At 49.1% G+C, this 68611-nt stretch overlaps 4 protein-coding genes across 5 annotated transcripts; 1 reads left to right on the top strand and 3 right to left on the bottom strand.

The window, feature by feature from the left end:
- Positions 1-504: 504 nt before the first annotated feature.
- On the bottom strand, positions 505-13022 carry gpam (glycerol-3-phosphate acyltransferase, mitochondrial). The gene is made up of 21 exons (XM_076152261.1): positions 12858-13022; positions 9938-10090; positions 9712-9831; positions 9487-9560; positions 8710-8823; positions 8461-8610; positions 8136-8235; positions 7904-8040; positions 7728-7827; positions 6515-6727; positions 6201-6314; positions 5884-5969; positions 5208-5314; positions 4003-4073; positions 3446-3713; positions 3193-3350; positions 2971-3048; positions 2720-2857; positions 2393-2582; positions 1443-1501; positions 505-1335 (listed from the first exon to the last, which is right to left on the bottom strand). Exons 2-21 carry the CDS (start codon positions 10019-10021, stop codon positions 1219-1221), a joined length of 2478 nt encoding a protein of 825 aa, XP_076008376.1. The 5' UTR covers positions 10022-10090; positions 12858-13022; the 3' UTR covers positions 505-1218.
- Positions 13023-13834: 812 nt separating this feature from the next.
- Positions 13835-15911, top strand: LOC143002254 (large ribosomal subunit protein eL19). 2 transcript variants are annotated; one of them, XM_076152281.1, is made up of 6 exons: positions 13835-13931; positions 14696-14793; positions 14894-15016; positions 15131-15251; positions 15383-15493; positions 15579-15911. In XM_076152281.1, exons 1-6 carry the CDS (start codon positions 13927-13929, stop codon positions 15703-15705), a joined length of 585 nt encoding a protein of 194 aa, XP_076008396.1. In that variant the 5' UTR covers positions 13835-13926; the 3' UTR covers positions 15706-15911. The 2 variants fall into 2 exon arrangements, with proteins under 2 accessions (XP_076008396.1, XP_076008395.1); XM_076152280.1 differs by having other exon boundaries at positions 13841-13931; positions 14687-14793.
- An 8802-nt stretch (positions 15912-24713) lies between these two features.
- LOC143002193 (SH3 and cysteine-rich domain-containing protein 2-like) lies at positions 24714-35821 on the bottom strand. Its single transcript, XM_076152174.1, has 11 exons — positions 35732-35821; positions 30605-30971; positions 30273-30367; positions 28312-28396; positions 27966-28078; positions 27800-27863; positions 27146-27201; positions 26964-27052; positions 26101-26152; positions 25111-25248; positions 24714-24941 (listed from the first exon to the last, which is right to left on the bottom strand). Exons 1-11 carry the CDS (start codon positions 35819-35821, stop codon positions 24843-24845), a joined length of 1248 nt encoding a protein of 415 aa, XP_076008289.1. The 3' UTR covers positions 24714-24842.
- An 8009-nt stretch (positions 35822-43830) lies between these two features.
- Positions 43831-53675, bottom strand: med1 (mediator complex subunit 1). Its single transcript, XM_076152038.1, has 16 exons — positions 53532-53675; positions 52618-52724; positions 52346-52424; positions 52072-52126; positions 51376-51508; positions 51250-51278; positions 51067-51138; positions 50868-50942; positions 50593-50756; positions 50389-50500; positions 50174-50298; positions 49919-50046; positions 49627-49828; positions 49409-49504; positions 49190-49295; positions 43831-48393 (listed from the first exon to the last, which is right to left on the bottom strand). Exons 1-16 carry the CDS (start codon positions 53650-53652, stop codon positions 44469-44471), a joined length of 5529 nt encoding a protein of 1842 aa, XP_076008153.1. The 5' UTR covers positions 53653-53675; the 3' UTR covers positions 43831-44468.
- Between the last annotated feature and the right edge of the window lie 14936 nt (positions 53676-68611).

Raw genomic sequence — 68611 nt, 5'->3', positions numbered from 1 at the left:
GTCCGACTGTGCAGGACGGCTGTGATTGGTGAGTCGTCTTTAACGTCCTTTTGCAGCAGGTTGTGTTAAAACAATGTAAACAGCTCTAAAGGAGGGAGGCGTCTCTCAGTGTCGTCCCTCAGAAATCATCATCTAACTGCACGACGCTTCGCCTTTCACCTTCCTTCCTGTTTTGAATTCAATAGAGTAAAGTGGATTTGTATCGTTTGCTTCTGCCATTCTGACCCTCCGTTGTTCTTTCGGCTATGAAGGCTGTTAGACCGTATCGGCGGCGGCGTCGTGCGTTCCCTGAAAAAGGCGTGAGCGGCGGGGATTGGGAGCGTTTGGAGCTGAAGCGTGATGTGATGGCTGGTGTTAGTTGGCGGCGAGGAGAGAGGTGATCAGAACTTTACTCTTCCTCCTAAAACCTCTTTTAGGACGGGAAGCGTAACCGAGCGCACTTGGATACCAGTGGCGACCGACGACACGCCGTGTGACTAGATGGCAGTTTTTCCCGCCCACCAGCGCTTCAGGCTTGAATGCTTGATGAACTCTCAGGTTCATCCACAAGGTTTCGATTAGATTCAGACACATTTTGCCGGGACAATAAATAACGTTGCTACATGAATGGACTTGATTACAACTTCCTGTCCACACCAGCCCGTCCTCTTACCTCGCCACTCGCTACTCTATGACAATGAAGAGATTAGAGCGATGTTACAACAGAGCAGGCGGAGTACACACACATCAGAAAGTCTCCCTAGATGCTTGATGCATAATTGGTTGCTTGCTTGTATAGACAAAGATGCAGCTTTTGTTTTGTTAGGTTTTGCTGTAAAAGTGATTATTGACTGACCTGCTCGAGTATAATTCTCCCGTAAATTAAAAACCTCTAATTACGTTAAAACCTCTCAGGCGTCGGTGGCGAAGGTTCACGGAGTCGACGTGTGTTTCACCAGCTGCACAGTTCTAAAACAGGGGGGGTGTTGGGGGGTCAGGGGTCAGGGTGGGACTGGAACAGGACTGGTGGAACGGAACAGAAAGGGAAGACTGGCTTCAAGTTTCTTCCAGCTAACAGCTAACGGTTAGCGGCTCTTTGCGTGTGAAGGCACTTCCTGGTAAAGCTTTCCACAGAGTAGCACCTGGGATTGGTTAGAAGTCGCCATAGAAGCCCTTTTTTTGTCAGAAGAAGCCTGGGAGGGTCGGGGTCGGACCGTACCGGCGCCGGACCGGTCTGGGTCACAGCAGAGCGAAACCTAAGATGTACTGCAGGAGTTTGTTCCGGTTAGCCTGAGGTAGAAAGGTGCTGCTCAGCTCCACGGTCGTCACCCGGTTCTCCCTTCGCTCCTTGAGGACCTGCGGGGGTTCAGACGAACAGGAAGTCAAGACGTGATGGATTCCTTGTTTTGGATCCATTATCCCGCATTATGTCACCACCTGAACACGTACACACACACACTCACCCCGAGCTCTTTGAACGTCCTCACTGTGTTCTTCACCAGGTAATGTGTCGCACTTTCACCTGGACAAGAGAAGAAGAAGAAGACGGTGAGGACAGGAAGTCATCTTCAGCTGTGAGACCTGGGTTGAGGGGAGGGTGGCCAGACAGTCCGGCTTTAGGCCGGTCGACAGTCCGCGTATTTGTCCTCCTTTTTGAGGCACTACCCACACAGCAAAAAGACTCCACGGATTCGCCGCGGAGGTATCGCGGCTTCTGAAGCGGACCCGCGAAACGGACCCGTATCGGCGTGCACTTGCCCGCAATGTCGGATCCGCTGATTGGCTAAGAGCGGTGTCAGATAAATATCCGCTATATCATTGGTTAAAAACGTAAACAAGGCTCCGCAAGTGTGTGTCAATTTCACTTATTACTGCACAGAGGTGTACAAGAAGTTGATTGGAAAAAAAAAAACTCTTGGATGCAGCCAGGAAAGAACAGAAGTATTGCAGATAGACAATCAACTATTTTGGTGAGTACACTAGTCTTATGATTTCACTGAGGGGCTACATGAAATATTCATATTTATTGGGTTGAAAACAATACAGATTTTTGAAGGTTGATAACAGTATTCTTGCTATGTTGTTATTTGTACCAGTCCCTGCAGGATATAAACAGGCCGAGGGGCAGTGGGGGCTTGGAAGCCATGATGACAGAGGTGCTGTCCTGAGCTGCTACATGTGAAGAGACCCGAATACTGACACACATATTTAATAATAATTAATTAATTAATAATATTTTTTCCTATTCAGCTACACAAACATCTTCAAACCACACAAAATTATATTGTAAATGAGAGTATACCAGAGTCCTATGTACACCATGGTCATTTATTGATATGCCGCATAATGTCCTCCTTTTAGGTGTTATGGAAATGGTCACCCTAGTTGAGGGTGGAGTGTGTGAGTGTGTTACCGTATGCGGCCACGTCCCGCTCCGTGCGGGTCAGCAGGTATCTGAAGAGCCTCTGCGTGTACTCGGACTCGGCCATGGGTTGGCTCAGGCTGTGGATGAAGAGCGCGGCGCCGCTGTACGCCTCCAGCACGGGGCTGAGCAGCCGCTGCAGGAAGATGAAGAACTCCTGGTGCTCGGCTGAGACGCTCACCTGGAAGAGGACCCGAGGACAGACAGACGGACAGAGACAGAGAGGAGAGAGAGAGAGACAGACCGGGGGAGGGGGCGTCAGCGAGCGGCTCCGCACGGTTCATTAGACAGATATGTGAGGATGAGGAGGGTCCAGACCTTCAGGTAGCGATCTCTCTGCTCCTCCCCAAAGTCGCTGTCCTCGTCCTCCTCGTCGCTCCTCCAGGAGAGGGGCTCGGGGAACTTCTTGGGCCAGGGCTCCTCTGTGGGGCTGGGGCTCAGCTCCTCCTGGTCCTCCTGGCACACACACACACACACACACACACACACATTTGACCGTCCGGGTCTCATCCAGCTCTTCACATTGGCAGAAGCGTTGTGTAATGCAGGCCTTCATGGTGTAAACTGACCTCTGCTACATACAGGACTCCATACTGGATCAGCCGGGTCACCGCGTCGAGGAACACCTGGTAAATGGTCAGACAGGGCTGAGGGGGCAGAGAGGAGGGGACACACACACACACACACACATTAAACGCTGACTCACAACCAACAGATGCGTCATACTCTTGGAGCGTTGCCAGCCAACAGTCAGTTGTTGTGGTTCCTTATCTACAAATGGCAGGACGTACCGGTGCAACGGCGACCTCATTGATAAGGAAGTGCGAGAGTCCGGCGGCCATGCGGATGAGCCTCTCCTGGCTGAGCGGGAGGCTGTGGGGGCAGTCGGGGTGCAGGTGAGGCTCCGACTCGGCCAGCAGCTCCCGTTGCAACGCCAGGACGCTGCAGGCTGGGGACCAAAATAGACAAAGAGACGCCGTCAAACAGGAGGGAATTTACCCTGGATGCATCTGCAAACACGTGGGCCGTGACGTGGCGCCGCACCGATGATGGCGTCGGAGATGAAGACGTGGAAAAGGCCGTTGCTATAGAAGTTGAGCTCGAAGAGGGCCGGCACCGCCTGGCTGGGGGCGACGGTGAACTCGCCGTTGCGGCTGGAGCCGCTGGCCACGTTGACGCAGTTCCCCAGCAGGTGCAGCGCTCGCATCACCACGTCCTCAGAGTTCCCCGAGAAGCCCAGGTCAAAGTCCCGCGACAGGATCTCCTCCTTCATGTTGAAGAAGTCCTCCACCAGCTTCGACAGCACCACTCCCTGCAGAAGGAAAGGGGCGAAGGTGATTCCAAGCTTTCCTGATGCAATCCAATACAGTTCCTTTACATCTCTCTGCCTGTAGGGGGCAGCGGAGAGCCACAGACCGGGCCGCTCTCTCTCTAACAGGGAGGCCGGCGACACTACGGTGCAGTGGGCTGTGACATTTGGATCACCTTGCCTTCAGGGAGGGAGGGAGCGGGACGGGACGGACACAGAGCCACGGGGAGAGATCAGGCAATTAAAGGGAGAGGAGGAGAAATCTGAGGAAGAGGAGGAGGGCTTGACATACCTGTCTGTGTCTGTACAGCAGCAGACAGGCGATGATGTGCGTGGACATGATCGCCGATGACTTATTAGCCGCTGTGAAGACAAAGAGAGGGAACAGAATAAATGAAACAAATGAGACATGGAGGCCGAAAGAAACGTTTCAGATATTTCACTTAAATATTAGAAATGAGAGAATTTAAGGAGTGATTATCTGTGACACCTCCCTCAAACAAATATGAGGTCATAGAGATCCAAGAGAGTTCATTTTATTCACGGCTTGGAAAGAGAGTGGCCAGGTAGTGTGTGCGTGTGTGTGTGTGTGTGTGAGATGTAAAACAGTTAAAGCATCACTGCGCCGTGTCGGATGTTTCCAAGCAGCACCGCCGTGACTGCAATTCCACTCCTATTCTGCTCCACTATCCTCCCCGCCGCCCTATTGGCTGAGAACAACATGCCATCCTGCTGCGGGCGCTCTGATTGGCTCAGGGTGAAGATGGGAGAAAAAAAAGAGAAAAGAAGAAGCGGTGCCTGTGGAGGGGAATGCAGCTGAATGAGCTGGGGAGAACCGGTTTGGGTTGCGCTACCCAAGAGCGAGAGAGAGAGAGAGAGAGAGAGAGAGAGAGAGAGAGAGAGAGAGAGAGAGAGAGAGAGAGAGAGAGAGAGAGAGCCCAGAGCGACGTGAAGCGGACGGACTGAGGCGCCGCTGTGTTGGATTTCAATTAGACGAGGCGGTGATGATGGATCGAGTGTCGCCGCTGCTTCCTTTGCAGATGGCGAGCAGGTGCACCACACACACACACACACACACACACACACACACACACACACACACACACACACACACACACACACACACACACACACACACACACACACACACACACACACACACACACACACACACACACACACACACACACACACACACACACACACACACACACACACACACACACACACACGAAAGGGCTCGGACGAGATGAAAGCAAATGAAAGGCTTTAGCTTAAATGAACATAAAGATGAATTCAGCCTTATAATAAAGCTTTTTAGTTGAGTTACAACACTTTCAGCCCAGACATCAGTTCATATAAGAGGAAACGTGACGTGAGCTCGTAGTTTAGAGTCTTTTAGAGTTCCATCTGCAGCAGTGAACGCGTTTACAAAAGCATTATGGCGTGAGCTGGGGCGTGTGTGTGTGTGTGTGTAGGTCGGTGCCTTTGACTCACTGAAGATGACGTGCTTGGCCAGGTTGTTGATGAGTTGCCGCCTGCAGATCTCGTCGGGCAGCTCCTGCTCTTCCTCCCCCTGGCCCTCGTTCAGGAGGTTATCAGGTCTGAGGGGAAACCACACATCAGCAATATGAAAGAAAACAGTGACCTCAGATGTGTGTTATCATGTATACACACTCATTGTTTAGGCTGCAATTCCCTAATTTGTCCCTTTATACTTAAACTAAATGTTATCTGAACGTTAACACCTCGGCAACGTTCACTTTTATGCATTCCTTGTTGTTTTGAAATGGAATGTGTCCGTCTGTTTGATACCAACAAATTACAATGTCAGCCAGACTGCAGATCTGAGAGCAGCTGGGCTGGAATGCCGTCGTCCTCGTGACTGTAGGAGGTTTATTATTGTGACAGAGGGACGGCGTTGACCTGAAGTGACCCCTCTCTTCCCCCCCCCCCCCCCCCCCCCCCCCCCCACACACACACACCGGCCCCCCAAGGTCCTCATGTCAGCTGACTGAGGGAGGAGGGAGGGAGGGAGGGAGGGAGGGAGGGGGGTCTGAGGGTCCCCTGTGTGTTAATTGTCAGAGTTTAAAGGACAAGAGTGTGTGTGTGTGTGTGTGTGTGTGTGTGTGTGTGTGTGTGTGTGTGTGTGTGTGTGTGTGTGTGCACTTACTGAGCAGATATGATGGTGGGCACCAAAGTCTGCTCCAAGGACATAGGAGGTGGAATATGACGACTTCTCTGTGTGTCGAGGTACTCCTACATGTGACACACACACACACACACACACACACACACACACACACACACACACACACACACACACACACACACACACACACACACACACACACACACACACACACACACACACACACACACACACACACACACACACACACACACACACACACACACACACACACACACAAAGTTAGACCACATGACTGACACAGTATGAATACTGTGTGTGTGTGTGTGGTCAGTGACCTTCAGGGAGAAGGGCTGATTGAAGTCGACGCGAACGCAGCCGTAGTTCTTCCTCAGCATCCTGAAGACGCCGCACGCGATCCCCCACAAGCTCTCGTTCTTCTTAGGTTTCCCCTGGTGAGATGGAGGGGGAGGGGGGGCAAAGATGTTACCATGTCAACAATCACACACGGCAACACACTTAAGGCCGTTTATATCCCTCTGGCAACATTTTCTGGGTCAAGCCTCGGCTCCTCCCCTTTCCTTAAAGCCGCTCTGACCCTCAGTGACCACAAACACGCCGCAGACCTAAAGAGACGCGGCGGCGCCCTCACCAGCTGCTCGCTATTGTAGTTTCCCTCGATGATGCGGTCATAGGAGATGCCGACGGGCACCACCAGCACGTCGGGGATGGTGCCGGTGCAGAGCGTGTCCACAACGATGGACAGCATGCCCGCACGCGCCGGGGACGGCTTGCCGCTGCGGGAGCGCGTGCCCTCCAGGTAAACCTCCAGGAACTGCTTCTGACGCATCAGTTCCTCCGTGTACTGCAGGGTTAGGCCACAGAAGAAGAAGAGAGGAAGGAGAGAGGGAGAGAGAGACACAGGTGAAACAAGGAAGAATGTTAAGGAGGGTGGTTGGAGGAAAGTGGGTCAGATATTTGGACATACACTTAGTGAAAAGTGACACTGATGCATAAGGATCAATAACTTGCTGCAAAATGCTCTCCAATCCACACACACACACACACACACACACACACACACACACACACACGGTCAAGTCAGGCCATGCAGCTGCCGTCACCTGCAGCTTCGACCCCCTCACACAGGGGGCGAGCGTGCCGCGGCGACTACAGTATGTGCAGCTGCTCCTCTCGCGCCACACACACACACACACACGCATGCTTGCACACACACACATGCACACACACAAACACACTTCGGAGAGGAGCAGCTTCCAAAATAGACCCAGACCGCAGCGTTTACAGCTTTCACCAGAGGAGGCGCGGCCGCACGTGTCGGCCTGAGACGAGAGCGTGACCGAGGCGGCCGAAAGCGTCATCATCACAATTCGCAAGATTCCCATCGTGTGATTGGTCGATCTGAACGACTGCAGGTCATTAACCCCACAGACGTTCAGAATGATCATTCACATTGTTTCTTTGGTGTGATTGAGAACTTAAATCTGCTGAACGAGTCGATCTCCTTCCATCCACAAACAAAGTGCTTTGTGCTGATGAAGCTCTTATATGATGATGATGATGATGTTGTTACGCCTCTTATCTGCTCCACTTCAGCTAAGCTTGTTAAGCCACATTAAAGCAGTGACTCTCACACACACTAATGGAGCTCCTACGCCATTAAAAACACATTAAACTACCGACCGCCTGTTTCCCTCCCGAGACGCAAACTCACACATTTGTTGGGAGAAATCAAACTGTTTGGCTTTTGGAATGATTATTGTGTGAAACTATCGATCAGTTCAACGTTCCCCCGCGCTCCACTGAGGCTCTTTCCCGCGTACAATCTGCTGCCGGAGACTTACGGCGTGAAGGAGCGATCGGTACAGAACGTCCTTCTTCCCGTCGCCCGTCTCCTCCATTTTCCGGCGGATGAAGAATCCCCCCAGTTTGCGGATCAAGGTGCTGAAACAGAAAGGGACCGTTAGTACGACGGGCGGCGACGTCGCAGTTCAGACGGCGGGACGGGCTTCTGCTTTACCTGAGGATGGGGATGTTCAGGTTGTTGCCGGCGGCGATGTGCGGCGCCTTGATGTTGTGGCAGAAGAGGATCAAGGTGATCAGCAGGTAGTCGATGTGAGACTTGTGAACGGGGAGGAAGACCATGGGCACGTTTTGCTGCGAAGACACGGATGCAGCTCCTTAAATTCCCTGAGCTGTATTACGTAGGTGAAGTGTGTGTGTACGTGTGTGTGTGTGGAGTTGATGCTGACCTCGATCGCCGCTCTCTTGACCATCTCCAGCTGGCCCTTGTGGATCTGGATGCTCCAGAAGAAGCCATTAAAGAGCCGGAGGAGCACCCAGCCGGTCAGCCTGAGAGGAGGGAGGGAGGGAGGGAGGGAGGGAGGGGGGAGGAGGAGGTTGGCACGGTTACGCACTCATTCACTGCGAGCTTCTGCGTGTGACAGCAGAGCAACATGGCAGATGGTATCCAGGTTTTTTCCACCTAAGAGAGTGCGTGTGTGTGTCTGTGTGTGTCTGTGTGTGTCTGTGTGTGTCTGTGTGTGTGTGTCATGCCGGTGTGACTCGCCGTCTGACCTGATGAAGGCCGGCGAGATGTTGGCCACCATCTCCTGCAGGAAGGCTCGGGCTTTCTGCTTCACTCTGCTGACGGCCTTCAGCTCGTGGCCCAGCTGGCCGGCCGGCAGGTCCGAGTCTGCGGCCACGTCGGCGATGGCGCTCTCCACTCTGTAAAACACCACGGCAACGGTCTGCGTCTCGGCTTTGGTTGCCTCAAAGTGGGACGTGTGTGTGTTTGTGTGTGCGTGTGTTTGTGTGGACTCCTACCTGCTGTTGTTGAGCACGTTGTCCACCACGTTCCTGGTGAACATGTCCTTGTGAATGTCTCTCTCCATGACGAAGAGGACGTAGCTGAGCCGGCGTGCCAGCCAGCCCCGCTGCCTACACGGGCACACACACACACACACACACACCCACGCGTATAAGATGGACGCTGCAGATGTAAAGAACTGTCACCTCGACTACGGTCACTTTCTGTTTGCCCTTGTCGACATCATCACTTTCCTCACACGCTCCAGGTGAGAGAGTGCCAGAGAGACGTTTCTCCTCCTTGTCCTCTGTCTCTGACTGAACTCTGAGGCGGTGCAGAACAGAACCGTGCGTATATAAACTAACTCCACTCGTCCTGTCGTGCACCCTGAAGGCGTCTCCACCCACAGGACGCCAAACTCTCTCTCTAATCACACCGACACTGCGGTTATCATATCTCTAAAGGTATGAAGCTGCTTGATTTTGGTTGACTTTTGCCTCCTTAAGGTCGGTCACTGGATCCTCCTGCCTGGTGTCCGCTGACAAACACCACCATCTATTATTCATCCATCCATCCATCCATCCATCCATCTATCTATCTATCTATCTATCCATTGCAAACTGCTCTCGTACGTTCAAGACATTTATGGAAGTTGACCTGGATCCTGTCCCGTTTGTTCCCGTGGCGTTCTTTATCTCGTGTGTGTGTTCTGTCTAGTCTGAGGTCGATGTAACCGGGGGGGGGGGGGGGGGGGGGGGGGGTCGGGAGTGTTTGGGGGAGTTTGCTTTGTTTACCTGGTGTGGGTCTCATTGATGTAGATCACGTTGCGCAATCCCAGAGAGGGAATGCTGAGGTTGAACAGCCTCTCCTGCGACACACAACCACAACAGCAACAACACAAACCACAAGGAGAAGAAGAAGGAGAAGAGGAGATGAGCAGGGGGGCGTGGCTTATAAACGAGGCAGCATTAGATGACCCGAGCGTGCTGCGGTCACAAGTGAGGCGTGCGTAACCTTACCCGACTCTGTGGCGTGCAGGAGTGGCAGCAGCGGCCCACGAAAGGCCTCTTCCTGTTGAGCAGGCCCTCCTTCCACGTGCTCGCCACGCAGCGCAGCACCGACGGGCTGGAGCTGCGGTCCTGCCACACACACATTCACACACAAACGTCAATATCAATAAGGGAGCGGAGGGGCGGGGGGAGTAATCGAATTGAGCTGGTGTTTCCGTGGTGATCTGCGGCGTACCGAGTCGTCGCTGGGCTGTTTGGCGCGGTTGCACCACTGCTCCCCGTTGTTGACCTGCAGCAGGAGGCCGTCTGACAACTCCATCGTCCCGCCTTTCCTGTCGGCTCCCTCGGGGTCTCACGCACACACACACACACACCACTAGCTGGCACGCTGCAAGACAGGTATACACACAGGTTAGACATGAAAGGACTTGATGTAAACGACTCTTGCGTGGCAACGAGGTCACACCTGCGTCTGGAGGCTGACAATCACACACACACACACACACACACACACACACACACACACACACACACACACACACACACACACACACACACACACACACACACACACACACACACACACACACACACACACACACACACACACACACACACACACACACATACACACACACGTCCCTCTGCTGGTTGGAGCTGGGACTGCTACACCTGCTCCTCCAGTTGAAGGCCAGATTATCCCAGTAAAGATTCATGAGAGTTACATTGTTTGACGACACGCGGCTCCCCGTACCACAAATGGGGGGCGGGGGGAGTAACTGACAAATTATTACACAACAACCGGAGACGTGGGGGTTATGGACGGAGTGACAGCAGTGTGACTCCTACTGACGGGAGAAACTAGTTATGCAGAGAAGAGAGGAGAGGAGAGGAGAGGAGAGGAGGCTGGGGACGAGGTGGCGTTATGGTTACATGGTATCCAGGCAGCTCCCCGCTGTCTTAATTTAAGTCTAAATTTAACCCCTCGCTTGTGTCACACCTGTGTTAATGAGAAACTTAACAACAACCCTTCACAGATTATCATAATCAACCATCAATGAACAGTCGAGCTTTTCTTAAACTCTAAAATAATCCAAATGCGACTAATCTCAAAGCCCTGAGCCTCATTAGAGCAAAGTACGAGCAAACAGAGATGGAATATTGTGTTTTCTTGCCTCTGGCTGTATTTAGACTTTAGAGAACAGCAATAATAAAAAAACACCATCCTATGACAAACCCACAGCGTGCCTGAGGCGAGTGTAATGAAGACGTGCGGCGGCCTACGGTGAAGAAGCAGAAGTGAAGTCGTAAAGCGGACAAGGAGCCGGCGACACGTCAGCATTCTTCTGATCACACAGCGTACAACCGGCTGGAGGCAAACACTTTCTTCTTAACCATAAACTGGTTTCAGGCGGGGGAAATACTTCCATACTAATCTTTCCCATTGTTGACATTTTCCCCGTGATTTGCTTGAACGGCCTCTAACTCGGCTTGATTGATGAGATAAGGCCCTAATGTCTACAAGTGTGGGAGCACGTGCGTGAGATTGATTATTTGTGAGCTTAAATGAACGTCAGCTGACTTTGCTTTACTGCAATGACGCCGCTACGTCTATACTTAAATGGAATCAGAGCTGATAATCTAACATGGAGTCTCCAGGGACACAGGAGGAGCCTGGGGAGGCAGAGGCAGGAGCGTAAAGAGAGCGTGGGTGTAATTAAAAAGGAAACTCCTCGGACACGATCTCTCGTCGCAGTGGAAATGGGTCAGTGACACTTTATGAATGAACACACCCTAATGAAACTGTGTGTGTGTGTCTGTGTGTGTCCTCCCTAATGAATCCGAGGGTGACAGCAGACGTTGGGGCCTCTTGGCAAAACATGCCCCCCCCCCTCTGCCCCCCCTCCTCCCGTCCCTGCCTGACCGGTGGCCAATGACTGATGAATGCACTTTCCAGCCATTGTTCCGTTGCAGCATTGTGGGCTAGTAGGCGACACGCACACTGATGAGGGGGAGAGAAACTGGGCGCTCCAGAGGGTCAACGACCGGGAGAACGCCGGAGGATGGGGTGACTTTGCTGGGAGCGAAAACAGAGAAGCTGAGGAGTGACGCTGCACCGAGGTGGAGACGCCGGTGCCTCCCATCACCTTCAAACCGTATAAAACAAAAGCCGCTCGCACATGTATGACCCGCTGTCCTCACAGACATCACTCACGCTGCCTTAGCTCCCAAACAAGAGGGAAACGGTTGGAATTCTATTCTGAATTTGTGAGTGTGTGGGGAATCCAATAAGGGTTCTAAAGCTCACACCCATATATGGTAGTTCCTCCTGTAAGCAGCAGCATTGATTAAGTTTAATGTAAATGTATTAAGCCAGCTGGGAAGAGTGTATTGCAGGGAAGTACTGTAATATGGGGTGTGTGTGTGTGTGTGTGTGTGCGTGCGTGTGTGTGTGTGTATGGGGGGTGGTGAACATGTGCAGATCACGCCACACTATCATTCATCACGTTACAGATTACCCTGCAATAATCCAATTATCAGCAGTACAGTGACACTGAATCTGCACCAATATCAACCGGAACAAAGACTTTCACATTAAAACATACGAGGCCGTTAAAGACACTATTGCTTCTTTTCCCGATACAAAGTCGATCTCTAAGCACACGATCAGACGGTTAATCCGTCTGTCTGCAGCCAGTAAGCGGGTCAAACAGTACAAGTGTCCGTGTGACAGATGGACTGCAGATAACAATGACACACACACTCACACACCCGAGTCTCGCCTGTCTGAGCTTATTTTCTATACAATAACCGGATTGCGATGACCTCAATGGAGGCTTCAGGCTCTGGGTCTGCAGCGACCGGCTAACAAAGCTAACCAACACCTCACGCGTTATAAGGGCTGGGTTGTGTTAAATCACTGAAGTATAAACCGCTATGTCCCCGCATGTTACACCTTAGCGTCAATATAAAGTGAACACCCGGACTTTTCAGCGTGTTATGGCTAAATTCCGTCGCATTTGTCTTTTTAATGCCTTGCGTGTATAGAATGACCTATAGTGTCCATGTGAACGCAAACGCAGCATTAGCACGGGGGGGAGCTAACACGCGCCGCGCCGGTTAGCGTAGCTCCGTAGAGAACAAACCTCGCTTACCTCGGATGTGACGCCGCGTTGAATCATATCTCAGTAAATCGATAAAATGGTGTTTAAAGCTGCGGTCCTAGTCTCGCTTTGTGGCAATTAGCGCCTCCGTGTTCTCTGCGTTGTTCTCCTCTGAGGCGGAGATGTGTGACAGGGGGGCTGCAACGCTGTTTTGGTACACCGGGCTGCTGTTCCGCAAGAAGCCAGCAGAGGGCACCGTGGTTCATCTCACCCCCCGCTGTTGTTCATTCAGCTGCTGCATTTTCGAATCACAGTTTTATTATTGAATCGTACTTTTAAGTATCTTGCTGTGTTTTTAGCTGCTATGACACTCACTTTGGCCACCATTTCTTATTTTTGATTGCATTGTGGGCACCAATAATGCATCATTGTCATGTCTGTCTTCTAGACATTGCTCATAACTAAATATATTCATTTCATTAATATCATTCATTAATCAAACTACAGCTATTTATCTGTCTAATTCAAATTGATTCAAATCAGTTAAAATTTATATGTATTGCATCATTTTAACCGCTTTTATTTTGAAGTTTAGGCCTCTAATCTTCGAAAATAAAACAGGAAAGTCACTTTTAGTTACTTTAGGACAATAAACTGTGCAACAACATCAAAAACATTTAGACATTTGGATTCTGCTGCATTCTACCGTACTGCCACTTGCATTCTCTTGGTTCTGTCAGTTTCATGCACCAAAATTAAAATCAGAATACCTGGACCGTCTAATCTAGACAGGGCACTGGCGACCTCCAGTGGTAGGTAATAGACATAGCATTATGGTGGAACGTACCACTGCGCCTCGAAAAGCGGGGAAGGCTTTGTTAAAGAACAGTTATTACGAACTTAAGAGCAAATCAACGTGCAGCAAGCTGTGGACGTAACCATATTATTGTTTATAATATATTAAGACGGTAATAGTAACAGTAATATCTTCTGTTACAATTTAATCGATTCATAAAGATTTATCTTATATTGCCAAAGCCGGCAGGTGCCCTGTTTTTATATATGGAGTGGTAGAGTCAGACACAGGAACTCGTCCAGTCGGTTTCTACAAGCAGCAGCCATGAGGTGAGCTATCCTTCTTTTACACATTTAACTGTGGATTTATCCTAAAACAGCCAGTCACAGTTGGCTTTTGATAATAGTCAAAAGGAGGAGGAAGACTTGGGGCGAGTCAGAATCGGAAAATAAGTCATTTATTCCTACCAAAAGCCTACCTAAGGCCCTGTGTCAGTGAGCTCAGTTAGCCAAGTTCACGTTACACTTATCGCAAGTTACATCCAGGACGTGTCACAACATGTCACCGGACCACGATCGGCCGGTTTGTACGGTGTGTTGAGCCGCACACGCCTTACATGCAGTCTGAGCTGAACTTTCTGAGTCGTTTTGGCCACTACGGGATTTAAAAGACAAATTAGCAGCTCATTTCCAAACCCCAGCCGTGCAGGAAACAAACAAATACACTGAGCAACGACAGCTTTAGGTTTACTTTGCACAATCTAATGTAAACCAATGTGATTTAATGTAATAAACGCCACTTATGTGAACCAGTTTAGCTTTTGTAGAGCTACATTGTGGTTTGTGTGGTAATCAAACACGACACGTACCTGCACCACCCGGCCACCGTAGAATCAGGTGATGCCAATCCAGCAACACGGACTGAAAACACTTCAAACTGTGTGTGTGTGTGTGTGTGTGTGCGCTCTTGGGTGACAATCCTGATGAGACAAGTGAGATGGTTGTCAAGTAGACCACCACTATGCAGTTTACTTGTAGCATTCTACAAATACGACATGAAATCCACCATTCTGCTTCTGCCCTAGCATGCTCAGGCTCCAGAAGCGGTTGGCGTCCAGTGTCCTGCGTTGTGGCAAGAAGAAAGTGTGGCTGGATCCCAATGAGACCAACGAGATCGCCAATGCAAACTCCCGTAAGTAGTTCTTCCTCTTTAACACAGTGGCGTTTGTTCTCCTCAGGTTCCACGGTCGCATCCAAATCTCTGTCATCTTTGTTTTCATTTGTCGCCCCAGGCCAGCAGATCCGGAAACTGGTTAAGGATGGATTGATAATCAGGAAACCTGTGACGGTTCATTCCCGCGCTCGCTGCCGCAAGAACACACTGGCACGCCGCAAAGGACGCCACACAGGCTATGGTGAGTAACTGAGTCGCATCGACGTCTCTGCAGCGTTTACTACTTTAAAAACAAGAGCCTATGTGAGTGACAGAAGGTGACACAGTGCCGTTTTCTCCTTCCTTGTGTTCCCAGGTAAGAGAAAGGGAACAGCCAACGCTCGTATGCCTGAGAAGCTGTCATGGATGCGCCGCATGAGAATCCTCCGCCGTCTCCTTCGCCGCTACAGGGAGTCCAAGAAGATCGACAGGCACATGTAAGTTGGATTTCCTCCTGAAGAAGCCATTGATGTCTGAATTCCAATTTCAGGAAAGAGAAGCTCAGAGGTCATGAATTCCGTCTCTCCTCCTCCTCCTCCTCGTCTTCTTCTTCTTCCTCCTCCTCCAGGTACCACAGTCTCTATCTGAAGGCCAAGGGTAATGTCTTCAAAAACAAGCGCATCCTGATGGAGCACATTCACAAGCTGAAGGCCGATAAGGCTCGCAGGAAGCTCCTGGCGTAAGTTCCTCCTTCCTTATAAGGTCACTCTGTATTTTGGAGCTCTTTGATTCAGTCAGATTAACTCTCTACCTCTCCCCCGCAGTGACCAGGCCGAAGCCCGGCGCACAAAGACCAGGGAGGCCCGCAAGCGCAGAGAAGAGCGCCTCCTGGCCAAGAGAGAGGAGATCATCAAGAACCTGTCAAAGGAGGAAGAAGCCGCAAAGAAGTAGATCTAAATCAACGCCCTCGCCCTTTATATTGAAAATAAATCTGGACAAAACAGACCTTTTGCTTTATGGGATTATTATATTATTATGGTTATCGAACTAAAGATTAATAATGAAAGGATGTGAGACACAGCAGCTGTCCGTCCTGTGTGTAGTTACATTTTGCAAGACTTTCTTATTTTGTTTTCCAAGAATCGATTTGAGTTTACCTTCCTGTTAAAAAATAAAAATGTACCATCAAACCTGGGCTTCATTCTTTATATTTTACATATGACTCATTTTACCTCACAATAAAAGCTCCTAATTATGAGTTTGTAAGCTGATTTGTATCCGTTTACTATATTAAGATGGAGTCTGCCTGTTGTGTCGTCAGCAGTCCAGCAGGTGGCAGCAGATCATCAGATTTCGCCACGCAGGCTCGTAAGACACCGATCACATCTATTAAGAATAATATCAACTTTGTCTTGAGGAAATCATGATGTTGAGGTTTTGAACGACTCTGGGAGGAAAATTAACCCTTTACTAACCACATCTGACTGAACTCAAGGAGTGACTTGAACTAGACTACTTTATTCTACACTACAAAACTAGTTGTTACTTATTTCTGCCTGCACTGTTCTGTCTGGCATTATTGTGGAATTTAACTCTTAATCTTTCCCACCTAAATGCCCCCTCAACATTCTGCATAAGCACTTCTTGCACTCATTTGTCTGCGTCGTGTTACAGAGCTTTTTAATTCCATATATTTTCCACATACACATGTCCACAGAATCCATTTATAGAATTACTTCCGTCCGTAGAGACAAAGTGTATTATTGTCCTAAGTGCACTCTTTTACTTAAGTACCTAAATATGTTATATTGCTTTAAAGTCATTAATCTTAGTGCAGCATAAATTCCTTAAATGCAGCAATTTGTTTTTGCCACATTTTCTTCATTAAACCCCTGCAACTCTTTAGGTCTGCGTCATTTCTGTAAAAACATTAAAGCCATTCTGGGAAAGAAAGGAACCTCAGCCCCAAACTAAAACCTATATTTACATTTATTATCATAGATCAGACAGCAGACAGTAAAGTGGGGGCTGGAACCAAACCAAAACACACCTGAGCAGGCAAGTTTCAATCCCAGTGTCCATTCTAACCACAGAGGCCCAATAAAATGTAATTAACATTACCTGTGCACCTCAGCAGAAAGTGAGTGCAGGAGGAGGCAGAGGCTCAAACGCTTCATGAGGAATGGGACAGCACTTTATGACATCACTCCACCTGGGTAGACTCAGGCCTGTGACCATGCAGAAACGTACAGACATGTCAGAAAACGCATAATCCACCAAAAACAAAGGTCTGGCATGGTTAAATGTGCGTGATGGCGCCTGATCTAGAGACCCGGGGGGGCAGGATTCAGTCGGCTGTGTCAACACCACAGTGAGCCGTTCTGATCCAATGTCCAGCGGCCAGAGAAGAGGAGGAGCAGAGACGAGAGCGGGTGAAGGTGGAGCTGAGCGAGGCCTCTGGCAGGAGGACAAGCAGCTTTGATCACAAACTCCCCATCATGATGACATATTTACAAATGGATCAATATTTACTTATTACATCTCGTCTAAGTCACTAGTAAATAATCTAATGTGCGTAAATGATACTTGCATCATCGGAAAAAGACATTTCTTTCCATTGCACTCCTGCCTCCGCCTCTACGTGTGTGTGTGCGTGTGTGTGTGTGTGTGTTGATTGCGGCATTGATTGCGGTCGACTGTGCCGTGCCATGACAACATCTTACTTAACAACGTATACAGCTCTTACAGTGAACTCGGCTCATGAAGGGTTATGTAAGAGTTACGTGGCGTTCTTAATCATATTTCAGCAAGGGAACAACTGAGGGGATTCAAACCTGCGCTCTATTCATATCAACGTCATTTAAGGGAACTAAGCACACACACACAGACTCCAACCTGACTGAATGAGATGTACAGGTGAGGAGGATCATGTTAAAGGACGTCTCAGTACACAAAACCATCAAAACAACACCAGTTAAGGTATCAATACTACATTTTACTTTGAATCCAAACCCATAAACGCTTCAATCTGTGGACGAACAATCAGAACGTACAGCTAATTTCATTCCAAAAGTGGGCTTGCTGCATTTGTGCCTCTGAGTGCCGACTATCCTGCAGCATCATAAACACAAACACACAACAGGAGAGCATGACGGCGTCTGGAAGCGCATTATCTTGCAGCTGACGCATCTGTTTGGCTCTCATGGTGATTTCATTCGATACGCAGCGGGGTTTGTTTGTGCCTACGGTGTTATTTTAAAAACGTGCTGTATGTTATCGTTACTAAATGAATCTGAACCCATCTAGAAAAGTAAATGAGCGCTCTGGAGGGAGGCGGGGTTAGTGAGGGTTTAAGGGCTCGGTGCAGTGAGGCCGCTCCTTCTCTGGGTTCATGTGTTTCCTCATTACCAGGAGGCGCTGCGACTTCCTGAAGCGTGCTCCTTAATGGGATTAGATAAGGGACAGAATATGGTCTGCACTCTTTATTACACTCGGCTGTCGTGCAGGGGGAAAAAAAACAAATGGAGCGCGCCGGAGCGTTCAAGAAGAGGAAGATGAAGACGGTTTTGAAGTTTTTATACTCAAATAGGATCTAGGAATTAAAACACGGCACTTGATTGAGCTCCTGTATCAGTTTAAGGTGATTTTGGGGACTGAATTTGATCCCCAAAGCCTTAGTTTGACCCTCCTCTTCCTCTCTGTTTGTGAAAGGCTGGTGCAGACGTCACAGAATCAGAAAGCATGAGGGAGGAATCAGTTTTAATTCTCTCAGTGGTGTCCTGGCACAGCTATTTAAAGATGCTGAGTGGATGAGGGATTAATGGCGCTGAGTGGTGCAGATCGGAGCTCCAGATGAAGATCTTAGTGAAGTCCTTCCTTCGTTAAGCGCCGCGCTTTTTTACCTTCGCTCTTTCCCGGGAAAAAAGCTGAGTTGGGGGCGGCGGAGGAGAGGGCCGCCGTAAAAAGCTGAGGATGGATCGCTGGATGAGTCAGAGGGCAATAAGTACGGAGTGAGAGTGAGCAGATGGGCGAAGACGGGTGAAGAAGAGGACGGACAAGAGATAAACAAGAGAGATTGAGCCTGTGCAGTGATGGGAAGACAACAGAAGACAGGAGAGGAAACATGCGGGTCAGGATCAGGGCTCGGTTTAGGGTCGGGGTCAGGGTCAGGGTCAGGGTCAGGGTCAGGGTCAGCTGGAGCGTCCTGAGGGGAAGCTGGGCGAGGGTTGGGAAAAGAGGAGACGACAATGGAGACACCGGGACCCCAAGGTGGCTTTGGACCGCAAACAGGAAGTCAGAAAAGCCTCCAAGAACCTAAACGCTCCAGTCAGCTGTTCTTCATCTCGACTGATCTCCTCTCCTAACATTTCCCCGACCTGGCTCGTCTTCTTCTAGGTTTATTATTAAGGCTCCTTCGCCTCCCTGGTGGCGCCACATTTGATTTTGCCTCCGGCTACAGTCTCTGCTTTAACGGCCCTCTGGTGACGCTTCCACTTAATGAGCGTCAAAGCGGCGCTGAGACGACGCTTCGTTTAATAACAAAGCTCAACCAGCTGCAGCCGCCCGCATCAGACAATCCACCTGTGATGATCCAGATCCTTCTCCAATAATAAAGCCACGAAACCAGAGAGAGCAGAGAACGAGAACAAGTTACTGTGAATGATGTAATGATGGACTTACTCGGCCTTGGCGTAGGTATGTTCCTTCTAGCCACTTTCTGCTCTCGCCTCCTTCACACACTTGACAGATAAGTCGAGAAACGCCGCCATGCGTGGAGGTTTCATCACACATCATCATCATCAGCATCTTCCTCATCATCATCCTCATTACGGGCGCGTCTGAAGGGTGCTGGAGCTGTGAAGAGGATCCATACGTGATGACAGATGAAGCTCATGTGGGTGGGCTGTGTGTGTTTCCTTCCTTCCACGTGTGTGTGTGTGTGTTTGTGTGGAAAGGGAGCAGCCACAGGTTCTCCGCTTCTCCTCGCCCGCCCGCCCGCCCGCCCGTTCCCGTCCTGCCTCCTTTAAAAGGTTTCCAAACCCAGCATGCTCTTAGCTCCTGAGAGCGTGTTGGGTTCGCTCCTCACTCCATTAAGTTCTTTGAGAAAGGGACGGCTCAGATCACAGCTGTGGATCTGGAGATATGAATTTTTCAGCTATTCCGCCTCAGCTTCTTCGCCTGCCTACATCTATATACACACACACACACACACACACACACACGCTCATCCATTGTTCCTCCTTAGCACTAGGCTATGAAAACCAAAAAAATATCTTTTCAAATGTCCTCCTCTAATACGGAGAGGAGAGGCAGAACAGGTCCATTCAGTCTGTGTGTGTGTGTGTGAGAGTGTGTGTGTGTGTGTGAGACTTAAAGGTCTGTGCCGTCCAGCTGCAGGGATTACAGGATCGACTGAAGCAGCCAAGAGTCAAAAGCTCCGAGGACGACAAAGGCAAAGATGTTCAGTGAGAATCAGCAAAGTGAAGACCTGGTTTGGTTTTTGGCAAAGGGAAGTTCAAGCTTCTCACAGCGAGGAAGAGGAAGGAAGAGGAAGGAAGAGATAGAGAGGGATGAAGACAAGCTACGACTACATCACTCTTCATCATTTAGTTTCATTTCTCACCCCTGTTGTCATGACGTCACAGACTTTGGGATATGAGCCCTGTAAATATTGTATTTCCTGTTCCTTCCTCTAAGTATGACATCATCTTCATCCTGGTATTACTTTGAGGTGGCCTCTGTCACTCAAACCTATCATTTCCATGAAAAGCCTGGTGAAAACCTGTGCTGTTCCCTCCCAGGGGCCGTTTCTCCTCCAAGATGGAGTCCAAGGATTTGTATCGACTGAAGCCTTGGAACTCAGTGTGCAATCTTATGTTCCATCCCATGTGTGTGTGTGTGTGAGAGAGAGAGAGTGAGACAAAGAGAGAGAGAGAGAGAGTGAGAGCACAGCGGTATTATCAGCCGCAGGATATGAGAACATGCATTAAACATGTCGTGTCTGTGTACTTGTTTCATTTTTAATGGTGCAGTTCGGTCTGGGTGTGTGTGTGTGTGTGTGTGTGTGTGTGTGTGTGTGTGTGTGTGTGTAGGGGTCTGGAAGAATGCAAAGATGGCAGAGGACCTGTGGACGGGAGACAAGAACCTGACAGGGTGAGGGCGGAAGTGAATGACGTCTCTGTCTGTCAGGAAGTGGGACGTGGGCAGAGGAGGATGAGTGCGGCGTTATGTTCTGATTAAAGAGCCAATCAGGAGCCAATCAGGAGCCCCTGTTTGACCTAACTCTAAAACCAAGCGCCTCCATCTGTCCTTGACCTCCTGGGTTTTCATTAGTGAGTTTTGAATCATCGTAGCATAAAGAAACGACCTCTTGAATTCTTTATGATGCCTGTTTTGTCCGCGTCTGGTTTCTGTTCCATTATGAGGCTGTTTGTGACATTTCCCCTCGCCGCTGCGGCGTCTTAGCTTCTCGCTTAAAGGGCAAACGCCACCTTTGCAAGCAGTTAAGGTATAAATTCCCCTCATATCGGTGCTATGATACTGAATTTATTAAGCATTAGATCTGCGTGTCCTTGATTCAAAGTGACAGCATTTGCAGTCTAAACGTTGCTGAATGATCTCCATCTTTCCGCAGGTAAAGGCCTCCTTGTTTTAGTGATGACTGGGCAGTTTGCTCGTTGACTCTCCTGGCCCTTCGGGAGCCTCAACCGCATTCCACAAAGATTTCTGCACATTGTGTCGTATTATGGTGGATATTCTATAAATAGAAACGAGGCTTTGAAGCTGCGTATAGATTTTAATATTGGCTCAGGTTGCATAGAGGAGGACGCAGGCTATTATTGCTGTGTGTGTGTGCGTGTGTGTGTGTGTGTGTTGCATGCGCCTGTGTTGTTCTTCTTTTCCCGTTTTGCCTGCCGAGCAGCACAAAGCTTGATTTTCCTCCCTTCCCTCTCCTCTCCTCTCCCGTCTTCCCATATAATCAGTTTCTATTTTCAGCCTGGATTTTCTTCCACATTTTGAATTATTGTTATAGTTCTGCTGCATGTTCACACTCATGTTGGCATCTTCACCCTCTCCGCCTCACTTATAAGGAATCACACGTTTAATGAGCAAGTGTAATGTTTGGTGGCGTGGTTATGATGAGGATGAGGATGAACCTAGTGGGGACTTTTGGTGAGGAATTGATGAAAAGGAAGAAAGACAGGAACAGAATCTACAAATACTACAAACTAAAGTTTATACGTATTAAGGATGAAGGTTTGATGATGGTTTCGTGTTCTGAAGCCTGAACCTTCTACTTCACAGCCACATTCATATAAGACAACAACTACAGAGTGAGATAGTCTTCTGTATTAATTGCTTGCCTTTGTTTTGGTGTGTTTCTTCTCGGGGCCAGTAGGACGTGTTGATGCGAGCGTGACAGAAGGGCCGTAATGACTTCCTGCTGCGCCGGTTGCCACGAGCGAGACAGAACGAGGGAGCTCAGCGGCTCCACATTAAGTCCCATCTTGGGCACAAAAGTCAGCAAATTTAATAAAATGTAAAATGCATGAGTAGCTGGATGTTCTGCCAGGTTCTCTCTCTGCTGAGACCAGAATCACATTTGATCCAGCTTGATAACAGAACTGGGTCATGATATGAGAAATGTTCCTCGCACCACAGCAGGCATGTGCATACACACACACACACACGCACACGCACACGCACGCACACACGCTCGGTCTGCCAGACTAGTCTTCCTCCTGCCAGCAGCCTCTCCTCTCCATTGCCAATTAATTTTATTGCGAGTAAATCACATTATTTATGGTCAATAAGAACAAGCAATCTTCTCAAGCTCTGCACCGTCGACTCAAATGAAAGATCACTCTGTCACTTTTGGTTCACGGTCCGAAAAGGATTATTTAAAAGAAAATCTAATTCAGCAAGAAAGACATGAAACAATCTTCCCTTTACCTTCAGGGCGAAGTAATCCCAGTCCAGCATCCGTCCGTCCCTCCGTCTGTCCGTCAGCGGCTTCAGGCTCTGTGGTCAGTATGGTTTTTATAGAGGTGGCGACCTTCAGGATGGGGGTCAGTGTTCAGGTTAATCTCTTCTACAAACTGCACAGAGTGAAATACGACGCCCCCTGCCCTCCTACCATTTATCACACTGACAGCGTTCATCTCTCCGGTCAGGGCGAGGCTCTGATCAGTGCCGGGTGCAGTTTATGAATTTGAACGTTGGCATTGGACCTCGAACGTCAAACAAGTGTGGTAGTTACCTGCCGTGTTCTTTCTTCTCCAAGGCCCGGCACACTCACACACTCACACACTCTCACACACACACAGGAGTTTTCACTACTCCTGGCTGATTGGACGACTTCGCTGGCAGAGGGTTTGCTGCTTGCAAAGGCACCTGGAAGCCAAACCGCGTCGCTTACACCCTCAAAGTAATGAATCGGCGTTGAGTCTGGGCCTTGAGGTGGAACTACAGCGACGGCGACGGGAACATCCTATCAGAAAGTGAGTAGATTCACAGAAATGACACAGAGCCGGAGAGTGAATCTGGCTTTATTGAAAGGTGTGAGGGGATTACAGGGCCGCTCGCCATGCGGAGGAGCGACCCAGCAGTGTGCAGTACAGTGATGGAGGGAGGGGAGGGGAGGGGGGAGGGGCGGGAAGGGAAGGGAAGGGAAGGTGGTTGATCCTGAGCCAATCACGGTTCTAGTCAACAAAGGTAATGTCCAGACCGGGCTCCTCCGTAAATGAGATTATAGTCCGGAGAAAGAAGTCGGAGTGGAGTTCCGTTTGTCTCCCGACCGCACGAGGAAACGTAAAAGTGACTGAACGCCAGGGGAGAGAGGGACTGGAACTGTTGTGCATAGTATTTGAAGTGGATTTGTGCTGATTAGGCTTTAGAAGTTAATTGAGCAGAGATATACATACAGTACATACGGTGGGTAAGAGGGAGGATGTGTGTGTGTGTGTGTGTGTGTTTACGTTGTAATGCCCTTATTCAGCCCCTGATAGCTGCAGACCTGTGGGTCAGAGTGCAGGTCAGAGCCGAGTCCATACAGGATCCTCTATAAGCCTATTTACACGCTACAGCTCCTACATTTATTTACACTTATTGCCACGTCTTCATCGCTACCTTACGCTTCATAATGGCGAAGCCGTAAATCAAACGGCGCGAGGCGACGGCACCTTCCGATCGCCTCCCAGTTATTTAAGGAGAAACGGAGAATTCAAGCAACAAATTTGGAGTCCCGCCCATATTTGGAGGGAGTTTGGTCGTCCAGTGAATGGAAGCATCTGGGGTATTACAGAACTTTACACACAGACTGACCTTACGTGTAAATGAGCGACAATAACTCTCAGATGTGTGTGTGTGTGTGTGTTGGGGGGGGAGAGAAAGCGCCACGCAGTGAGGCTGTGAAAAGCTCAAACGTAATCTAATCCCGAGAGAGAGAGAGAGAGAGAGAGAGAGAGAGAGGGAGAGGGAGAGAGAGAGAGAGAGAGAGATGCAGCAGGAGAGTGTTGTTGACGTTTCTACATACGTGTAATACCTGAATTATTTTCTATCCACACTAATAATATTACATGACACATGCGTTCACTACCATGAGTCCTTTGTCTCCTTCCTTGAATCCTTTGTGATCCCTTGTGTCCTGCGTCTCTTCACACAGCACCTACTTGCCTCCTGGCCCCGACGTCATTCGCCATCTCGTTTTCGCGATCCACAACCCGCAGAATCCCCGTTTCCCGCCAGGAAAGCAGGCGGATAACGGATGGAGGCGGCTGGTGAGGTAGCCGGACTTCTTTGACGCTATCTATGCTACATTTTGTTTGTGTGAGTGTAAAAAAACTAATAAACAAACAAAAGCCTCACAAAGTAGGATTGTGCTACAGGAGAGTAGCTCTACGGATCCTCTAAAGAAGCCCCTCCCCTTCCTCCTTTGACCCTGAAGAAGCCGCCGCCGTCGTCCACTGAGCCGTCTGTGGGAGGGGGTAGGAGATGTTTGGTTGGTGGGTCAGTCAGGTGTCGGGGTAAACACTCCTGAGTATTCCTCCATCGTGGTGTGAAAGGGAAAGAGGCGCTGAGCTCTGCCCTCATATCTCCAGCAGGTACTTGACGGGGACCAGGCCTCTCTTCTTACCGCTGCTCAGACGCAGGAAGCCGTCCGCCTCCTCGTTCTTCCCCACGCAGATCTGAGGAGGAGAGACATTCACGTATTTGGAGGAAAAGGTGAGCAGCCTTCTGTCCTCTAATCAGCTGTGTCCTGCCTTCATTTGCATATAATGTCAAATATATTCCTTGTTTGTGTGTGTGTGCGTCTTTGTGTGTGTGTGTGTGAATTGTATTATAATGCGTGTTCACCTGAGCCTCTTTCACAGTCATCTGGCCTTTGTCTCGGTTGCCATGGAAACCGGCAGTGACCTTCCACACCCGCTCGCCGGGGCGAACTCGCTGCACAAAGTTGGCCGGGAAAAATCCCACCTTCTCTCTACTTTTCCCCTGGAAAGGCGACACACACACACACACACACACACACACACACACACACACGTCGTGTCGTTTTGTTGGATTGTTCTGGAGTGAAAACAACAAACGGCCCCTCATGCTTTTGTTTGTCTGTTTGCTTGAAGCTTCTCTTTTGAACCACATTACAGAACTGCTGACTCAGCGTTTGAGGAGAAGCCATCGTCTCCATAACGAGCCAAGTCTAAGACAAAAACCACAAAGCTTCCTCTGTCGTTCCAGCGGAGGCTCGGGGCAAAAAGGTGCATTTTTAAAAAACACAACAGCTCTAAAAAGAATGTGCTGAACCAAACTCCGCCCCCCCCCCTTCTCCTCCCTCTCTGCAGACTCACACACACACGGACACACAAATGAATGTTGTCCGAGTTGCTCCACTCCAATTTTAGCCATTTTGTTTTGCGCCGTGATGCAGCGTCTCTCTCATTAATCACAGAAGCATCCATGCCTCCACACACTCTGCCTCTCCGTGCCGCTCGCTTGTCACTTTGCTGCATTGTGCAAGAAGCCAAACAGCTCGTTACATTTCCTCCAGAATAAGTAGCTTTTTAGCGTTATTGCAGTTTTAAATGTGGTTGTATGCTTTTATTTTGCTGCTTTTTTAGGTGTTTTTCCTGATTTGTCATCATAAACACCTGTCCGTCCTTAAAGAGGTGAAGGTGAAAATCCTCAGCTGCCTCATTACACCGCAACTGCAGTCCCGCCCTCTCTTCTTCTTCTTCTTCCTCTCTTTTCTCTCCACGCTAAACACTTCTGCCGCCCCTACGCCAGCTGTCCCTCAGGCTCGTCCTGTGTCGGAACGTGAAAGAGTGCATTTCTAAATAAGCTCACCTTCCACCAGTCCTCATTGGAGTCGTCTGTGACCTGAACTCTGTCTCCAGGCCTGGACAGGATAAGAAGAGAAGAAGAAGAAGTATTTATTTTCATGTATAGTATATTTTGGAAGTAGAAACATCTAACCAGTGTGGAAATGTTGTTGTCGGATGCTGATTCAGGACAGATGGAGCAACAAATCAGGCAGAAGTCTCCAGTGAAGTGAACGTGCACGTGCTTGTGTTGTTGTGTGTCGGGTGCCTTTACTCAGCAGATCTCCTGCACCTACTAACACACAAACACTCTCTCCCTTTCTGTCACACACCCAACGCAGCTGTTTGTCCTTCCTGGCCTCCCAGCTCGCTCCACCCTCCCGCGCTGAACCCCTCACTCCCCCCCCCCATCGTCCCCGCTGAGCAGGCAGATGGCGTGTCGGTGAAACTCTATCTCTGCACGCCCGTCCTCCTCTCTCACCTGATTGCTGCGGGAGGTTGTTTTTATTTCCCTCTAAAATAGGAACAGATCAATGCGTATCAGAGTTCAAAAAAAGACTTTATGTCCCCGAACACCCCGGGACCAAAAACAGAAAGCTGGGTTCTGGGTCGTCGACGCTGTGCGCCGCCGTTTACAGGAAGTGAGGTCGCACAGCGTTGAGGAGGATTCAGAACATGCTGCTGGTAAAATGAGGCGGAAAAATGCAAATGAGCTGCTAATTATACAGCAGAGCTCTGGAAAAGTTAGAAAACAAACAACTTAATGCTACTTTCATTAGCAGACTATTAATACGTTTCTACTGTTACTTGATTCTCTCCAAATTTCTCTTGTTAATATTGCAAATAAATAGAAAATGTCCGAGAGATGTGACTGTGACTGTGACTGACCGTAGCTCCAAGTCGTTCCCCTCCTGAGGCAGAAACTTGTAGAGAGCCACGTAGGTGTGGACGGAATGAACCTCCACCCGCTTAGGAGTCTGACAGAACAGAGGGAGAGGAGATCATGAGGAAGGAGCGAGAGAGAGAGACAAGAGGGAAGACGACCAGCTGGAGAATGACCCTCTACACACCTTCAAACTGACTCGGTCTTCAGAATCGGCCTTCTCGCTTTCGGGGGGAGTGATCACTGGAGAGGACGGACACACAAACACAAAGAAGAGGAGGAGAGAGAAGGGGGGGAAGAGGACACAGGTGAGGGAGAGAGGGAGAGAGGGAGAGAGGGAGAGAGGGAGAGAGGGAGAAGGAGATCTCGTCACTTTGCAGCAAACAGAAGGAAGGCTGGAGGTGGAGGTCATTAACTGTACGGTACAAACAGACATGATCCCGTCTCCTGGGACTGGAGACAGGACAGAGGGAGGAAGAGTACAGGAGAGACAGTAGGGACACACACACACACACACACACACAGCTTTATTCTGTAGTTTTGATGTCCAGCAGGGTGACGTCTCCTCTGTGTCTCTGTCAGTCATGCTTAGGTGGATCTGGTTGACCATCTGTCTGTCCGCTCACATCACAGGAACACTGAGCAGCGACTCTAATCCTCTTTTTTCCGGCTTATTAGGCTTAATTGGACTCAAAATGTAGGAACTCATTACTGAAATGGCAGGAAAACTAAAGCGCTTTGACTTCACTGCCTTTCATCCTTGTTTACAGAGGAAAAGAGGTATTTGTATTTGTGTTTCTCCTCTTATCAGCACTCACTGTCCTCACACACTCTTACTTACTTCCTGGGATGCTCTCCTCCTCTGCTATTGGCTGGTTCTCCAGGCTCTCTTGCAGGTTTTCTACCTATGTTAAATAAGAAAAAAGGGTGAATGAAAGGGCTTGAATTACCTGATCTTTCAATGAATTCATGTGTGTGTCAACGTGTGTGTGTGTGTGTGTCTCTACCTCGTGACAGGGCGACTCTGAGATACTGCCGAAGCTGCAGCGACTCATCTGTGCCAGAGACGTCCCGTAGCGCAGAGCCTCGTATACTGGGTCAACAATGCCATTATCTGCCTCTACACACACGTACACACACACCACAACGAGACAGGATTGAGCGACACGAGCGCAGTATAATATCTGAGGCTCATCTATACACACACACACACAGACACACACACAGACACGTCAGGCATCAAAGGGCAGAGGCCGTTTGTCATCCAGTGAAGACCTCATGAGTTGTGGCGCTGCGATAAATCAAGCGGTGTGTGTGCTTGTGTGTGTGGGTGTGTGTGTGTCCATCCCTCACCCTGAGAGGCCGGAGCTTCCCTGACCACACCCAGAGGATCGATGGTGAGCAGAGGAGAGCTGAAGTTACGCTTGAAGGCGCCGGTCTGAGAGGAGAGAGAGAGGAAGGAGATGTTAGACTTCATACGACAACGCTCAGTGTGACGCGACAACAGAGAGCGGCAAATGTTTACGTCTCAGCACGCGGTCGTCTACATGAAACGAGCCACGCTGTGTACATGTGACCTCCCATCAGCGCTGACGGCTCCCTGTAAACACACTTGGCATTACTTCACCACCCGTCTGATTATGCTAATGAGTGAGTGACGACTGACCTTATCTGCTGTTCTTTTCTTTCTATTCTATTTCTGTTCTATTCTTGTGACCTGAAGTTCTTTTATCTACCTTTGTTGAACACACTTATTGTAAGTCGCTTTGGATAAAAGCGTCTGCTAAATGACCGTAATGTAATGTAATGTAATGTAATGCTGTGCCAGTGACTAATGTGTGTGTGTACAGCAGGGAGGAATTATTTATCAGGGAAGCAGCTACGTTAGAAATCTACAGTGAAGCTCCACTGGACAGTTTCACACTTTCAGATAACACACACACACGGCGAACTCTTCTCAATGGCCCCCTGACTCACACACTACTGACACAAATCTGGGTCACGGCGGTGTTGCGTCTGTGTGTGTGTGTGTGTGTGTGTGTGTGTGTGTGTGTGTGTGTGTGTGTGTGTGTGTGTGTGTGTGTGTGTGTGTGTGTGTCTGCCTGGCCAATCACTTAGTGCTGAGCTCGGGCGTCTTGTTTCTTTTAATCAAACTTTAATACATCTTTAGTTCTATAAACATCGATTCGCTAAAGTTCTCCCAAAGTCGTTTCAAAACCGCTTTCGATTCTGAGGGTGTTTTAAAAGCGATTGATCATAGAGACGGAGAGTGTGAGGCTGTGGAGGAGCCGGGAACACGCACATCTTCATCTTCATCCTTGCTTCATGAAGAATAAGCCATTTTCCTCTTATGAACGTCTATTAATAGTTGTGTTTTTCAGTGTGTGTGTGTGTGTGTGTGTGTGTGTGTGTGACGGCTTCTCATTGATCCGCTCTCGCCTCTCTCCTCCGTCGCCGATCCATCTCCCCTCCACTCCTCCCAAGAGTCCGATCCCGCTCGCCTCTTGTTCGTTACGCAACGCTCGCGTTTCAAACGCTCCTCTGCTGCTAAAGCCAAGCAAGCTCTGCATGAGACTGCGGGAGAAATTAATGTCTCCAATCTTACACTGCATTCGGTTTGCAATTTCTTGCATCATCACAGCTGTTAATATCATTAAACTCCATCAATGATTAAGCTCTACTGTCCAGATGAATTGCTGAGTCAGCTACATTCCCCACATTCCCCCCCCCCCCCACCAATTATATGGATTGTGTTTTTATTAGTCGTCATAATGTCGTAGAAAGAGTTCAGCCGAGGAGCGAGACTGCGCTCAAACGTACACGGCAATAAATTCAAACAAGCTTAGAATTGAAGGATAATTCCAGTTTGGTAACGAGCCGGTGGATCGGAGATGAAGAAAAAGGAGAAGAAGAGGAAGTAGATTCAAACTTGACGCCTAATCCCTTATTTGATGAGTGTGCAGTAATGGCGGCGGACCGTGCTGAAGGCTTGGCCGCCGCGTTTCCTCTGGGGACCGCCGGCTCCTCACACACACACGCCGAATTTCACACTGAATTAGCCGGACCAGCTGGTACGAGGGAGATATTGATTTTTGTTCCCCTTCAGCCGACAGACTTGAGAGGGAGAGGAAGGAAATGTTGGACCCGAACAAGAGCGAGCAGGGAAGAGGATGAGGAAGAGGAGGGGGGGGGGTTAGGTGAGGAGAAAAGTGTTGGGACGTGGCCACTGAAACTTTATCGGTCTGGACTCTCTTTCAGACGATGATGAAGATGATGATAGTGTTCGTCAGTGTGTGTGTGTGTGGTGCTCTTACCTTGCCGTTGCAGGGCTGCTGGGAGAGCTCTGATGAGCACCACAGGTGGGCTGCCAGCTTACAGGCTTTACAGCGCAGACCCTGCTTGGAATTCCCTGCATACACACAATTTCACAGCATCACACACACACACACACACACATACACACGGCAGGAGGACAAAATCGGCAATCAAAATACAAAATTGACAATCAGAGAAGCTACACCTGCGCCACAAGTTTAGACACAATTTCCTTATGCAAGCACTACCGGGTTCACTGAGGGTCCTTTTTTGTGTTTACAAGCGAATGCAAATGTGAACAAAGTGTAGGTAGATAAAGGGAGAGACAAACCTTGGATCATGTGTTTGCATCGCTGACAGCAGGTGGGCCTGCGGAAGACGTGCTCCTGGAAAGAGTGAGTTTTTACCGGCTGGGCCTGAGACTTTGGCTGGTTCTGGGAGGTCAAGGACGGCGAGGGGCTGACGGAGGGCGAGTGTGACGACAAGGAGGGGTTGGGACTGACGGACGGGGACAGAGAGGGCGAGCGCTCGTAGGACAGGGGCGACTCGGGGATGGGGGAGGGGGACAGGGGAGGAGGCGGGGCGGCGATAAACGCCGGCGGGGCCCGGAAGTCGCCGTTGTTGCGCTGGAAGAAGTTGTCCATGCTCTTGCTGCGCATGACCGATTTGAAGGAGAGCGAGCGCTTCAGTCGCTGCAGCTGCAAGGAGAGAAGAGCAGAGGGACTGAGGTTAGTCTGAGGCTCTCAATGTGTGTGTTCAGAAACAATGGAGTACGCTGAGGAAGAGGGGGAACAAGCACAGGACAGGAAGTGACGGACAAACCTGCTCCTTCATCGCTCGTTCATCAACTCCATCATGATTAAGTTGTACATGTGAAATTACGCAACGAGAGTGTTTGATTAACCGAGTGAGCTGTGTTTAAACCTCAACACTCTACTTCCTCTCTTCCCCTCTGGCTGACCTCCAGCTTGGCTCCCGATCGTCTCAGTTCAGCTTTTCCCACTTAGATAGGCAGATTTCCCGTGGTCGAGTGAATCCCCGCCCGTCAATACCGCTTAAGATTCACGCTTGATTAGCTCTATTGAGCGGCCCGCACCTTTGGATCTGATGCGGTCAGCGATGATGCCCGACAAACTATGTTTATCTTTCACCGTGTCACCGCCTCCGTCACGGCCACAAGGGGAGCCTTCATAGAGAGACTGGGCCTGCAAGAAACGAGGGCGAGGATGTTACGGCTCCCTTAATCTGAAGAGTAATTCCTCCATTTATACGCACATCATTAGCTGCTATTCTTAGTGGCTGGAAAGGGAATATTCATGATGGTGAATAATGTTCTCTAACTGTAACTTAGCCTGTAGCTGTAGTAAGAAGGAAACATCTCACTATTTTTGCAAAAACCCAATGTGGAAACGCGAGCGGAGAGGAGAGGAACGCGGCGCTTTTTCTGTCTCCGGGCTCCTCCGGGGGGTCCCTTCACACCTAACCCCAGCTCCTTATTGGAAAATGGAATCGATAAGTTTTTTGAGCGGGTTCCTCTTTTTCTTCTTTGAGCTACGGATTCACAGATGCCAATTAGTTTGAGTGATGAAAGGCCGGGTCTCTGCTGAGCCATTAGTGAGGGCCTGTGCTAAGTGTTTCCCACAGGGAGCTGAGTCCATACTTTCCTTAATGGCCTTCTTCTTCTTGGCTCGACCGGTGGCCCGTTCAGTAATGGATGTTCCTCTCCATTAGATTTTTAAACTTTGCCGTCTTTGTTAATCTTTTTTTAGCGACGAGGCCTTTGAGTCCAATGAAAACAGAGCGCTTTTTCAAGACGAGACAACAAAGAGGAAGACGTTGACTGATGTCCCCCCCTTGACTTGATTCAGCTCCTTCGTCTTCCGCCTGTCGAGTAAAGAGCGAGGACATAAAGCCACCAGACCTCCAAGAATAATCTAACACATAAATATATAAATGTGTCTGAATGTGTGTGTTATTCCATCCTATTCTGTCTCTGATGCTTCTGTTTCTGGTTCACACACACAGCAGAGACCGTGTAGGGAGTGTGTGAGCAGATATTTGATCTTTGTTTTCTGATCTTTACGCGTTATTATCCGTGGCGTTTTATCGCTGCTGATGAGCAAAGCGACCTTGAGTTTGAGAAAAACGCACCCCATAAATAAAACATGTTATTATTACCAAAGACACACAGAGCGAGACAGCAGACAGATGGAGAGACAGACAGGCAGACAGACATCCTGACCTTGTTCGTTGGAGGTTTGGCGGATGAGCACAGGGAGCAGATATGTTAGGTGAAGGCATCTATAAATAGACAATTTGTGAGGAATGCATGGATAAATTAATGATTATGGTGTGTGTGTGTGTGTGTGTGTATGCAGGTGTTCTAACAGGATGCCTGTGAAAGGCAGAAAGTCACCCTGCTGTCAAGTGATGCAGCTTTATTTACCCCTTTTCTGCAGAAAAGAAGATTTTCACTCTCTGGAAAACTGCTGTTGATTCCGACCCTGAATGCAGCATCTTCAATGTGAGGATCTTCCTCCTCATCAACCTGCCCATTAAACTGCTCAATGTCCTCCACAAGTGCCAAAGCTGCATTTGTGTCCGCATTACATCATTACTGTACACGGACAGGACAACGTTTACGATCCCGTGTTTGTTCCGCTGCAATATAACGTATGTGAGTGAAAGAAGAGGAACATAAAGGTGCTGAAGCAAAGAGCAGAGAGAAGCAGAGAGTGTGTGTGTGTGTGTGTAAGACAGTCAAACATGCATGAATCTACATTAGGAAGGTTTGTTTATATAAATGAGGCGCGACTGCAAAGAAGATATTCATGCAGAGATGTGTTCCTTTGCTGAAGCGGCAGCGGGCGGTGCTGGACGGCCGTGTTAGAACTGAGAGACGAGTCCTGTGTTAATTATTAAACCGGTCTTGGTGTCAAAGATGTGTTTGCAGGTAAAACAACTTCCAGTCATTTAAAAACTTCAAATTCTTAAAGCTACTACCTCGCCAACACGTTGGGGATTGAACAAAGGACTGAAGTTCATATTTCTCTCCTCACCCTGGACTCTGCTGGATCAGCACATTTCCAAACTCAATCAAGGACACTGTCCACTATAGATCAAAATAATGTGGGGACATTGTGGACGGAGGGGAATGAGACAGCGCCGCCGCCGTCCTCCCTCACCTGTTCCGTCTCCGTCTGACTGTTTATCCTCTTTCCATTGCGGACTTTAGTTTGCTCTTGGTTAAAGGTCAGCAGTGCAAGTCAATCCAGTCTGATGAGCGAGAGACACACAGACACACACACGCACGCACGCACGCACGCACGCACGCACGCACGCACGCACGCACGCACGGGAAAGTGACAGAGGTGATGTAACCTTTCCGAAATGTGATGTGGAACAAACACACTTGGTTGAGAAACGTCCTCTACATACAAATGGAAGGATTCCATCTTTACGCAGCTCAGTGATTGATTATGCACGACACACACACGTGCAGCGCCGCGTCTCCAAACACCACGTGGAGGAACCGGGCTGAAGTGACAAAGTGAACCGGAGGGCCCGGTCTGGCTCATTATTTCTCGCCTGTTCCTGTTCTCCTCTTGCTCCTTTTGCCCCCTCCTGCTTCTCATATTCTTCAATCGCACCGTGGAGAAGATTTAGGCGCCAGTCACTCTGTCTTACAAAGGAAAAAGGAATAAGAAACGGAGAGCAAGGTGCAATTAGGAGAAGACCAGAAGCGCCGCCGATTGAAGACAAGAGGGGAGGGAAACAGAGGGAGTGCAGACTGGCGAGAGACTGATTTGATGAGAGGAGGAAAAAGTGCTAAAATATGAAACTTGGTGAGGAAGCTCAGGGGGAGAGGAGGAGGAGGAGGAGCGAGTGTGAACGAAAGAGATAAACCGCCGCCATCACTCCAGCTCGTAAAACCGTCTGTGTACTGGCGGAGGATGAGGTGGGCTGTGTGAGGGCCCCAGTGGACTGAGCGAGCTGCTACCTTGCTTTATCAGCATTTACCTTCCAAACCTTGCGTGCGTACTTAATTTTATGTCCAGGCGTCTTTAGGAGCGCCCGAGCCACCGCCGCCATTTCCCCCGGCAAATAATAAAGTGTTTTTCCTTTCTTCTTTGGCAGCTCTCACCTTGCCTGTGGAGGAAGAGAGGGGATGAAGAGGTAGAAGAGCTTATTTATTCCCGCTGTCAAAGCCTCCATTGGAACAACACTGGGGAAGGCTGGTATAGATTTACACTGTAATAAAGACATGCAGGGAGAGGAAGAGGAGCAGAGGAAGAGGAACAGACAGAGGGAGTGGACATAAATAGAGGCGCGCACGTGCGGCGGGATTACACGTGGGACTGCAAGTGATACAAGAGCGGTTGTAACACACATTTCACTCACTCCCCACCCCTCTTCCTCCTCCGTTTGGAGGATGAGGAGCGGTCACGCCGGTCAAACTAAACATTTCCACGGCCGACGCAAGTGAGCAGAATCGCTTTCCTCCCAGTTCAGTATTCCTTTCCTTTTTTTTTGTATGTCCGGACGGCCATTTGTGTGAATTATGACCCAGCTCCCAGCTAGACACGGCAAACATCTGCTATCTGATTGGCTCATAAATTCAAGAGGCACCTCCACGCCCACCATCCATTCTGTTGTCTTTAGCCAAATAGAAACAACAAGCCCACCCTGCCAGGCGTGTTCCTGCTCCCTGCGGTGATGACCAACAAAAGAGCTGCGATAATGGGATTTGCTGTCCTTATTGCTGTTGTTGCTGTTCTCGTTGTTGTTGTTGTTGTTGTCACTGCTGCTGCATTTACACCGTCCTTGATGCTCATTTGAATATAATGAAACATAAATGTGATGCAGCGTGTACGACTTAATTAAGTAATCTGGGAATTGGCTTCAAACTCTCTTCTACTTTTGGCAGAGAGGCTTGCATGAGAGAACATCTTCATCAACTCCTCATCCATGGGTCCAGGGTCTGCAGGGGGGGGGGTCATGGTCAGTGCTCCTCTACTGGGATGATATCAATCCCCGCCTAATAGACAAAACTTGCCATAATCGTATCAAATCTTCCCGATATTGAACGACCTCGTCTACATTTAAAGCTTCTCGTTTTGGGTTTCAACTTCTCAGCCTTGATCCATCTGCATGTCACTCTCTCTGTGTAATTGGATCAACTGGGATGAGATACTGGCTCCACATTGTTCACTCTAGACACAACATACACACACTGAACACACACACACACACTCAACACACATGTGCGTGTAATCTCTGCCCTGAGGTCACAGAAGTTAAAAGGCATTACACAGGTTTAAGGCTGTTATGCAAGACCCGCAGCTGAACTTATACCATTAAGACAATAGCAGGAGTCACACAGGTAAACAAGTTAAATCCCAAGTTTAAAGCCTCTTTAGACATCAAGCAGGATGTACTGTCGCAATCAGTGTTTTACCTTTGATTCGGGTTGGCTCGGCACGGTCGCCGGTGGTCGCTGGAGGTGCCGGTTTTGAGGTTCGTTCTCCTTCTCGCTGATTTCCGTCATCTCGGGTGGGAGAAAATGCTCGTCAAGTGACACGAATGACGTAAAGTAATGCGTAAAAAGCCACGGAGGGTTTTGTCCAACTGCACATAAAGAGGTTGAAGTTACAGCGTGTCGTCCACAGAGGTAGTTTCGACTGTCTTTCGGCGGCAGCATCCATTTGGGAATTTGAAGTAACGCAATTCCATCGCGAAGCTGCGTAGTTTTCGGCTCGAGGCGTTAAAGTGGCGCATGGAAGCGACGACAGTGGATGTTTGTTGTCGTAAAACGATCCAGAATCGAGAGTTCGGCTCGGTCCGTCCACTTCAACCTCTCAGCTCGCGCGACGCTTCTCGCTCAGCCACCGGCGATAGCTTTCCAACCTTGCTCACGCGCCGCTCACACACACATTCGCAGCACGCACGCACGGACACGCGCTCTTACAACAACTTTGTCAGTCGCGCCCTGATTGGTCCAAACGCCTCAATATGCGACCACAGGAGTGTAGAGGCGCGTGGTGATTGGCTGAAAGGTGACGATGTGGGTGGTCCAGCTGTCAGGCGGATCACCTGAGAAGAGAACAGCTGATGACATGAACATTGTTTACATATTTATCCCGTAGTAAATCTGCCTAACAGTAACATAGAAATAAACCCCCCCCAAAAAAACCTTAATTAACTAATTAATTGCATTTAAAAGATAAACCTGGAGCAGTTATGAAATTAGATGAACATTATTGTAATGAAGTATAGTATAGCTTCACAGTTTAACCAGTAAGAATGTAGGTCCAAGAATGTGTTGGATAGCCAGTCTCCTAAGGGTTAATACAGTACACAACCTATAGTCAATGATTAAGATGTGATACACTTATTTAGTTGTATATATTGTGAATTTAAACTCAGAACGCTTTTCAACGTGTTGTTATCAACGACGCCTTAGTTTCAGAAGTCATCTATTAGTGTCTTTTTTTTTTTTGGCGTACTTCCTGGGAGCAACAACTCTCTCCACCGTTCATTACAACGGAAAATGAATCACATTAAACAGTTCAGTAATGCAATACAGAGTGAGCTGCAGGGGCAAACACTCTCACAGATAGAGAGCCAGTCTAGTCTAGCAGTGGAGGATGAATTCAGCACCACAGACAGCGCCCTCCCTCTCGTTCGCTCTCTTTCCCTCTACCTCTCTGTCTCGCTCTCTCCCTCCTCCCACCCACCTCTCTCTCTCTCTCTCCCTCCTTCTCTCTGCCTGGCTACTTATCAGCTGCATGTCAAACTGCAGGGGGAAGGCAATCTCACCGCAGAAATGGCTTGTAGTCGTCGCCCGAATGTTCCTTTAAATTTCTCAGTGGGCAAACGTGCCGCACTCTGCATGTTGCATTAATAGCCCACAGTGTGCATCCAGCCACAGTGAGCTAAGTATAGAAACCACAAAGAACAAAGGAGAGGCACCGACTGCTAATGATGTCTGCCTCCCACCCAAACAGATGAGGGAAGTTAACAGGATCTATCTATCTATCTATCTATCTATCTATCTATCTATCCATCTATCCATCTCATCTTAAAACTATTTCTTTTTGCCTGCAGACACTTGTGAATAAATCTATTCTATTTCTGTTTTGTTGAGCAGGATTAGTTTCTCTTCTTCCTTCTGTCCCAGTTTGATACGATTGTGATTGGGAGACTGGTCGTGGTTCCACAGTGTGATACCAGTGATAAAAGCCCGTTCAATATTCTCCATCGCTGAAACATTGTGCTATGTGCTGCCTCAGGTAATTATACAAATGTGTGTGTGTGAGCATGTGCTTTTATACTTTTGCTCAAGTCATGCTTGCTGTAGAAAAGATCCATTCCAAAATGTTGCATCTCTCGCTCTCTCTCTCTGTGAGACATTTGATAACGCTCATGCTGATGTACCTCCTTCTCTAAATCTATTCCACCATTTTTTGTCCAATAGTTGCTTCGTCTTGCCCTGCTTCCCCCCTGGTTGTCTCCCACGGTTCCTCACCTCTCCCCTGTAGCTGTAGGTTATGCTGTTCACAGCACGCCATCTGTGTGCATATGTGAGGTGAAGCTGCTATAGGTGCAAGAAGGGGAGGAGGAGGAGGGGGGACAAGAGGGGAGGGGGGTGTTGGATTAGGGATTCTGGCTCATGCGACTTGATATTCCTCAGTTTATCCTCCCAGCCCTCTCAAATTAGCACATCCCTTCCTCCATCCTGTCTCCTTCTCTCCTCTCAGCTGTAAATCCACCTCTCCACTCTGCTCTCTCTTCCTAATCCCTCATCCCGCCCAACTTCATTCCTCATCTAGTTCCAGTAGAATAAAGCAGCGGTCTTGCCACACACGCAGTCTCGCGTGTGTCAGCATTTTCTCAGAATGTTCCCGTGTGGCGCTGTGTGGCCGGCGCACGGCAAATGGAGGGAAATAAACAGAAGAATCGATCTGTTTAGTGAGATTCTGTCACTATTTCTAAAAGTGGAATCCAAGTGAATGAGCAGCGTAGCTCCATACGATTTATAATAGAGGTGTGAAGAGTGTTTCATCTATGAAGACGAGCGTGAGTGTAAACGTGTGAAGCTGAAGCTCATATTCTTGGCATATTGTGGTTTTTTAAAGAGTCATGAGGGGAGGGGAGTTATCTTTGTCCTCCGTCAGAGTAGAAGAACACGAGTACTGAGGAAAAACACTTCACATTCTCCTTCCTCTTAAAAGCACGGAAAACTCTCTCTGCATCGCCTGAAGCCACGAGACCGGGAGGTGTTAGAGCGCATAAAGACCTTCCTCTGTCTGAATGGAAGCCGGCGTTGATGATCCGCAGCTTGCTACTGTATCTGGGTCAAAACACGAAGCGACTGATTCGTGATCGGAGACAAATCTCTTTCATGGTGTAACAAGCACGCCGCTCGCTCGTGTGCAAGCCAGAGTTTCTTCTTCATCACGTTGAAGACTTTTCACTGCTCCGTGTGGGATTCGTGGCCTACATATGTGTGTGTGTGTGTTTGTAATGTTGAATTAATGTGTTTCTTTTCCTCTCAGAGTTTGTGTCATGTGTTATCCTATTTTCAAGAAGAGGGGGAATGTTCTATGCTAATGGAATGACAACGTGAAAGTGTGTAGCCACTGTGGAGCAAAGTGTGAGCTATCACAGCCAGGACAACAACACACTGTGACAACAGGAGAGAGACTCGTGCAAAGACTCCAATGCCACTTCAAAGCCTTCAAAGAGACGGACACCTGTCATCTATCCAGCACACACACCACAACAAACCTGACAGGCTCGTAGATATGACAGTGAAAATGTGTTACAACAACAAAACAAGGTTCATGTGACAAAGCTGTTGAGCCCAAATGACTCCTAAACTCGGCCCACAAGACAGAGAGAGAGATAGAGAGAGAGAGCGAGAGAGAGAGAGATAGATTCACTGGCAGATCCCAAAAATAAATATCTTTGCCCAACAAATGTGGCGGCTATATTTAGCTCCAGAGGCAGATGTGTTGTGCCCAGTGGTGGCAGCTCACTGACAGTCAGTGTCTTACGAGGGTGTGAGCACGTGTGTGTGTGTGTGTGTGTGTGTGTGTGTGTGTGTGTGTGTGTGTGTGTGTGTGTGCACCTGAACATGTGTCTGAATGTGTCGTATAGCTTCTCCTAAACACTCCTGAGATCCACACTGTTACGTTCTCGTCTTTGATTGAATAGTTCCTGCATGTTAAACCCCTCTGTGTGCTGTATACACTGGATTTCACCGCAAAACTATAAATCTTCACTGTGATAATATAACAATTATTGTCTCATAAAGGGTAATGGAGTCGCTATAAAGCCATGATGGAGGCCGACAGGCATTTTCCATCCCTGCAAGTCCCTGCAGGGGCATTAGGCGCACATTTTTCAGTAGATTTTGGCAGAGAGAGAGAGGGAGGATGTTAGAAATAGATACCTGAGCAAAAAAAAAGGAGACGCAGGACGGGGATGGATCGTCAGCAGCAGCAGCAGCAGCAGCAGTCGCATGAGGAGGGAGAGTTGGAAAGAGGAAGTGACAGAATAAGAGAGGGAGAGAAACGTAGAGAGGAGGGGCGAGGGGGGCTGGGCTGGTGGCCAAAATGACATGGGAGTTCGCGGAGAAGAGGTTGGCAACGCCTTCGCTGACTCACGCCTCGAGCCTAAATCCCTCCCCCCCTGACGACGGCTGACGCGAGGAGCAAGTTGGGGATTTGAGCCAAGTGACTCACTCCAGCACTTTGGTTCTGCTACAGGCCTAACGAGAGCCGTGACCCTTCCAGGTTTGGATACTGCGCAGGAAGGAGAGTGGACTTCTAACAATTTGGGCCTCATTTAAATGTCAAAGGTCACACGCAGGCGGACTTTTAACTCCTGCAAACCTGCTTCTAGCATGATACCCAGTCAGACTGAGGTGAAGCGAGTGTGTCAGAGTGTGTGAGTGCTGTCAGCCATCTGTCACAGCCTCCTTTGTGTATCTGGAAGGTGGAAATTGGAAAATATTAGCATTGTTTAGGGCAGCACATCCCACAAGGAAGAACCTGTAGAGGGAATACTGCATCCTGAAGAAAGAGTGCAGAATACGAAAAGTAGGGATCTCTCTGGAGAGGTGTTAGAAAATGAATACAACACTAAATGATTGATTTGCTCAAAGGGAAACGAGCCCCAACGGACAGAATGACCTTATAGGATGAAGACGTATTTATGGTTAATTGTCCCATAAAAGTGTCCGTTTATCATTATTGCATAATTGAAATGTAATTCATGTTAAATGCTGTTTCTCTGCCTTCTTCTCTCTCTCTCTCTCTCTCACATTGAGCTTATTCCTCCCCTCACAGCCTCACAGTCTCACACTGGTTTCCTTCCGTTTGCCTCAGCATAACTGCAAAGTTTGATACAATTTGCAGACTTGCTTCAGCGCAGCACTTTCAAAAAAGATCTGCACACGGCCAGGAGAGCGCCTATACCCTTTTTTCTACAATGGGATGCAATGTCATGAATAAAGCAAGAAGGGGGGTGAAAAAAAAGGCCTGATTCTGCAACTTGGCTGTGGCCGGTTCAGACTGGAACGGCTGCCACGCTGCTGAATCTGAATGGAAAACGTGAAGTAAATGGAAACAAACACGCGAGAAGAGCGGCTTGATCTGGTTTCCCCTGAAGAAAGGAGCCGATGTTACAAAATCAATCCACAATCTGGACCACATTTAGCTGAATTCTGCGCAGGGAGAAGTGTCACCAGCCCTCAGAGTCGGATGGAACTTCGGAGTGATGGCTGTTAAAGTGTTGGGATTGCTTCACCCCGGAGTGTGTGTGTGTGTGTGTGTGGAGCTGCAGCCTCTGACTCCTTCTGTAATTGTGTCCCTAGTTAAGGTTGCAGCACTGTCAGGCAGAAAACACATTCTCCTCCTCTCTCTCTCTCTCCTCCTCCCTGCCTCCTTTATCCTCACTTCCTCAGCTTCCCACCCTCCTGACTGACGGCGTGCAGCTATAAAGGTTAACCAAGTGGCAAACGACTCCCTTTTCCTCACTTCTTCATCTGCAGGATAAACTGGGAGGTTGTTTCCAGGCTGTGATGGAGGAGGAAACGCTCTCTCACGTCTCGCCTTCCACAAGCAGAGTGATCAGATACGCATTAGCACACTACATAACATCATACATCTTCAGCCCACGAGTACAGATAAAGAGTTTAAACGGGGTCGATGATGGAGAGAGATACGACTACGAGAGAGAGCGATGTGTGTAATCCAAGTCAGAGCGGTTTGAGTGGCGGGTCGGGCGATAAAGAAATATAAGCTGCGCTGAGGAGAAGAACCAGATCAGCAGTTTGGAGAGGTCGATGTAGAAACCAGAGTGGAGGAGGCAGAGAAAGGAGACAAGTCAGGCCTTTTCCTTTATCACCGTGACGTTTGACAGATAGTGATGTGATTATTATGGGAGTGTGTGGGTTCAGTCCAGGTGAAATGTGTCTGATTGAGATGAGAAGAGGAAAACAAGGAATCCACTAAAGAAAACCATTTTAAGGAGACGTCACGGCCAAAAAGCTACATTCTGGTATCCAGAGACTCAAATAGAAGGAGGAAAACTGGAATTCTGTTGCTCGGTCTTGTATCTGAGCTATTATAACTTATAACTCGATCCACTCCGGCGTCTGTAGCAGCGGTTCTCAAACTCTTGACAGCTGTGCCACTGGTAGTTCTTCTAAATTTGTACAGAAGACGCAATTCTAGTTTGAAAATAGCTCGACTTGTCCTCGACACACACACCTCGTACTTCCAAATCCACGTGGGCGTCGGCGAGCAAACCGACAACCTCTCCGTTTCAGTACCGCACACGTTGCAGATTCTTCTGTTTCCAGAGTTGGTGGCTTGTAGATGAGGTCGGTGGTTTAAATTGGTGTTAGAGACCTTCCATGCTACAGCTGTTCAAGGTTTGAGGGAGAGAAAGAGGCCGGGAAACAGGCAGCAGCTCATCGTTACAGAGACAGCTTTGATATTCTCCCTCTCCAGTGTGGGTGTGTGTGTGTGTGTGTGTGTGTGTGTGTGTGTGTGTGTGTGTGTGACTGAATTTTACACCAACATAATGACCATGCTGACATTCAAGCGACCTCTTGCTGTGTTATTCTGTAGTATTTTGCTGAAAATGCTATTTCGCAGCGTCCGTCCTCGGGGCACGTGAGTACACACACATTCTCACACACACACACACACACACACACACACACACACACACACACACACACACACACACACACACACACACACACACACACACACACACACACACACACACACACACACACACACACACACACACACACACAAGCACACAGTACAAAGTGAGGGGTGACCTCCCTCAGAGGCCCTCAGCTGCTCCGTGCAGATCAATGACGAAGCAGCCCCGCAAACAAATCCGCTGCACGCTGAGCTCAGTATTTACATCCAACAACCAACGCCGTAATGCAAGTTTTTTTCCTTCTTTTTAACATAAAGCGATCCATTCATTTGTGTGAGCTAAGCAGTTTGGCCGTGCGTCTGGGAGGGGAAAGGGCCCAGTCAGCAGAGCTGCAGGGAGCTTGTTTAAACGGGTCAGAGGACCGGCTGACTGCGTGCCTCTGAGCCACGTTTTCCTTTCTAACGTCGGCATTGGGGAGACGGCGGAGGACAAAGGTGAGCGTTTGTAGGCATACGCCGCACGAATCTGTACATTGTGCTCACACGTCACACACAAGCTGCGCCTCAGATGTGTTTGTATGCAGGCAGGAGGGGGGGGGGGGGGGGGGGGGGGGGGGCCGCGCGCGCACACACACACACACACACACACACACACACACACACACACACACACACACACACACACACACACACACACACACACACACACACACACACACACACACACACACACACACACACACACACACACACACACAGTGCATCTGCTCCGTAACATCTGCTGTCAACTCCCAATACTCCAAACTCCTACTTCATCACTTACCTCAGAAAGTAGCAGCTCAACCTGGATGAAGGCCTCCAGGCGCTCCGACCGACAGACCGACCGCCCGCCCCTCCGCCATCAATAAAAGGCGTCCGGCGGCTTAAAGCTCCTGCGTCGCCCTTGACGAAGGGGGACCAGCATGCACTCTGGGAGTCGGTCCCTAATTGCCACGCTACGGCCGCCCACAGCAGCGAACAGTTAGTCTGGGTCAAATGCAGAGGACAAATTACAATGAAAACAATTACTGCTGCCATTAAAGAAGAAGAAGAACTGGCTGTACACACACAAATCATCCAAATACGTTTTTCCTCAATTAATGAGTGAGAAAGTTCATTTAACCTCTGTTTGGTCCCTATGGGAGGGAGGAAGGACCTTGTTACTATGGCGCCAATGATGAGGCGCACCCTGATACACTGCTGCCACCTAGTGACCAGAAGTAATACACAGCTAAACACACACACTTCACATCATAAACACAGCATTAATGACGTTTAAAGTACAAATACAATTAAACAGTTAGAAACCAGGAACGTATCAGAATGTTGCTGCTTGGTGTCGTTTGCCATTTTATTGATAATCATACTTTCACACAATAACTGCTTATTGAAGTGGAGCTGCATGATGCTCGGCCTTAAGAAGTCGACTAAAACAAACTGAGAAATAAAGGAAAATCTAAAATCTAAAACTCTAAACACTTCCCATTTATCTGGAGAACAAGGCAACGGAACACTGGAGCCTCTCTGGAGTACAGAACAATACTTTTTCTTTTTTTTAAACAGTTGTCATCCTTACTGTGGCGGCGTTTAAGAGGCATTCTGGGAGGATTTAGACAATAAAATACTGAAATTAAATGACAAAGGAAACATCAAAACAATGACTGACAGGAAAGACAGGAAGAATGAGCTTTTTATCTGAAAATATATTGTTAGAAGTCGTCCCCTCACTGAAACTGAAGGAAGCAGGGAATTCTGGGATAAATCTAGACGAGCGTTGACGTCCGCTTGTGTATAAAACATTCTGATTCTCTGGTTGAACGCCGATAAACCGTAAAATATGAAGTCATTAAAATACGAGCTCAGAGTCAGGAAGTGAGATTCTTCATCCGGGTCCAAGTTGAAGCTTGAGTTAAATAAATAAGAGTAAGAAAAGAAGTTAGTAAAAATACGGAGACTCTGTGAATGAGATCAGATGTTGCCGGTGAGGGCCGAGTCCATGAGGTCGTCGTCTTCGTTCCGCATGTAGACGGGACTGGGCCGGGACGGACGCTCCGACGCCAGCATGGACAGGGGGACGTCGGAGGCGGAGATGGGCGAGCGGGACCAGGTGTCGGCCTTCATGGGGTGAGACGTGGGCCCCATGGACATGGACGCCTTCTTCTTCTCCTTCTCCCGTTCCCGCTCTCTGTCCCTGTCCCTTTCCCGCTCCCTCTCCTTCTGCTTCTTCTTCTCCTTTTTGTGCTTCTTGTGCTTCTCTCCCGAGCTGAGCGGGATGGAGCTCATGTAGTCCTGCGGGGGCAGCGGCCTCATGGTCTGGTCGTCGTCGGAGCTGGGGCTGTTCTGGTGGGACTTCTCCGCCACCGAGCTGCTGCCCGACTCGCTCTCGCTGTCGTGGTTGAGCGGCGTGTAGCCCGGCGAGCGGCTGTGGCTGGGCGAGGAGCGGTCGTGCTTGGGCGTGGAGCCGCTGAACAACGGCGAGGCTTTGAGGCTGGAGATCTGGGGCCGCATGGACTCGCCGGAGCCTTCCCCTGCTTTCTGGTGGCTCACCTTGGCCTTGATGCTGGGCGAGCCGCCGTCAGGTTTGCTGATGATGATCTTGGCCAGGCCCGTCCCGCTCCCCCCGCCTGACTTGGGGTCCATCAGCTTCTTATCGCCGCTGCTCCCACCTGAGACCGACACTTTGGCCTTCCCCTCTTTATCCGACTTGTCCCGTTTGTACTCTCCGCTCTGGGAGGACATGGCGTGTTTGGAGGGTCCCATGTTTGAGGGCCCGCTGCTGGGGGCGTTACCGGGACCGCCACCGGGACCAGAGCCGCCGCCACCGCTTCCCCCGACAGGTGGGCCCACCTCACAGCCGTCCTCCCCCACCCCTCCTCCGCCCACGCTCTTTAGTTTGTCGATGACCGCCGTCAGAGAGGGCTTCTTGTTGCGGCTGGGCGACTTCCCTTTGGCGTTGGGGTTGTTTGCGTTATTCTGACCAGCGTTTCCGCTGTTCCCACTTCCTCCTCCTCCTCCGCCCCCACTTCCTCCACCTCCTCCCCCTCCACCGCCACCTCCCGCTCCGCTTCCTCCTCCCGACCCTCCGCCGCCACTTCCTCCGCCGCCGCCGCCGTACTGAGCCTGAGGGCCTCCTGAAAAGGTCATGGAGCCAGAAGAGGAAGAGCTGGAGGAGGATGAGGAGGACGTAGAGCCAGAGGAGCTCCCGCCCATTGGCTTCTGTGAGCCCATACCCCCACCTGAAGAAGATTTGGACCCTCCCGGACCGCCGCTTCCTGAGCTTATGGGAGATTTAGCCTTTGAGGAAGGAGGCGTTCCTGGAACCTGGGGCTGCTGCATCTTCAGAGGCGAGGACATTTTGTCTCCGGAGCTTCCAGAGCGGGAGTGAGACGGCGAGATGTTGGGCTTGATGCTGGGATTCATGAGCGACCCTGCAGGCTTCCCCCCCTGAGGCTTGATCTTGTTACCGCTTCCAATTCCACCTCCACCGCCTCCCGGGCCAGCCAGTCCGTGTTTAGTGATGGGGGAGGAGCCTGGTTTGCTGACCCCCATCCCCTGAGAGGAGCCTTTGGACTGCGACTGTCCGCCTCCCACGCCTACGCCCACGCTGCCTGGTTTGGAGCTGCTCCCTTGTGTCATGGAGCCTTCTTTTGTCTTGATCTTTCCAGAAGAGGAAGAGGAGTGAGAATGGTGGCTTTTGCTGCTGCCGGTGCCGCCTGAGCCGCCGGTGCTGCTGGTGGCTGAGCTGCTGGACGTGTACCCGCTGTGGGACGAGGTCTTCCCCCCCGTGATCGTCCCTTTGGGGATCTGAATTGTGATCTTGGGAATAGGAGGCGTGGCGCCGCCCGGAGGGGTTTGCGAGCGTCCAGAGCTCCCGGGAGATTTGGAGCCTCCTCCGCTCATGCTTCCTCCGGAACCCGAGCCGCCGCTGGGCGGGGTGTAGGGTCGCCCCCCCGAGCTGTGAGAGGGGGACTTACCATCGGGGTCCAGCTTCTTTCGCTTGGGAGGTTTTTCTTTAGACTTTCCCTCGCTGGAGGGGGTCCTGCTACGTTTCACCTGCTTGCCCTCTGTGGAGCCGACGCCCATCCCCATCCCGGAGCCGCCTCCCCCACCGCCTCCGTTATCGTCTTTGGGTCGCATGAGTCCCTGCTGCTGCTGCTTCACTTTGGCCTCTGCACTCTTAAAGTCACTGCATGCTCCACTCAGGGAGATCATGAGGGGGCTCTGTCCTCCTCCTCCTCCTCCTCCTCCTCCGTGAGACGAGTGTGTGTCCCCCAAATCGGGTGCTTGCCCCAGAATGGGTTTACCTCCACCACTGTTCCCTCCAAACACCATACCCATATCAAAAGGGTCCTTGAGTGAGGGTTCAGGGGTGTTCTGCCCGTGTGAGGGGGGGTTCTGTGGCGTCCCTGCTGGGGTGTTCTGCTGGCTTCCTCCGCCAAAACTCTTGACCAGGTCCATATCTCCATCTGCACTCGGAGAGCTGTCGTCAAAGTAGCCCTGGGAGAAGCCGTGGCCTGAGGTCAGGAGGTCGGGGTTGAAGTCTGCCGCGTCAGGGAAGAAGTTAGTGGAGGACGTATCGCTGTTGGGCGTCGCGGCGGTCGCGGCCGCCTCGGCAATCAGGTCGGCGGCGTCCGGAAAAGGATTCTCGTTGCTGTTGGTGTTGAAAATATCCGCCGAGTCGAACACGGCGCTGCCCTGGCCTGAGCTGGAGGAGTCGCGGATGGGCGTGCCTAAGGGGCCGCCGTCTTCCCCGCCGCTGCCCATGTGGTGCTGCCCGTGGCTCCCGCTGGCGCCCTTACCCGTCTGCTCGGGTAAATCCGACAGAATCTCAGTGATATCAGCGCCGATGCTGTCAGAGCTGGGGAGACGAGTGATCCGAGGCGGCAGGTTGCCTTGCTGCTGCTGCTGAGACTGGACGTGAGATTGTGAATAAGGCATGCTGGGGCCGGAGGGCGGCGTTCCACACTGGCTGGGTGCCGGCGTGATGCTGTGGGGCGTGTCCAAGCCGTCGCCGGGCAGGTTGACGTCGAAGATGGGATTTTGTGAGGCGTCCACGTCCATGGAGAGGAGCTCGCGGTGGAAGTCGTCCTCGTGACTCACCTGGTGTTGGAGGTGGTGCATGGACTGCTGGGACTTCATGCCTATTCCCCCCGGACCACCAGGAGCTCCGGGCATCATGCCGCCTTTCTCTGTTCCCCGCGGCCGCTTCTTCTTCCCTTTGGAGCTTCCTCCAGGACAGCTGCCGCTTGCGCTCTCCGTACGCGGTGAACCGGACGATGAATTCTGCCTCTCTAACGGACTGGAGCCGTACAAGGTAGCAAAGTCTTGGCTGGGGTTGTCCTTCAGCAGGTTCATCAACATGGGGTGATTCTTGGTGTTGCTTGCAGGGGAGGAGGTCGGCGGTGGAGTTTGGTGTGGCGCTGGTGCATTCTGGGAGCTGGGACTCGAACCCACACTTCCGGTTATCTGTAACAGACTGGTCAGGATGGGATTCTGGGCGACTTTGCTGTAGTCGTCTGCGAGGCCTTGACCCTGCTGGTTTTGTTGATGTTGTTGCAGTTGTTGCTGTCCAGCCGCTCCACCCTGGGCCATGCATTCTGCTCCTGGTGTTTGGCTGCGGTTCATCCCAAACAAGGAGGCGATGGGGCCTGCGTAATTAGGCCCCCCGGGGGGTCCACCTCCGGTCGGTGTGTTGCCCCCTATGAGCCCCGGCAGTCCCATAGGGTTCGGCCCATCCACTGTGTTGTTGTAGCTGGGGCTGCCAGAAGGGGGCAGGTTGGTCTTCACCATGATCTCCACCGTCTCTGCGATCAGTGAGAGAGCCGGAGTGTCCGCCTGGATCGTCTCTGCTTTCCTTCGGATGGCGCGCATCGTCACAGGGATGGACATGCATCTAAGGAGAAGAAGAAGAGGAAGAAGAAGAGAGTAAATGAAGGGTAGAAGAAGAAGCTGAAGCCTCATTCAGAGGGAGAGTTTGGAAATCGTTTCAGAGTGTTAGTTTGCCTCGAAGAACCGTCTCAGATCGCATTACTGACATCGCACAACATTAATAGAAGACTGAAGGACTCTGCATGGGATTTCCAATTTTCTCTCTGGCCCGTGACGAGACAGCGGACCTGACCAACACCACCTGACTGAGCATTTCTGATCTTGGAATAACCACTGAGTTTGACGAGCGGATAGGAACTGCATGAGAGCTGAGGACGAGTTGGAGAGTCTCGATTTGGCAATGAACAAACTTGAGCACACATTTGAAAAGTAAAGTGGCCTTAGTACAGATGGAGCTCCAGGCATGATTGCCTCTCTAAAAGGGGTTAATTAGATTTGGCAACAAAAGAACTGAATTCTCTCAGTAATTAATTAATCTCTCAAACCTAAATTTGATCAAAAGCGGAGAGCTAAGCAGCCGGCAGTTTAAGGAGTTACTGAGCGATCCTGACTCAGAGTGCGTCGGTCTCGTTTATCATTATGAGGGGGGGGGGGGCGTGCTCATGCAGTTTTATGAACAGCGGGATGAAGTCAAGTCAATTCGTGGAGATGAAGGGAAAACCTGTTGCAGAACTCAGCCGCAGCGAGAGTCTGAGTGATCTAGGGTTCATGGTTGACATTACTCAAGCCCTCTCTGTGTCTGGCTCACTAAAGGTTCCCCACCCTCTGCTGTACAGTGCAGGAGCAAATGATGATCTCACCTCTGGACCACTTTTGTGATGAAATCGTCTGTGCAGATCAGAGCGTCTGACAGGCCTTTGTACAGCTTGCAGGACACCTGTCTGGAGTCAATCACCTCCATAACCACTAGAGGGGGAGGTCAGATAAGAAGGAGGACTCAGGTTATCAACAATCAGTCAAAGCCAAACCATGAGGTCACAAAAACACATGAGAGTCTTTTTGTAGATGCTTGTGCTCACCACAGACTAATGATTCATTGACAGGATGCTGGAATGAGACGCTGAAACTGGAGTCTGTGAGAGGGCAAACTTCAAACTGCAGCAGGCCTGCACTGTCTGAAAGGAAACAGCAAAGACCCAACAACTCATCAGATCTACAGTAATGTCATACACCAGAAACAAAAACAGTCGAACCCACGCTGTTGACTGGCCGAACGAACCGACGGCCTGATTCTCACCTTCTTTGACAGAGGTTCTTTTCACGCAGCTGCCAATCAGAGTGTTGTAGGCTGCTTGGTGGCGGATGATGTCCAGCAGGGCCGGTACCTGGGCCGGGTGGCGGAAAGGGATCTTGGTCACGAGTGTCCCTTGGAGGGATCGGCCGTCCTGCACGGGGGCGTCGCCGTTCAGGAAGTAACAGTGCTGCTGATCTGGCAACACCTACGAGAGCAGAAAGAGGAATTTCGTTCACAAAAAGAAGGGTCACTGCCTCATTTCTGAAGGTCACGGCCTGGTAGCGCGTCCTCTCACCGAGTAGAAGTGCATGTTGCGTGGGGGCGGGGGAGGGGAGCTGCCTTCCTCCAGGAGCTGGAGCTGGCTCTGCACGACCAGCTGGTAGAGGGGAGACAGGCTGGGGGAACTCTCAAACACTGGGATCGCTGCAGGAGACAGAGACGGAGAGACTTTGGCGTTGGAATGTAGTTTGTAGTATTTTCAATTTCCTTTTCATCCTTAACCATTTTTTCTACAACTAATACTGAAATGACTGAAGTCTCTGTGACTCACAGGTAGCATTGCCCATCCTCTGAATGAAGGAGAGGGAGAAAGGCATGGGCCGGTTCATCTTGAGGAAGAAGCAGGCAGGCAGGTCCACACAGTTGGAGTTGGTCACGTTGGAGAAGGAAGGCGTCCTGAAACCCAAACACGTCATCATTTCATCAGCAGTCTGTAATTAAAAAGACTTCAGTCAACAAGGCAGCGAGAGCAAAGCGGCTACGTACCCTTTGTTGTCGACAGGGTGGGATCCGGTGATGAGCGGAGCGATTGGAAGCTTGTAGACTGACGAGGTTCCCTCAATGGTCACAGACACGCTGACACCCAGTGAGCGCGGCACTGCAGAGACCACAGAGTGACCGCAGATCAGTCAACCAGTGAATAGAATTCGTATCACCTCCTCTCCTGATCTTTCTTCATCACCTCCTTACCATTGCTGTCTGTGAAGTTGAGCTGCGTCCCCGTTCCCTCCTCAAATACGTCATAAGGCGACACGTAACACTGGAGAGAAACAAGATGGCCACCGCTCCTTGCCGTCAGCAGGCCCACGCTGCCGTGAAGGATGGTCTCCACTGTGTTAGCGTTGGTGGCTAACCTAGGAGGGATAAATGGATTAAAATACAATGAATGGTAAATGGTCTCCTAACATGAACCTTGATTTAGTGGTGTAATAATAAATGCTGCTGCCATTGTGTCTGTAACTGACCTAAACATGTGCATCATCTTAGTGAGATCGAGTTCCAGAGACTGTAGCGCGATGTACATCTTGGTCTTCAACTTGCTGTGAAACAAAGAAATGAAGCGAGGTCATTCTCTGTTGTCTGGGAATTTATGGATTCATGTTCTTCACCAACAATGCATATCTATAAGGTGCTTCCTCTCAGACCTCCTCAGAGCCGACTTACTTGTCCCCGGGGAGCTTGTACAGGTTGACCAGACCCTTCAGATGTTTGGAGAACTCTTCAAAGTTCTTCTCCCTGATGCAAGTAAGAGAAGGGATGAAGTGGACGGGTGTCAGGATGAGAAACCCTAGATTTAGACTGTTTACTAAACTGAATATTACGACGCAGTGTGTTATTGCCTCTTACCTTAGGTGCTGGATCAGCTCAGGACAGCTCTGCAACCAACAAGAAAGAAAAACAAATGAATTATATGTTTTGATGTCAACAAATGTAGCAGATGAGCCGTGGAGCCATGTGAAGCCTCAAACTTACCGTAGGATTTTCTCCGTGATGAGCCACTTTGACGTCCACGAGCTCACCACCAGTGTCCAGCTGCACCTCCACATAAAACATGTCTGACGTGATGTAGCACTCTGTCCCTGAGGGGCTGAGATGGGAGCCCAGCCTGGAGCACAGAAGGACACAAAACAATCACACTCAGATTTATGTTCCTGCTAACATAATGAGGGGTGCTGGGAAGTTTAAGAAATTATGGAATCCAGCTACAGGATCCGAATGTTTGATCTTTAGTTTAATGTTTGATGTAGCACCCAGATGTTTAACATGGATAAGACATGAATGCAGAATTTGCACAGCGTTTACGTTGTGTTTTAGTTTTAGACATTTTTACAATATCCCATTTAAAGACCTTTCAGTAACCTTACACAGCAGATTTGGAGAGCCGAGAAAATGGATCGAAAATTGCACGGCACTCAGATTTGCACTGAGCCAAAATTCTATTGAAGAAATGTAACAGCTGACCCTCTTCATTTAGCCGACTCGGCACATCTGCTGATGAGCCTTTTAGCACCGATCTCTGCTGCGTTCAGGGGAAAACGACTTATCATCAATCTGAACTGTTTCCAAACAAAGGTCTTCCTCCGCTAAAGGTTAAAGTCTGAACCATCCAGTCACACCAGGAGTGAGCTAGTGAGAGACTTAATGAACATGAGAGACAGACAGACTCACATGTTTTGCCGGGCGATGGATTCTAAACGGTCTGTCATGGAGGGCAAAGACGACACTGTAACAAAGAAAACATTAAAAATCATTACTTGGTCTTTACACAAACCACAGAATCAATGTTAGGATGCCAGGATATCTAAATCTTTAATAAGTGTACAGAGGAAGAACACCAACTGTAAAGTCTCCTTGTTACTATCCGTTCTAACACAGCTCTGTTGTTGTTAAGGGAAAGTAACACTCCAAAATAACCGCCCGTCCTGTAAGCTGACTGTCTCACCTTTCAGTGCTCTCTGCAGGGTCTCCAGGCAGGTGAGCAGAAGCTGGTGCCCAGCAGCATTCATCACACCGCGCTTCTCCTGGGAGACAGGGTGGGAAAAAAACAAGACAAAGAGAGAAGAGTTCAGAAAGTCCAACAGCTCAGACGGGTCAAACCACTGACAGTCTTACTCTTACTGGTCCCAGGCCATCAGCCCAACCCCAAGGCTAAACCCAGTTACAGCCTGACATTGGTACTGTGAATTCTCAGAGAGGACGTGGTCTCAGCCTCACCATGGCCTGACGCACAACTTTGCAGGTCTCCTGCCAGGGCCGTGCAGCATTGTGTTTGGCATGGAGCCGCTCCAGCAAAACAGACATACGGCTCTGCCTCTCCGCTTCTGAAACAAAGACATTTAACATTAGAGGAGAAGTTACTGTGCAGAACTATAAAATGTCCACGTCTTTTTTCAGAACTGTAATGAACTTCATCTCTGAGCAGGTGAGTAGAGGGCAAAATTCAGATTATTTAGTTTAGACTTAAAATATCTACAAAATGATAGAGATGATCGAATCAAATCCAGGTCATTTCTCTTTCCAACATTGTCATTGTTGTAAAAAAAAAAAAGAAGATAAAATGAGTCCATGTGACAAGACAGCATAACACACATGTATGTGAGGTGGATCTGTACACATGCAACCTAAACAAAACATCATCACAATCATCCATTGTTACAATCAGCATTGACTCGTTTAGTAACACATCTATACAAACACTAAACTCTACTCAACGGGCGTTAACTGAGCAGCATCTGAAGTATAACTAAATGACGGAAGATGAGCCAGGCAGATGGTGAGTTGATGAGTTGAGTCATATCCAGATTGTTACCACTAATGTTAGCATGTTGTTAGCCTTTCGCTATTTACTATGAGGCTAACTTACCAAAACAAACCAGCGAGCACCGTCAACCGCTAACGTTGACCAAGTTAACATGACATAACTACGATACGCTTACTAACTTCACCAGCACGACTCAAACGCAGCACTTAAACATTTCAAAACAAAGACAAAACCCCCAAACTATTATCTACCCTCAGTAAAAAGTGGGCAGGCTAACTGTTAGCCGCTGTTAGCTTGCTTTGCTTTGGCCGGTCCACCGGTAACCGAAGCCGTGTTTCTAAAGCCGAGGCGCGGCCGGTACTGTTACCTGTGACGTCCTCTGGTTTCAGCCGGTCCCCGTGAGTCTGGTTCCCCGCTTGCTGGACCGACAGAGTTAGTTCTCTTGCAGGACTAGCGCTCTGCATTGTAACACCAGGAGCCGCCGCCATTTTCGCAGCTCTCCGCTCGCGCTTCCCGGCTTCCGTAGACCACATTCGGACTCTGAACCTTTGGCCGAGCGTCTAAACTAGTGTCAACAAAGGTGATGATTGCCACTGTCGTCTATATATTGGTAACATTTTGTCAATTATGTTTTCTGTTGACCTGTTTACGTCCTATATTTAACTTTAAATAATTCATCCTCGTAAATAAACAAGAGGGTGATCTGGGTGACCATTTCCACAACACCAAAAAGGAGGACATTATGCAGCATATCAATAAATTACCATGGTGTACATAGGACTCTGGTATACTCTCATTTACAATACAATTTTGTGGTTTGAAGATGTTTGTGTAGCTGAATAGGAAAAAATATTAATGAAAAGGCAAAAAGTGTTTGTTCACAGTATTTGAATTTGTTCAATACATTGTGGTGTTCAAAAACTGAGCACTGAGATGAATCTTTTGTGCCACAAAGCATAACATGTGTGGACTCAAATGCAAAAAACAAATAACAGGTAACATATATAATAATAAAAAAATGCTTTTTTGAAAAGCATAAATAACCTTTTATGTTAACAACAAAGGAGATTGTAAAGAAAACAACATTTACATTCAACTGCTCAAAACGTATAGCAAGTGCTTCAGTCATTTGGGGACTTCAGTGTCTTCATCTGTATGCGTGTGTGTGTGTGTGTGTGCGTGTGTGTGTGTGTGTGTGTGTGTGTGTGTGTGTCAGTTCGCGTCGTTGTCTATCTGCAATACTTCTGTTCTTTCCTGGCTGCATCCAAGAGTTTTTTTTGTTTCCAATCAACTTCTTGTACACCTCTGTGCAGTAATAAGTGAAATTGACACACACTTGCGGAGCCTTGTTTACGTTTTTACCCAATGATATAGCGGATATTTATCTGACACCGCTCTTAGCCAATCAGCGGATCCGACATTGCGGGCAAGTGGACGCCGATACGGGTCCGTTTCGCGGGTCCGCTTCGGAAGCGATACCTCCGCGGCGAATCCGTGGAGTCTTTTTGCTGTGTGGGTAGTGCCTCAAAAAGGAGGACAAATACGCGTCGGACGCCGGACGCTGGACTGTCCGGCCTAAAGCCGGACGTCTGGCCACCCATATGTCATTTTACTGTTTTCACGGTTATGTAGCAAAAGGCAACAAATGTCAATTTATTATCACGTTTAAAATCTTAAACCAAATCCTATTCCCAATTACATCTTGCCACTAAAGAATGCTGCCGGGGAAAAAATCAGACAGTGGACTGATGAAGACTCCAGATGGCGTACGATCCCTGCGAGTAAATGATTCATGTTTTGCCAAGAGCAATCAGGCGTCAAACTCCAAAGGAAGATTGAAATAATCATGATGATCCTCACATAATAATAAGTTCAAATGATAACATCATTCTTGTTTTACCTACAGTTTGGACATAATATAGAGGGATTCCTAAAATTGTGTCATTTGGTTAATTACACAATAGAACAATATTACAGAATCTCTCTCTCTCCCCCTCTCTCTGCCTCACACACACACACACACACACACACACACACACACACACACACACACACACACACACACACACACACACACACTCACACACCTGAGCCTATTGTACAGCTGAGCCTGTGGCAATGAGTGGTCTCCAGGGAGGATTTTCCCACCAACCATTATGACCTGCATACGAGAGGGAGCAGAAGTGTGTGCATGAATATGTGCTTTTGTGCGCAGGCAAAGATGAAGGCGGACGCACGGGTATAAACACACACACACACACACACAGACACATGCAGGAGATAGCTATAGACAGCAGTTGAGATGGAGAGGGACCAGATTGGCATCATCTGAGACAGCAGACAGACCTACAGATAGACATGAGAAAAGAGGGGAGGTGCCGCAATGTAATTGATGTGCCCACCAGGAGCTTTAGCTGGCTGCCTGGCATAGAAGAGGAGGTGGGCACCGCTGCCAAGACAGCAGCAGGAGAAAGGAACGGGAGGCGCAGGCCTTGGGGAGCACAGTAGTGGGCTGAAACCATGCCCATCAATCAGAGGCTAGTTCACCTTGCCATGCCAAGAGGGACCCCTCTCTGAGCTGAAGAAAAGGGTGGCACAGGGGGTAAGACTGGCACAGGCGCTAAAGCTCCTCTAATCCTCCTGGTGCACGTGTCACCGCCACGTCCGGATGGCAGTACAGTGGGCCGAGTCACACACATGACAAAGAGATAAAGAAATCAGTCCTCGTCTGAAAAGGAGCCGAGTGTGTAAAGCGTTAAAGTACAGCGGATGTCGTCACAAAATCAGCTAAAAGAATCTGTGTTGTTCATACGGCAGGACGGACGTTCTCATGTCAGATCTGCCCGATGACGCCACACCCGTATCCCGCACTAATACGTGATTAGGTGGATTGTTACTTTAACTGCAGGAAAGGTTATTCGTCCTATAAAACTGTAACAGGCCACAGCACCGCAGTTTGTTTTCTCTAATGGATTTTTCCATATAACACAGATTGTTCTAAACTGGAGCAAAAACAAGGATTATTGCCGTGTGTAACAGCTCTATAAACGCATGTATCCGATTTCCTCTCCAGGTTTACCACAAGAGACGACGCGTGAACAGCTTGGCAACCTTATTGAGCGCTTTGAAGTAGGCTACTCTCCTTTTTTTTCTCCTCCATCTCTCTTGGTAAACTTTCCTTCCTCCTCCCTGTGAATATAGAGAGCCTATTTGATGCATATGCGTCTCCTTCACTAATAATGACTATCAGACAAATTAACAAGACAATGGAAAACAACCGAGTGTGATGCTTGGTTTACAAGCGCTGTTATTAAGCTGTCTGTCAATCAAACGAACCGAACAAAGGGAATAAACTGAGCCTTTCTCTGTTCACCTATCATACAAGTTTTAGATCAGTGAACCCGAAGGCTGGAAAGGCTCCAGGAAACAGAGCAGCACCGAGGACACAGTTTCTGCTTCTTTGGCACCAAGTGCCTTGAAGTGCAAGGGCAGTTGGGTAGACGAGCTGGGAGGGCGGCAGAGGGGAGGGAAGAGGGAGAGACAGAGGGAGAGGGAGAGAGAAAGGAGGGGTCGGCCCTATAGGACCATTTGTGATGAGGCTCATTTGCACAACGGCACTTAATTGGCTACAACAATTAATTAATGTGTTGGAAAGTTGGCACAAAAAGTTCATTTAAGAGGGTTTTAATAAGCAATTAGGGAGAAGTTACCAGCGAGCGAGAAGCAACCACAAAAAAGGCACGGATGGAAGTACAAAGCCTAGCCAGGACTTTTTGGGAATAATGTGCCATATCTGGAAAGCGGGATGTGGTTCGCTCACATAATCAGTTACTTTACATCCCATTGTGATTGCTGATGACATTAAAATACATTATTTTTACCGCATACTTTTACATCCCCAACTGTTCACAACCCTTGCTCCTTCCAAAAACTGCATTGTCTTCTCTCCCCTTCATTCTCCCTCCCACTCTCTCTCTCTCTCTCCCTCTCTCTCTCTCTCTCTCTCTCTCTCTCTCTCTCTCTCGCCCTCTCCCTCACTCTGTGTATGAAATATCGCATGACTAATGAGTGGAGCAGGTTGAAATCCTGGGGAAGATGTCCTTGGAAGACGAATGCATTTTCAGCAGAATAATTAACTTAATTAACAAATTCACATGCATATTCATCAGCCTATTAATGTCTCCTCTGCGCGGCTTGATGAGCAGTGGGGTAATAACCATCTAATTTGCATACCCTGTTCACACGACTCCCCGTTTAAAGACAAAAATAAGGGAAGAGGAAGAGCAGGAGGAAGAGGGGCTGGAAAAAAAAAGAGAGAGAGAGAGAGAGAGAGAGAGACGGCAAATAGTAGACAGCAGAGGTGAGGAAGTGACATGGACGTGGATGTGGACATGGTTGGAACTGGACTAACAGTTTATCTGACGGATGTGTGTCATGAGGAGGGACAGCAAACACGATCCCGAACAGATTGACACAGTCTCTCTCCCCTCTTCCTTTCTTCCTTTCTTTCCCTTCCTCCCTCCCTCCCTCCTTCCCTCCTTCCCTCCCTCCCTCCCTCCCTCCCTCCCTCCCTCTCTCCCAACCTCGCGAGCCATCTTCCTCCTTTCCCGCTGTGCCATCATCACCATTTGCCTCACATCTATGCCACAGTGTTCCGTTTCCTACAGCTCAAACGAATGGGCTCGGGCTCTTTAATGGCCCTCTTAGCTTTTTAATCGTCCAAGTCAGGTTCCTGCACAGACACGGCAACATCAACCACAAACTGTTCTTATTTTGTTCAGTGGAAAACACACCATCATATCAGCGTGTGTCTCCCTCTCTCTCTCTCCCTCTCTCTCCCTCTCTTTCTCTCTGTCTGTCTCTTTCTCCTCTTCCTCTCTCAGGGGAATCTTCTTGGCATTGCTCCACTCCTTTCTTCTCCACTGCCAGGCTGCTGCTGCTGCTGCTGCTGCTGCTGCCGTCTCTGCTCTGTTACCACTGTCTGCACGCAACCTGGTGCTCCTAGCAACGCCACCTCTCTCCATCTCTCTCTCTCATTCTCTCTCTCTCTCTCTCTCTCTCTCTCTCGCCACCCCGGCTAATCACAGACACACACACACACACACACACAGTCACGTACACCTACATGATGTTTACTGTACTGTTTTGTGGAATCGCCATGGCTCAGTATTGGTCCTGCATTTTCTTTGGAGTATTATTATGGAATATTATTATGAGTCCATACAATATGAAGAAAACTAAGAGTTGCATGCTTTTGTAACTTCTTTTTCGCACGTACGCCCCTCCACCATCTCAAATTAATATGATACCATGTTAAACTGCATTTTGCACCCATATGGTTTTAGACATCATTACTAATTGTTACATTTGAGGTCCCTTCTGTTCTATTCATTTCCTTAAAGAAAAAAAAGCCTGTGTGTGTAACCTGCATTGCCAGGGATACGCATGCTGATTCCCCTGATTAATGCACCCACAGAGCTAGAACTAATCCATGAAATCACTTGCTACGGCGGCCGTATGTAGCTGGGGAACACTGCTATAAACTTGGCCGGGATGTGTCGCGATCGTCCGGCACAAATATGGGATTTCCATTTGTTCTCGTCGACGGACTCGTCATCTGAGACAATGTGGTGGGAACTCTTCCCGACGTCTGTCCGTCTCCCAATTGTTTCACTCCGGACTCGGACTTGGGCCTTTTTTTGTCATGGTAGCTGCGAGGATAACAAGTTGCAGAAATGCATCAATATCCAAACACTCTCCACCTTTGCACTTTATCACTTGTTCTCTCAGCTTTTCCTTTGAACTTTGAATCGCCTGTGATGTCATTCACGCTATCACATCTCACTCAGCAGCCCTTTGTGTCACTCAAACCAAACCAAACCATTTCAGAGTACGTTTTTCATTCTCATTACCAAATTTCTATGCGTCTTTTGTGTTGCTTTCTTATTTTGCTTTAAAAACATAATAGAATTTTTTGGAGGTGTGGAGCCTGGCCGGGTCGCCCTGATTTGCCCGAGGGCACGGTGGCGGTGGCGGTGGCGTGCGAGAGGAAGAGCTCAGCAAGGCGATTGAGATACAGAGCATTAGCCGGTGTCAGGAGGAAATTAAAGGCCAGATCGCTTTCTTAATCAGAGCACAAGCACAGCGTTAAGAAGGAATTAGGTCGACAGCTGCTGTGTCGCTGCTTACCTTGCTCCCTCTCTCTCTCTCTCTCTCTCTCACTCTCTCACTCGTTCTCACTCATTGCCATTCTCCTCTATTTTCAACCCTCAGTCCTCTAAACTCTTCTCTTCCTCTCGCGCCGTCTTTGTCATTCCCCCCGCGCCAGCCGTTCTTTATATCCCTGTCTCCCAGTAATATCTTGTTTGCTGTCCTATATCCCCATGTGTGCGCCGCATTTGTTTTTTGTTTGTTATTGTTGTTTATTTTGCCTGCGTCAGACCTGAGCTTTGGCTACGTGTCAGTGCCAGATGCACAAGCACAACAAAGATTAGTGATGAAAACCCCCGGAAAACCCAGAAAGGAATAGGAAGAGAGGAGAGGAGAGGAGAGGAGAGGAGAGGAGGGGAGAGGAGAAGAAAGGAGGGAAGTGGCGAAAAGAAAAGAGGAGAAGAGAGTGATGCATGATGGATACAGATGGTTTTTGGTTCTGTTCCAGGAGGCTCGGTAGTATCCCTGTGGCTGATGGATGAGCTGTCATTGTTGAGCTCTTCCACGTAAACCTGAGATGAATGGACAAACAGCAGTGGCCCTTTCCCTGTCGATCCATCTTCCTCTGTTTAGTTGTGCACTGTCCAGTTGCAATCCATCCAGAACACACACTCACATGTACACACACACACACACACACACACACACAAACAGGCGATGGTTCTGCAGATATGCATTTTTGAAAGCTAATACCATTATTTTTAGAGTAAGGTTGCCAGTAGCTGCTGTTGTGTGCCAGCATTAAATGTTTTTAAATTTGACCACTTTATGCCAAAGCGTGGCATAGATTCAGTGATTCCCTCAGAAGTTTATTGTTGCCAAGAATGAAAAATCATCTCTAAAATAATTTACACCATGGGAAACCAAAAGCCTCTAATGAGAGGAAATCTGGCAGTTCTTTAAATCACAGTGACCAACCTCTATTATTCAATAAAAGAAGGAAACCCCACGGCACAGACGCACAAGTCTCTCAAAATGTAGAATTAATTCACATAAAGCTTTATTATGAATGCATGGACTGGAGGGAGAATGAGCTAAAGTAGGCGGCATTGATGCTCCGCTATGTCTCACACACACACACACTCACACACTCACGCGCACGCCCTCAGATGTACAGGATTTATCACTTCCTCCGGGCCGGCCCTGGCAGCAACCGGCCTGATGTCTTGTCAGAGCGCCGTGTCACAGAGAGGGAAGGTGGGGTCGCATAGGTCAAGAGCCGGCCCGCTTTTTAATTTGGTAAATGCGGCGTACAAATTTTAATTTGTTGCTAATCAGCTGAATCAACTGGAATGACCCCCCCGAGCCCGGTTGCCAGCATCTTGCCCCGGCGCCTTCAGTGTTTTCTGGCGTGTGTGAGTGTGTGTGTGTGTGTGTGTCTGAAAACTTCCAACAAAGTGGGACGGCTTGAGGAATGTTTCTCTCTCGGCAGCAATCCATTTTGCAAGTGACATTTTGGGTGAATTATTGGTTAGAATTCCATCAAATATCAGACTTTTCTTCTTCTTCTTTTTTAATTCACGTCATTTTAACTTGAGCGGAATTAATCTGTAACTTTAACCTAAACTCCTCGCTGTTCCTTTGGTGCAGAAATGTCTTTTTGTAGTAGAAATTCCTGAATCGTGCTTAAATGTCATATAGGTTTAATCTGTTTCCTTTTATAGTCTGTTTAGATAAATTATGTGGCTCTCATATTATCAAAACAAAGATGGGATCGATTCCCTCTTCCCCGTTACAGCTGGTGATGAAATTGTCTATTTTATGGTCAACATCTATCTACATGTTAATGCACTTTGAGACGCCGTGGCTCTCACATTAGACACATGTTTACATAGACATAAGTCATAAATGTGTCATATAACATTATACTTCACTCCAATATAGTATATAATATTATACATGCAGTAAATAACCACAGACGTACAGTATAGTGCGCTGTGTCATACGGTGACATACGGCCTGATCCGCTCCCGTATAATCATTGTATTATAATTATAAAGTAAGTTTGGCACACACACGTGACGACCTCACAGGGACGGGAGCCGAGAGACACCCGCCGTCCTCTCCAAAGGGGAAAGAGCCGTTTTAAAGAACACTTAATTACGCTTTTGGCACGGCTTTACGTTTCGCCCCGAGGTGTTGGAGGAGCTTCTTCGCGGGCCTCGTCCCCTGTCAGAGCCTCGCTCGGCCCGATGAAACATTCATGAGAGCCGCCGCCGCTGTGCGCCGTGCGCCGTGCGTCCTCTCCTGCTCTACGATGTGCTGCCGTGTCACTTTTGTGTCAGCGTGCGGTTATTGGACTAGTATAGAGCCACAAGGTTCATAAATCTGAGCACCGTGCCACCATGCTGTCACCACACACATGTCACGGCTCGATTAATCACAGAGTCCATATAGGAGCTGTACTCATATACACGTATGACAACAATAAGGGGAAATAACTAATGACATTTGCTTAAGTGCTGTACAATTATGATGTACTGGTATTCCATTACACTTTTCCTTCCTCTGCTCCCGTGTGTGTGTGTGTGTGTGTGTGTGTTTGTGTGTGTGTGCTGGTGCCGATCTGTGCTCCAAAGCCTCCTGTTTGGTGATGCCCAGAGCCGGCGTGCAGCAGAGAGGAGAGGTGGCGTATGGGTAGGATGTCGAAGAAGCGCTGAGGAGGGTTTTTGAGGGTGGGAGGGGTAGTGGGGGGTTAGTATTGGGGGTAGGGTGGGTGGGTATGTATGTGTGTGTGTGTGTGTGTGTGTGTGCGTGCGTGGGGGGGCAACAGATGGTACGCCACGCTGCGAGGGACGTTGGCTGCCACGGAGGGGGGGCGGGTGTGTGTAGCGGGGGCAGATAAATGGGGGTGGGCGGGGGTACTTTTCCCCAAAGCGCCAGCAGGCACGATGGGGAGGGGGACTAGGTGTGTGTGTGTGTGAGTGAGTGTGTGTGTACGTGTGCACGCGTGCCCATGTTTATGCCGGGGTAAAGGAAAGAGGCATTCTCAGGAAGACTTTGAGTTGCTTCCGCGTGTTTGCATGTACGTGTATGTGTGTGTGTGTGTGTGTGTATGTGTGTGTGTATGTGTGTGTGTGTGTGTGTGTCCAACATTTAATAGAGTGACGAATCCCCACGCACCGGTACACAGCTAGTTCAAAGCCGTCACGTCTATACGCGAAAAGCGATGGTGAAATTACTCATAACCCAGTTGTTGTGATGAACTGCAAATCCTGATTTCCCCTTCAGACGCCATAAATCAGCCCGGAGCTAAACGGCCATATGTGAGGGGATCCAGCCGCCCGCTCGCTTTGATTCCTCCACCGTCTGACCAAGGCTGCAGGATTGAAACTTACCCTCCATATCCACGCATCCATACTCCCCATGCCTCCCCTCCTCTTCCTCATCCTCTTCAACACCTATGCATGCACAGACGGCACACGCGCACATAAAAAGGCACACGCACGCACACACAAACACAAACACACACACACACACACACACACCAACCCCCAATTACAGCGCCTGCCGGTAAACACACCAGCTTCAGCTTCGGCGGTATATATGGTGCTGCCTATTGAACAGATGTTGTGGAATTTAAGATGCACAAGCAGCCCACCACACCCCACCTCCCAGCACGTGCACGCAGGCACACACACGCCCGCCCGCACACACACACACACACACACACACACACGCCGTCTCTCCCTCCCCCCCCAGCTGGCCCTGCCACGAACGTGCCATGTGGCGTTCCATTCCCCCTGGCACTCCGACTCTGGCTGTGCCAACTCTGCCGCGTCTGGCCGCCGCCAACTGGAAAGAGCAAGAAAGCAGCACATACAGACTTGAGTAGACGCTCTCTGTCTGGAAGGGTGTGTGTGTGAGTGTGTGAGAGTGTGTGTTTCCCGCAATAAAGTACTGTTCAGAAACTTCTGAGGTCAGTCCTAAGCGTTTTTTTTGTGTGTTGAACCGAAATAACGAGAGCTATTTCATTTTCTGATGAAATAAGGTATGCAAAGTGTGTGTGGCTTTGTGTGTGTGTGTGTGTGGGCGTGTGTGCGTGTGTATGTGTGGGTATGTGGGTTTAGTCCACGCACGGTATCGGCGTAAGCGTGCGCAGCGTGTCACACTGTCAGTCCGTAAATGCTCGGTTGTGAATCCACATGGGAATGGCGGTGGAATTCCTGTTACCATGGTGATGTCCGAGCACATTGGTAATAAAATGTAACTTGTGAGAGATTAATTCAGGGGGAAAGTGTTGATTTATTCATCCTGGTCCATCCTGGTGCACTTCCTCATTCGCTCTGATGTCTGACTGTGTGTGTGACACTAAAACCTGTCAACGCCAAACCTGGGAAACCAAACAGATCAATGCCCGCCATTTCTCCGTTTGGACCGTCACAGCCACCGTGCCGTCGTAGAAGTAGTCGCGAATGTTTGCAAGGAAGAATGTGTTGTTGAGGTTGAATCACACACACACGCACGCACGCACGCACGCACGCACGCACGCACGCGCACACACACACACACACACACACACACACACACACACACACACACACACACACACAATTCGTTGAACCCCAGGGGGTCAATCTGATCTGAATGGTGACTCTGCACACCGGCGCTGGTGTCATACGATCCTACATGAGCATGTGTTCAATACCCGCCTGACCCTCCAGTCTCCCTCTAATTCGATAGATGACCCCCGCCCCACACACACACACACTCACACCACCCCCACCCTCCCCAGCATGGCGGTGGGTGGGGGGCCGAGAGCGCCTCCTTCCACCGCTCTTCTCATAATCTCCTCTAATCTGAGAGAGCAGCCATCGGCGGGCTGTGTCAACACCCCGTCTCCAGGCACACACTCCATTTTGTTTACTTCCCCTCAGCTTCCAAGGAGGCGCAGAGGGAGACGGATCGACAGACAATGAAGAGGGGAGGGAGGGCGAGCGAGAGGGAGCATAAGGTGGGGAGAGAGAGAGAGACAGAGATGAACAAAAAGAGGAAGAGGAGTAGATGACACACACAGAGAGAGAGAGAGACATTATTTCCCCTCATACATGTTAAAGCTTTGAAATAAAAGCTTTGTCTAAATTAACATCGCGCTCCGACCTGATGTGATCACAGACTATATTAATTGGGACAAACGTGTGTGTTATAGGCTACACACACTAAGCATAACACACACGTGGAAAAAAGGCACAGAGAAAGGTCACACTCGCACAAAGTCAAAACCTGTGGGTGATGAGTAAGCCCAGGCCAGAGACTGGAGAGATGTGTAATTGTGTGTGTGTGTGTGTGTGTGTGTGTGTGTGTGTGTGTGTTTGTTTGCGGGAGTAACAGAGAGAGACTACTTGCATAGGTGTACGTGCGTGCTGTGCTGTATGTCGGTGTCTCTCCCTGTGTGTGTGTGTGTGTGTTTGTGTTTGTGTGTGTGAATGTGTGTGTGTGTGCTTGTTGTGAGCATCTGCGTGTGTTTTGAGGGACACTGTCATTGTGTTTATATGTGTGAGAGATGGCGTTTAAATTCAGTGACAGCTGTTCATTAGTCCAGTACAACCCCACACTGCCGAATCCTCAAAGCAGCAGACACCAGCAGAGACAGGCAGAGAGAGAGAGAGAGGGAGAGAGAGAGAGAGAGGGAGAGAGGGAGAGAGAGGGAGAGAGAGAGCGGGTGGCACAGGCAAGGTTATGGCATGAAATCTGCAAGAAGGACAAAGGCACAGGGACATTTGGAAGATGGAAGCCTACAGTGTGTTTACTTATTCAGGTATACGTCTCTGTACTATACACACACAATATCCTATGAGAACAATGTTAAACTTGATGCTATCTGTGGACTGGTGGCAGGTGAGAGTGCTTCACCTTTCTCTCCACTGTTGAACGTGGAGTCTGAGGAGGTGACGCCCATCGTTCCTCTCCTCAGGCCGAGGCAGCCACACCGATCGCTTGCCGGCGTCTTCCTCACATGAATTAAAACCCATACTGCCGGCGCTGTTTGTTGTGTTGTGGCTGCTTGTGTTCGCGTCCTCTGCACTTGGCAGATTTTTCTCCCAGGAAAGACCTGCCAGATGTTCACAACAGAAAATCTAAAAGCTCTCATGATCGTCACTTCACTGTGTAAAAGCAAACTCATAATTCTGTTATATAAAGTCATTATCCACTGTATTAAAATGGATGTTTTACTTGAAAAGGCAACAAAACAACCTTTGATATGTTTGTAGGGGTGTCGTCTGTGCCTTATGTGTGTGGATGGTGGAGATATATCACTCAAATTTAAATGAAATCTATACCTGGTGTTGATTGATAAGTCGCAAGCCAAGCATTGGAAGGACTACATCAAAGGTGTTAGTGTCTGTGTGTCACAGGAGGGCGTTTCTTGGCTGAATCGGTGGAGGGTGTGCTTGGCGCGGCTGGAGGGAGGAACATCCGAGGTGCTTAGGCTGCTTCCACATAAGCAGTGAGGGAAAAGATGGGCAGCGTGCAGAAAAAACAAAGCAGGGTTAGGCTCAGAACTTATCAATCAAGGCAAATTCTCAATCCTGTGTCAGGAACTTTGCATTTAAATGTTTGTTATTCCTTTTCTAGTTACCAAAAACCTTTTCAACACATTTAATTCCATATGCAATTTGACTGTGAAAGTAAAAGCGCAATTATTTTGTAGTCACTGGTGCCAAATGAACACAAGGGAACCAAATTCATACAGGAAGCCGCCGCGCTTCTGTCTCAGCCATAAAGACACAATGGTTGTCAACAAAGTGCTTCTGCTGGAGTGGTGCTCGTCCTAAAGTGTACGTTTGAGGCTCTTGGATGACGGATAGATGAAGAGGAGCGATGCACGGAATGCGATGGTACAGTTTAGGCTTCATCCACTTGTTTAGAATGAAGTGAAATTGATTTCCACTGTGGCTTCATAACAACCTCAATTAAACACACTGTATGCAACATTACTACTATACATGTGGGATGTTGCTTTTTAGAGTAATAATTTCAGCTTCCTCGGTTAGAAGGCGTAGTAGAGCTTCGCCTTCGTCTGAATGAGCTTTGATAAAGAGTGCTTACTCATCTGGGCGAGTCTCCTGCGACTCATTCGTATGATCGCGCACGTCCACGCCTGTACCCACACCAGGCGCCCGTGACAGCTAAGGTGAGACAGGTGGAGGTTAATGTACGTGGAGAGAGAGAGAGAGAGTGTGAGAGAGAGAGAGAGAGAGAGAGAGAGAGGGAGATTGTTTACTTTCCCACATTTCAACCCCATCTGAGCAGGAGATCCGACATCATGACCTGCTCTAAGAAAACACCACATTCACATCCATGTTATGAAACAGGGCCGGCCCTACCATTTCCTTTTTTTGGGAGGGGGGCCTTGGCAGAATAACAAATCGGGCCCCCTGCAAATAAAACACATAACACATAATCTAATACACTGAGCATGAATAAATTAAATAAACAAAAATAATAAATAAATACTCGAAATAGTTCAGATTTACAAGAGATTAAATTATTAAATTAATACATTTTTATTTACATTGTTGCAGACCATCCTTTTTTCTGACAGCATCTAATCTTTAACTCTATCTTGTCCTTCACGTTTCTGTTCTTTCAACCTTTTTCTTTCTAAAACAGATATATTCTCTCCACTGGCACAATTGTAGCGATTGAAGCCTCCAAATAATATCAAATATTTATCATTATTTCATTAGGGAAGGCACATTGGTTGATGACAAAAATCACAGAAACATCCGGGCTGGGAGCTCCAATCGTCTCACACCTCCAGTTCCTTAATAATGCAACACCAGTCCTGTTTTAGTGACCAAATCTTTTTCCAGAAACTCCACTTCGACCTTCGCCGGAACCTGCCAAGAGGTAACAAGAAGACGAAAGCTGAAGGAGAGATGAAATCCATGCTTTCACCGAGATGACAGACATAAAAGGAGAGAGGGATACAGGGGTGGGAAATGGTGTGTGTGTGTGTGTGTGTGTGTGTGTGTGTGTGTGTGTGTGACCGTGTGTCGGTGTGCGTGAGCGTGGAGAGAGAGTACGTGTGTGCGTGTGGGTGACCGGCGATGGAAGAGTGAAGCGAGGGTGTGATGTACTTTAAGAAGTTGAACGTGTTGGATGGAAGTGGCCATGTGAGCGCCGCCGAGTGAGAAAACTGAGGAGAAGAAAGTAAAATGGTGAGAAAGAAAAGTGATGGGAAAGTGTCTGTGTGTGTGTGTGTGTGTGTGTGTGTGATAGTCTTAAGTAAGCGATGAGTGTGTGATTAAATCCTGCGACTGGATAAGAAAGTGTGAGGGAGAATTTGCTGTAAGTTCAACGTGTGGGATGAGGATGGCAGGCAGGGCCGAGAGAGGAGAGAGAGGAGAGGAGGAACAAAAAGGAGGAGAGGAAAAGAGGAGAAAGGAGGAGGAGGGGGATGAGGAGCAGGGGAGCAGGGGAGCAGAGGAGCGAGGGCAATGAGCTGGACTGAATTCCATCTGACAGGTCCAGCTGGGAGTTTGCCCACCCTGCAGCACCGCAAAAACCCTCAATATGGAGGCCAATTACTGCTGCCCGCATGACCGTGGCAAGGCAGCAAACCGCGCTCAAACCTTCCCTCTCTTCTTTTCCCTCTCACTCTCCTCTCCCCCATCCTTCACTCTCTCTCTCTCTCTCTCCCCCCACCCCACCCCAAAATTCATAAAAAATACACACACGCACACACACACACACACACACACACATACACACACTCTCGCCATCTGTGCAGAGTGACAACCTCCATACCCTAAACACAGGCTGCACTACACACACACACGTACACACATACTTAGGGCAAACACATCAAACATGACAAATCCTCAGTAAGTCATTGTGCGTGTGTGTGTGTGTGTGTTTGTGTGTGTGTGCTGGCCTGATGCCGTCACACCTCCAGCATGTTTGTCTTTCTACCACACAAAGACAGTTAGGCACGAGGATGAGCATTTGGGGAGTATGCAGTCACACACACACTCTCTCTCTCACACACACACACACACACGTACTATACGGATGCAGTGGAATTTCACCCTACGCCAGCTTTGTCCCCTTTTACAGAGCTGGGCGTAGCTCTCGGGCTGGCAGGGCGGCGATGGTGGGCGGGTGCAGAGTGGGCGAGCACGAGGCCATTTAGCACCCATGTGTCCACCGCCGCCGAGGTGACTCCCCAATTTAACCAGACAGGCTCAGGGTGCAGGCGGCGCTTTGTTCCTGCGCCCTCGCCCTCAACTG

This window comes from Genypterus blacodes, unplaced genomic scaffold, assembly GCF_046128005.1.
Source record: "Genypterus blacodes isolate CSIRO-AG114 ecotype Tasmania unplaced genomic scaffold, CSIRO-AGI_Gbla_v1 ptg000055l_1, whole genome shotgun sequence".
Lineage (NCBI taxonomy): Eukaryota > Metazoa > Chordata > Actinopteri > Ophidiiformes > Ophidiidae > Genypterus > Genypterus blacodes.
Note: the sequence above shows the minus strand (reverse complement) of the source record. Positions and strands in the feature narration are given on the sequence as shown.

Coding starts and splice junctions, on each gene's coding strand:
- gpam (XM_076152261.1), bottom strand. CDS start 10,021: ATGGAGTTGTCAGACGGCCTCCTGCTGCAGGTCAACAACGGGGAGCAG. Junction 8,041..8,135: donor TCAAGAGAGCGGCGATCGAG/GTCAGCATCAAC, acceptor GTGTCTTCGCAG/CAAAACGTGCCCATGGTCTT. Junction 7,828..7,903: donor CTGAACATCCCCATCCTCAG/GTAAAGCAGAAG, acceptor TTTCTGTTTCAG/CACCTTGATCCGCAAACTGG.
- LOC143002254 (XM_076152280.1), top strand. Junction 15,252..15,382: donor AAGAAGATCGACAGGCACAT/GTAAGTTGGATT, acceptor CTCCTCCTCCAG/GTACCACAGTCTCTATCTGA. Junction 15,494..15,578: donor GCTCGCAGGAAGCTCCTGGC/GTAAGTTCCTCC, acceptor TCTCCCCCGCAG/TGACCAGGCCGAAGCCCGGC.
- LOC143002193 (XM_076152174.1), bottom strand. CDS start 35,821: ATGACGGAAATCAGCGAGAAGGAGAACGAACCTCAAAACCGGCACCTC. Junction 30,368..30,604: donor ATGCAAACACATGATCCAAG/GTTTGTCTCTCC, acceptor GTGTGTATGCAG/GGAATTCCAAGCAGGGTCTG. Junction 27,202..27,799: donor GGAGGAGAGCATCCCAGGAA/GTAAGTAAGAGT, acceptor CGTCCTCTCCAG/TGATCACTCCCCCCGAAAGC.
- med1 (XM_076152038.1), bottom strand. CDS start 53,652: ATGGCGGCGGCTCCTGGTGTTACAATGCAGAGCGCTAGTCCTGCAAGA. Junction 52,725..53,531: donor GAAACCAGAGGACGTCACAG/GTAACAGTACCG, acceptor TCTTTGTTTCAG/AAGCGGAGAGGCAGAGCCGT. Junction 51,279..51,375: donor ATCACGGAGAAAATCCTACG/GTAAGTTTGAGG, acceptor TGTTGGTTGCAG/AGCTGTCCTGAGCTGATCCA.